The sequence below is a fragment of the Marmota flaviventris genome, chromosome X (assembly GCF_047511675.1).
Source record: "Marmota flaviventris isolate mMarFla1 chromosome X, mMarFla1.hap1, whole genome shotgun sequence".
Lineage (NCBI taxonomy): Eukaryota > Metazoa > Chordata > Mammalia > Rodentia > Sciuridae > Marmota > Marmota flaviventris.
In genome coordinates, this window is record NC_092518.1 from 3,714,174 (window position 1) to 3,786,262 (window position 72,089).

Below are 72,089 nucleotides of genomic sequence, written 5' to 3' on the forward strand. Positions count from 1 at the left end.
CTGCCGGAAAACATCCAAGCAATGAACCCAGGCAGATTTCTTTGGAGGAAAGCTTTTGCATGAAAACTCACATTACTTTGTGATAGCCCTTATTATTGGGTTGGATCTGACACGATCAGGGAGTGGTCACTATTGCATTGCGTAAAGAAAACCTGTAGCGAAGTCCACCAGGGTTTGGGAGGTACAGCACACGCTCAGTAGTCGAGCTATAGCCCAGCTGGGCTTCCTCCTCTGTCCTGGGGATTTTGACTGAACTCAAATAACACGTTTGCCGGAGATGGTTTTCTTGTTTCTGGTAGGACTGACTTGGGGGACCAGGTAACGATTTCTATTGGGGGATTTTCCTTTCCGTGGTAGGACAAAAAAGTCAAGTATTCCTAGCGATGTACAATTCTGCTGCATTCACATACACGGGCGTATGTACGTATGATTTAAACAAAAATTTACTTCCTAGTTTAAACAGGAGCTATAGAAAGTAGCATGCTTAAAAATGTTTCAAGTTCCACTATTTGAATGCGTTTTACTCTTTTTTAAAATTAATTTATTTGTTCTAATCAGGTATAAATGAAAGAAGAATGATCTTCGATTCATCGTACACAAATGGAGCACAATTTTTGACCTCTTCAAAGTAGGGTCACACCACTCATGCAATCATACATGTACCTGAGGTAATAATGTCTGTCTCATTCTACCATCTTTCCTACCCCTGTGCCTCCTCCCTCCCTCTCCTTTGCCCCATGTGAAGTTCCTCCACTCATCCCATGCCCCCCCCCCCAATTATGGATCCGCATCCACTTATCAGAGAAAACATTCGGCCTTTGTTTTTTTGTGGATTGCCTTAATTCACTTAGCTTGATATTCTCCAACTCCATCCATTTACCTGCAAATACCATGATTTTATTATTTTTGAATGCTGAGTAATATTCCACAGTTTCTTTATCATTCATCTGTTGAAGGGTATTTAGGTCGCTTCCACAGGTTGGCTATTGTGAATTGAGCTGCTATAAACATCGATGTGGCTGCGTCACCGTAGTATGGTGGCTTTAAGTCCTTTGGGTGAATGCGTTTAGCTCTTCGTTAGGATTATACATTGTTGGTTTGGCTCATTGCATTTCCAGAAGGAACTCACTTTCCCCATCCCAGCAGACCACACCTGACTCAGGTCTCTGCTCCCACTCTCTCTCCCCGGGCAGTGTCTTAACCTGGAGAACACAGAGGGGGCGCTGTTGTAATTTGGATCACAATGATGTATCTCCGGATCCTTGATGTGTGTGGGGGTAGAGCTGAGCCGTGGAACACTTGCCTAGCATGTGACGAGACCCTGGGTTCTATCCCACTTCTGCAAAAACAAACAATCAAACAAACAAAAAGCTTATCTACCCTTGAATTGCAGCTTGTACAACAAAACTTTTTTTTTTTTTTTTTTTGCGAAACACATTAAGAGGAGGCAAACAGTAAGTGTCACCTTTACCCCTCAAAACACGAACCTGGTTTTGCTACTGAATGTTATTCTAATGTACTTACCACTGACCACGGATCCTCGGGGCACACGGATGCTCCTGCTTCAGAGGCCGCATTCATCATGAATCTAGGGAGATATTTAACTGTCATCCCTATCACAGTATTTGTAGATGTTAAACAGCCAAATCCAATCAAGTAAAGAACATTGTTGTTCTGCATGAACTTATACTATTTTTTTTTTAAATTAATTCTGTGGTCTGCATTTCCTAAAGAACTCAAGGACAAAATTAGGGAGACGAGATGTGCGTCTGCCGTCCAGCAAGCCCACCCTGACCGTAGCGGGCCTGTCTCGAACGGGACATGCATTTTGACATCCAATCACCATGAAGCGTTGGTTTAGAAAACCTGGTGCGGGCCTAAGTGCCCCCCCGGGTGGCAGGCCCAGCGGCTTGGGGCTTACTTCAGTGCGTGGTCAGGGAGACGGTCTGGTGACCCCCTGCTTCTTGGTGGAATCTGCCCAAGACCCTGGTACTGGCTGGAAGTGAATGCCTGCAGCCCAGGCCTGCTCGGCGAACCCCAAGCAGAGCGGCGCTTCCCCCGGCTGCTAGAACAGGTAGCCTGGCTTATTCTGTTCCTGGCGACCTGTAAAGGTGAATGCGTGTAGCAGGAGTCAGTCAAAACCTTGTTCTGGTGCATCGCATCACAAAGCAGTGACGTTAGGAAGTAGGGAGCGTCCTTGTCCCTCAACTGCTAGAGGCCAGAGAAGACAGGCAAGTTGCCCAAGTCTGTTGGGGGTGGGGCAGCTGAAAGTTCTAGAATCTAGATGCACACCCTTGACCGGTGCATAGGCTGTTATATCTATTTGGTAAAAAAGAAATGTGTTCGAGATTCAGATACTTTTTGTAGCAAGATAAAAGAAACAGCCAAGCAATAAAAGTCATTTTCAAATGGATTCCGCCTTGGCTGAACGTTTAGGGCCACTCCATGCTGTGTTCTAGGACATTCAGTTGCAGAGGGATTTTGTTGTTGTTGTTTTTTGTTTTCTCAAAACGTGAGCCAAGAGACTGCTTTAGAATCACCTATATTGGCTAATTGAAATGCACACAAACATTTTTAAAAAATTGAAGTCTAGTGCAGTGGTCTGAATGTCTGTGCCCCTTTCTTCCCTAAATCCATAGATTGAAACCTGATCGCCAGATGATGGTATTTCAGGAGGTGGGACTCTGGGAACTGCTTGGGTTATAAAGGGCAGCCCCGTGAATGGGACAAGGGGCCTTATAAGAGATCCAGAGAGCCCCCTGCCCTTCCACCATGGAGGACCCAGAAGAAGACACCATCTCTGAGCCAGGAAGCAGCCCTCTGCAGACCCTGCGTCTGCCACACCTGGACCTCGGGCTTCAGTCTGAACAAGCTACGAAGGTGGAGGTGACTCCGAGACTTTGGGAAACCCCTTCGACTCTGTGCTCCTGCCTGTCAAGACTGCCCGTGCCAGGGGAGGGACCTGGGGCAGGAAAGACGAGACGGACACCATCACCCTAGGTACACGTGTGACTGCACGTGGGGTGTGACGCTATGTCACGCCCAGCCAGAGAAATGAAACGTGTCCCACGTGTGCTCAGTGACTTGAAACGCATTCTGCCGTCACGAAGGACTGATTAGACAAACAGAAATAAAATAAGTAAGAATCGGAAAGGAAACAAAAATACTGACATTGCCAAATAGAGATGTTTTGCACTCTCTTTTTACAGCACAGTTTGAATGACCAGTAGAGGTTGGACCACCAATCTGCTGCAAAGACTGGACACTGTGCCCGACTTGAGCAATTTCTATTAACCTAAGAACCTTGTCCCTGGGGTTCATATCCTCCCAATTTTAAGTAGATATTTCCAAACATTATTAAGTATTTCAATGCACGTTAGCAGACAGAGGACTTACATTTATTGATGGAGGAACAAAATCTAGAAGAAATGTTATAACCAGTCAAGAAGAAAAAAAAAAAATCTTGTTCTGAAAGAGGTAAATTATGAATAATTGTAATTTTACCTAAAACAAACCATCCCTCCCCACAAAGAAACTCACTTCAATATTGGTTTTGTCTCCTGCCTTGAAAAGATTTTGAAAATAACTCAAGATAGACCAAACGACGTTTTCCTAAAATAAGAAGCAATTATTCCGAGGAATAATTGAGAATAACAAGAGGCTTTTCTCCGACAAGCAAAGGAAATGGGAAGACTTTTGTGCTCACGTAGACATCGGAGGTAATAAAACCCGAGCCTGGTGCTCCCAGGCCCTAGATGGATCTAACAACCCATTCTTTGTCAAGTCATGGGCTTTCCAACTTAGTAGCTGATTTCCAGGTTCAAGAGATGAGTCCTCTCTACAGAGAACACGGTGCAGTCGTCATTAAAGCAATACGCTCTTCTCTCTTAGGAACAAAACAGAAGCCCCCCGAAGGATGCTCAGGAGAGAGGCACGTTTACCAAGCCTGCTCTCAAGGGGTTCTTCCCTAGCTGTAGCTTTAAAATCTAAGAACATGGGGAAGGTTCAATGAGGGAGCCAGACTCTTGTGCATTGATTTTCCAGATGTAAGCAGTTGAAGATCTGTAAGCCATTTAAAAGATGTGTTAAGAGCCGGTCGCGGTGGCCCGTACCTGTCATCCCAGTGGCTCGGGAGGCTGAGGCAGGAGGATCATGAGTTCAAAGCCAGCCTCAGCCAAAGTGAGGCCGTAAGCAACTCAGTGAGACCCTGTCTCTAAATAAAATACAAAAAAGGACTGAGGATGGGGCTCAGGGGTCGAGAGTCCCTGAGTTCAATCCCTGGTATAAAATAAAAGTGTGTTGAAGATTGGGAGAGGTTGGGGGTCCTTGTCTCTTGGACCTGCAGACACAGCTGAGATCTTTGCATGCATCAGCTCCTGTGATCTGCACTTGCTTCTTGCCCGTGCATTCAATGGCACCTGGACCTGGAGAATAGAATGAATTGATGTTGCTTCCAGCAAAGATGTGTTAATGTGTGGGTGTGTTTTAGGTGTGGGGAGAGAGGGATCCTGTAGGCGTCTGGTGGGTAGACCTCAGGGAAGCTGCTAACCTCTGCAGTGCACGTCGCTACCCCACGGCGGGGAATCATCCAGCCCCAGAGTCAGTAGGGCAGAGGCTGAGAAGCCCTGGGCTGGGTTTCCACCTTGGGAATCTTGGCATGTCCCTTGGCAGAGGCTCACTGCAGCTGCGACGTGAGACCCGGGTTTCCAGGAAAGAGTCCTGAGCGAGCCCCACCTCCCTGTTGGCCAGCGTCTCCTGGCCACGCGTCTGGCCGGCCAGCGGGCTTCACGGTAACTTGGGTGTGATGTCAGGCCAACTCTGCCCCATCTGTCTGCGACAGGGACCCACCTTAGCGGAGCCCGGCTCTGCACACGCTGCCTGGCCAGACGGTGTGTGGTACAGCTATGTTGGCCCTCGGTTTGGATTGCAAACACTGGCCAAGGATGGGAGGCACTCGGGTGGGTGGGAAACGAAGTGGGATCCGAAGACACACCCTAAACATTTTGCAATGCCCAGGACTGACCCCCGAGAATCACCCATTCCAAAAGATCTGTAGCGAATCCTTAAAATGCTTTAAGGAATTCTCAAAACTCAGATTTTATGTGGTACCAGCATCCCTTTCTGCATAGGAGCTGGACTTTCTCCACCCAGAAGTGGGGCACGGTGACCCTTGATCAAGTAGCCGCCTCTCCACGTGCTCCCAGTTCCTCAGTGTGGTTGGTCCAGATGGCCGCCATATGCAATCTCCTCCTGGTGGCTTCCTCCTTATTATTTTTCTGTGGATGGCTGTTAGATTAGTCCAAGCCTCCAGTTTGGCTAGAAAAAAAAAAAAAAACCACCCCCAAATTGGGTCTCAGACTGAGATGGCCTTGGCTATTTATTTAGTGTGTGATGAAGTCTGGTTATATCCGAGGTCTTTTCCTCTGCCGGAGGGTCTCAACAGATGTGCGTCCCGTAGACTATGGGAGGCATTTTTTTTTCCAGTGGCCAGCGCTCTCGGTGCAAAGGGATGAATGTCCCAGGGTCCACTTTAATAAAAGCTCATTCGTAATAATTCAGTGACATTAGGCACTCACAGGTAACTCCCCGGACACTGGAGATGGTGACTGCAGTGTCAACCAGCACCTTCTGCAGACAGAGACGTCAAATTCTGAGGCTGGTGTTCCTGGCTCTCAGGAAGCGCACCCCGATCCGTTCAATGTTGCTTTATCCATTGTGGCTGATTTCAATATTTTTTTTTAAAAATTATCTTTTTTTGGCTTAAAATATGATCCAGAATCTTCCAATCACACATCATTTCTGTGATACTGGCTGCCATCAGAATCGAGGAAACATTTACAGAATTGCACTTTAACACATCAGCACAGAATATTATTGCTTTGCAAAACACATTCCACGGTATTATTTCCTAGCATGCTCAGGAAGAAAAAAAAAAATATTAGCTGGCTAATAGCTAAACCACAAACACGTAGATCATGCAGGCTGGAAAGAGGATATGTCGGGTGTTTTCCCCGGAGTTAGATTTGCTTGTGGCCTCTGGGATCATCAGTGGGAAGTGTCACACCCCTTCAAGCATGAGCCAAAGAGAGCTATAGGGGAGACACAGCTGCCGTCCCAAGTTCATGGAAGAGCTCTTCCCATGGGCCAGCCCGGGGTGTGCCCCGTGAATGTATACCGCACACGTCAGTTAGAAATCAAAACAGGTTTTAAAAAGCAAGATGAGTGGTGAGGCTCCTAGTCTGGCGAAACCACTTTCCCTGAATAGAAAAAGCCTTCCAGATACAGTGTGATAACTCGGGTGACTTTGTTCCAAAACAAGGGGACAAGCGCTCTTTTATCTTAAATCTGCCTCAGGCCATTTCGCAAGGAGACCTTCTGTTTCCTGAGAAGCCAAAACGTTTGATTCCCTGATTGTAAACTGCAATACATATTTGAGCCTGTCTGCAGGTGCGGTGAGAAGGGACCTGGGATCCGGGGGCCTCTCTGATTGATGTTTATAAAGCAAAAAAAAAAAAGATGTTTTCACACTGCGCTGCTTGGGTTTCTCTGTCTGTTCTTGACTCTTTCTAATTGAAAGAGTTTCTTTGTTTTGAAACTTTGATGCCTTCCTTAAGACCAGGCTACTGGTCTTATCAGACTGTGTCGTTTATATCTATAGGACGCTTGACGATGATGTTATTTAACTAGAAAAATAGATGCACGAATAGATGCAGACATAGACACTGACATGGGCGTAGTTACACAAAAAATCATTCACACTTGATTGTCCGGCTTTATGGAAGAAAATGTGTGTGTAGTTCACCTCACTTGTCTCTCCAAATCCCTTCCCTGTTTTAGCCCCCAGGCAACTCTGTGCTAGATTTCAAGGAGGAGAGATAGGAGGCTTCAGAGAACAGCCAAAAGTATGGGACAAGGTTGTATCCACATCTTGTGTGCTGTGGTACTTCAATAAAGTTTCTTAACCTCTCTGTTCATTGATTTTTTTTTTTAAACTTGCAAAATGGGAGTGGAAACTGTTCCCCTTTCATATGAGAATGATGTGAAAGTTAAACACACAGCATGAAATTTAATGGAACGCTTTGTGACTCTACACGCTATAGAACTGTTGCTGTGACTATAATCACAGAGACTAAATCAATCTCCTAAAATATGAATCACTATCCCCAAGCCCACAACAACATATTTGTCATTTAAATGCACATCTGACTCCATGGATAATATTTCCTAAGGAAAGGTCCGTGTTGTCAGAGTCCACCAATAAGGAAAAGGAGACCAAAGAAGAATACGTCCTACTTCATGAAATCCAAGCTCCACAAAGTTGGTTTGACCTTATGGGAAATCACGGTACCCTGAAGTCGTTCAAGTTACCATAATTCTCAACTTAAGCTTTCTGAAAGTCCCCTAGAATTTAAAATAAAAGGAATTTTGACTTTTTAGCCCCAGGGCTTGCATAAAGTGAGGAGCCCGCCCCTCTAACTGGATCCCCCGTTTGCACGGTCGAACCTTTTGAAAGGAGTCAGTGACGGCGAGAGATGAAAAAGTCGCATTTTCCCTTCCATGACTGGGCTGTGGCGATGAATCCCTCCATTGTCCTGCTGGACTTGAAACGGCGGCAGGCTCCCTCTGGACCTTTGAAGTCGGCCTAGTCTTTGGCACCATGGGCAGAGGAGCCACTGGGAAAGTGAACCAGGTCCTGCGGACACAAGTGCAGGAGGCGAGATCCTGGGGCTCTCTGTCTGTCCTCCTTTGACGGGGCCTCTTGCAGGTGCCCTTGGCTAAGCAGCCCGCAGGCAAAGGCCGCCCACCTTTCCGTGTTCTGTGCTCCTCGTGGAACCGCGAGCTTCGTGCATCAGTATAAAGGATGCCTGTGAGGACATTTAACTAATACAGAGGGACGTCCCTGCTCCATAGGGTCCCCTGGCTGATTTCCAAAGCTACCCTGCTGGAAGGGGTGTCCACCAAGCCAATCGTGTGCAAATAAGTTACACACCTCTTTAGCCAAAATATCCTGCGCTGTCAAATTTTGACAATGAAGCTCTGTGCATATTTCCTAATGTCACAGAAACTTTTTTTTTTTATTTTGGTGCCAAGTATTGAACCCGGGGTGCTTAACCACAGAGCCACTACCCTTTATTTTTATTATTATTTTTTTTATTTTAAGGCAGGGTGTCTTTAAGTTGTCACGGCCTCCCTAAGTTGCTGAGCCTGGCCTCCAACTCACAATCCTCCTGCCCCAGCCTCCCCAGCCCCCGGGATTACAGGCAGGTGCTACCCCCTCTGATGCTATACAGTTTGTTGATCGACTTAATGTTAGAGTTCAACTGCTTGCGTTTTTCATTTTCACTTTGGTGCCAATGCTTCTCTTTGACTTATCAAATCTTACACATTTTTTTTTGAAATGAATACTATTGTGTACATTTAGGATCTACAACCTGATATGGGGGAAGACAGACACACAGTTAAAAGCTTACTCTGGTGAAGCAATATAACATATGTAGCATCTCTCCATCATGCAACTGTCGTTGTCGTTTTTGTAGCAAGAGCACCTTTGATCTGGGCAGTTTCCAAGAGTCACAGGGGCAGTGCCAACCTGTGAACCAGTGGCTAAGCAGAGGTCCACCTGTGTTTCTTCTACGCATCTTCGACTTTATAGTAGAACATTCTAGTCTGTTATTAATTCCAGTATCGGGGGGCATTCCTTTTCCTGAAGTGCTTGAGGGAGCTCGTAACGTGTTTCAAAACAAGACATCAGGCATCTCCATTTCATTTGGGGTTCTGCATTCGGCTGGATGGATGTTCAATAAGATAAAGTCTGCTTCTAAAGTAAAGGGGTGCTTTTACATTGGGGGCCGGGGAACTCTTTCTGTAATCTAAGAAATGGTTAGAGGTCCAGAGCCACCTTGTCTCTGTCACAATGGTGCCACCTGCATTTCCGGCAGGGAAGTAGCAGAAGCGATAGAGAGGAAGGAGTGGACAAGCCCGTGTTCCAATAAAACTTTATCAGACAGCAGTTTCCAAGCCTCGGTTGACACCCACGGAGGCTCATGGATGCCCATTTGCGTTTCGCCATCCTGTCCCCTGAGAGTGGAGATTGTGATCACGACCCCTGAGGATGCGAGAGCAGGGTTTCGCCGTGTGTTTGTCTGGTCCTTTATCATGATTCACCTTTCATCCAACCAAAGCCTAGAGGATTGGATACAGCGTTTACATAAGGTCAGAAAAATCAACGCCGATCACGCTTCACTTTTGATTGGGAATTTTTTTTTTGTAAATTTCGACACATCTTACTCTATCGATTTCTCGAAATAAAGGGCTAAAAATATCACCAGTCTCCCTTTATAAATATCTCCCAGAGTCTGACATAGTTGGATCTCTGCCACAGGCTGGATTGTAGATTCCCCCCCAAATCCACAGGTTGGAATCCTGAGCGCTGGTAGCCAAGAGCATGATTTTTATTTGAGACGGAGCTTTTATAGCCATAATCCCAGAGGAGCGGGGTTGCTGTAGGAAGAGGAGATGAGGACCCAAAATGCACGTGCCTTAGCTCACGGCCCCGGGGCTGGTAAACTAGGTCTGTGTGCTGGGTGGCGCTGTCACAGCGGCTCATATTTGCCTATGAGTAAGTTGGAGCACAGGGGCTGCAGTACCTTGCTTTGGTGCACGTGCTCTGCACCCGTGGAATTATGTTGTGATACGCAAATCCTCATGAGGTCCAGGCATCCTCCAAGAAGCCCTCGATGGCTTCAAAGCTCTGACACAAAGCACCTGTCACCATGTCACATTACACCAACATTTGATGTCACCCACCATAAAGTGTCAGATGACGTGAGTTGAGAGGGCTTTCTGAACAGAACCCGTATCCAGTGGCACTGGTCCCCAGGAGTCCCCTTCCCAACATGTAGGTATTGCAGTCCCCCGTGGCAACACCAAGAAAGGGTGCAACGTGGTGGTCTTACCTGGGACTTCAAAGCCTGCTCCCGGCCAAACCCTGCCTCCCCAAGATCTGGCCACCTGCGCTGAGCAGGAACCCACATGTGGGTCGCACCTTCCAATGTTTATTTCTTTTCCATCCTCTTTGTGGCAGAACTAGAAAGGCTGTGGGGGACGGGGAATGCCAAAACACACACGCTGTGTGCCTGCCACACAGAGGAGGTAGTGGCGGGGGATTCGCAGCAGGAATTCCCAGTGCGAAAGAGCCACGGCTGGCAGTTTCCAGTGTCCCTGGTTAGAATGAAGAGAGGGCAGCAATCTCACAGCTGAGAAGCTGGCCAACAGAAGATGCCATTTACGATGTTTCTTCAGCTGGAATAAATATTAGTCATATTCTCTCATTCTAAAATGATGCACCGTTTTATAATGAAAACACAAGTATGAGAATCAGTTTAACATTTTTTTTTAACTCGGGAAGTTTGGGTTAATTTTAAAAGATTTTTTTTTTTAATAAAGGAGAGGAGTCAATATCTTGCTTTTTTAAAAAATTGAGCTGAACTATATTTCTCATAAAATATGTTAGTTTTCTGTTACTATGACAAATAGTACCTTTGTGTTAGCTTTCTGTTGCTATAACAAATACGAGAGACGATCAACTTATAAAGACAAAAGGTTTATTTTGCCTCAAATTTTTGAATTTTTTAAATTTTTTTAAAATTGTAGACTAACACAATACCTTTATTTTATGTATTTATTTTTAGGTGGTGCTGAGGATTAAGCCCAGTGCCTCACACCTGCTAGGCAACGCCCTACCAATGAGCTACAACCCTAGCCCTTGCCTCAAAGTTTTAGAGGTTTCAATCCATGATTATTTGACCCTTTTCCTCTCTTTTTCAAGATTTGCCGACTCTAGATGTTGTGCCCACAAGGAGCGATACCACCCTCTTGGACCCTCTGGGCCTGACTTCTAAAGAAAAGCAAGTCCATATTAAAATAGTTAAGACTCTAGTATTAGAAAACTTGAATATTCCAAACCCATCAATTTTTCAGAGCAGAGCTGAATTCACTTTAGATCCTAATGAGACAGATATTCAGTAAGACTTTAGTCATCAACACCGCTGTTCTCCCCTGGGGTCTCATTATTTTCTAAATCAGTTGAAGATACAAACTCACTCCATGAGCAAAGTTACTTGTTATTAATATCAGGATGAAACTGTTACATGTACTAGTTTCTTAGCTCATGTTGGCAACCTATACGCATGTTCACGGAACATATGAATTAGAGAGGAAATAGTGATACAACGATTGACATTTACTGACGGCTCACTACATGCGTGACGTTCCATACAATCACTTATTTACTCACAGACAGACAGAGCGGTGGATAAACTAGTGAGGAAGTAGTCCAAGGTCTCAAGCGAATGCCAGACACTGTGGATAGTGCCAAACTCAATATAGAATATGTTCTTTCCTATCTACGTATATTACAGCAAACTTTCATCTTTTTTTGCTTAAAGTAAGCATTTTACAGTTTCTCTTTAAAATATCTGAATGGCCAGCATCAATATTCTTGTGCCTTGGTGCCATTATTAAGTAGAATAAGTTTTAGTTGAACACAAATACTGTGGATACTGTAAAGTAGGATCCTAACTGAGATATGTGCATACAGTGGGGGTAGTACATACAGTGTGGACACGCTGCACAGAGGGATGATTCACACCCTGGGCAGGATGCCGCGGGACAACATGAGATTCCATCATGCTACTCCGAAAGGCATATGCTGGATTGTTTATTTCCGGAGTTTCTCATTTAATATTTTTGGACCATAGTTGAACTTGGGCAGCTGAAACTGTGGTCATGCAAAACCTCACAAAACAGGAAAGTTACTGCCTGATTATTTGTCTTAGAACAATTAGACATGCGCATTGAAAAATGACCTAGACCTTCAAAAAAAGTGAATCCTTTCAAAAACCCTCATAAAATGAAGCATAGACCTTTATGTCAAATGCAGGACTGAAAATACTTTGAAGTGGTAGCCTGGGAGAAAACTGAGGTGACATTGAATTTGACCACAGAGAAGGTTAAAAATCATCATCATCATCATCATCATCATCATCGCTTACCAGGACCTGGGGTCAGCAATTGCGGTTGGGTAGCCAAGTCAGGTACCGCAACTTTTTAGCCTGGTGAAACTTCTCTGAAGGACATTGTCATTGTGTACGTAGGACACTTGCATTTGACAAAGTCATAGATCTTCCCAGTACCTTGGTCTCTGCTCTATGTTTTAAAAGTCCTATGAACAGGTGAAGGGTTCAGGATGGAGGCAGAGCATGATAAAAGGAAGTAACTGAATTAGAAACACATTCACGTAGGACCCCCCTCCACATACACACACAGACGCCCACATACACACACAGACGCCCACATCCTCAGGGGCTCAAGTGCCTTATACAAATGGCATAGCACTTGCATATAACTCAGGTGCTTTAAATCATCTCTCGATGACTTAAAATACTGAACTCAACGTAGGTGCTATGTAGATAGTTATCATTTTTTATAGTTTAGGGTGTAGTGACATTAAAAAAAAAAGTATACATGTTCACTGAAGCTGCAAGTTTTTTATTTTTAAGTTTAGATCTGCAGTTGGTGGAATCTGAGGATGCAGAGTTTGCACATAGGGAAGGCCGGTCTCAGAATGGAAAACTACAGAAAATCAGGAAGAAGAGGCTGAACTGACTGTGTCTGTCAGCTTGCCAGCACTGTAAGAAAATACTGAGATAATTGGCTTATAAAGAGAAAAGGATTCTTTTGGCTCACAGTTTTAGAGGTTTCTATCTATGGGTGGTTCACCCTGTTGATTTGGGGACTCTGGTAACGCAACACGACTTGTGCCGGGGCACAGAAAATCATGGTCAAGATACAAAAAAAAAAAAAAAAAAGAAATAAGAAAGAAAGAAGAAGAGACCAGGGTCCCACAGGACCCTCCAAGAGCACACCACCCCAATGACCCAAAGACCTCCCACTAAGACCCACCTCCCTCGCACTCCACACCTCCCTGTGAGCCAATCTGGGGATCAAGCCTTTACCACATTGGAGGGCACTGAGGTCTTAACTATAGCTGACCTTTTGGATACCAGGTTCGAGTTGGAGACATGAGTGTAAACTTGTAAGTGGACATAGGTGTTTGGGTCTGGAAATACTTGTGGCTCCCTGATATGAGTCAGTAACTTTGAAAGCATCGATATGAAATTTAAAATTAATCTAAATTGATCTGACATGATACAAGTCAGAACAGAGGTTCTCTTTGGTGCATTAAGAATAAGAGGGGAAGGAGAATTTTGTAAGTATCTTTTTTTATACTTCATCCAAAAAAACTTAGGCATCATTCACAAGCCAAGGCCAGAAGGACACGGGCTAGATGTTGGGGAGCTGAGGGTTCTGGTTTTAAAAACTCACATGGACATCTGGAAGAGATGACCAATAAATGATGACCATCCATCGAGGCCAAATGTGCGTGCTCCTAGAACCAAGCATGCAAAAAGCCGGTAGTGCATTGGGTGGTGGGCCCCTGGGCATAGGAATGTTACGGCAGGATGTGCACTCGCTCAGAGGGACTCTTTTTTTTTTAAAATACCTATTTTGTGTAACTAGTTGAGGTTCTTGTCTCTGCAAAGTCGAGGGTTTAATGTTTTGCTCCTGTTGAGCACAACATCCTGGTCTCTGGGGAGAAAGTTCTGAAGGAGGTGTTTTTGAATGAGGGAAGTCTCTGATCACTTGTGTTCCTTCAGAGAAGAGCGTGGAAGGAGACCCTAAGTGTATGGAGTTTCCAAAATGACAGATGCTTCTTGCCCCTGTTCTGGGATAAATGTAAAATTAATAGGAACTGGTGTCTGCAGACTCATCCCGCTGTACAGCTGTCGGATCCCTGTCCGGTGCTCATCAGCCTAAGACAGGATGACCGCTCTCAGTTCGTCGAATGGCCAACCAGCCCAGAGCAGCTTCTCAGACACAGAGAATTTTCCAGATGTTGGATAGGGGAAGCTAAGGGATATCACATCGGAGGTATTTTGAAATCCGTCCACTGTAACTCAGAGTATTCTTCCAGCCCGTCTCCTTTGGTCCAACTGGAACAGCCACCCCAACAGCCAACTACTGGAATCTGGCTCCTAAAACTTTCCTGGTCCCACTGCACTCGAGCCCTGTTCAGTGCCTCTGAGCATCTTTCTGAGCTGTGAGTCAGATTAGATGACCCCCCACACACACACACTGCTTCCATCCCCAAAGTAGAGATGTGTCAAAATTTTTATGCCAAGGAGAAGAAACCAGATATTAAAAAAGAATCGCCAGGCACGGTGGCTCACACCTGTAATCCCAGCGGCTCAGGAGGCTGGGGCAGGAGGATCACGAGTTCAAAGCCAGCCTCAGCCAAAGTGACGCGCTAAGCAACTCAGTGAGACCCTGTCTCTGAATAAAATATAAAATAGGGCTGGGGATGGAGCTCAGTGGTTGAGGGCTCCTGAGTTCAATCCCTGGTACCAAAGAAAAATTGCTACTATATGATTCCATTTATCTTAAGTTCGAATAATAAGACTCGTGCAATGCCACAGTCGCTCACTGGTTTCTGCTTGTGTGCTTTACCAAGAATGGTGTTCCCTGGGCCTCGTGTAGTGACTTCAGTTTTCCGTTCAGTACAGTTTCTGAGACGTGTGGATGGAATTCACTTTCGCTCATGCATTTTGCTTCTGGCTTAACACGTCCCTGAGTAAAGTGGTTGAGATGTGGTCAGCAGAAGAGGTAGCCCCTGTTCATGGCTCCCCACCTCCTGTGCTCACGGCTGAGACCAGCCGTGGGACAACATTGGCTCCTAAACAGCCCTTGGGGGGTCAACCGTGGTCTGTCACCTGTTTAATAAATAAGGTTTTATTGGAAAATAGCCACACTCCGTTCTTGCCTATTGTCTGAGGCTGTCGGGGGCCACAGTGGCCGGGTGGGGTGGCCACAAAAGAGACCCCGTGGCATGCAAACCCTAAACCACTTATTATCTAGAACGCCACAGGATGTTAGCCGGGAAAAACACATGCGTGACAAAATCCCCAAACTGAAGGTATTAGAAACATGCACTCAGATGCCTAGAGTTGGGAACTCTCCACCTTTGTAAAGGTGGAAAAGGGATTTAGCTCAGCCAATAGACTTCTCTTCTTTCCTTGAACCTTTTAAAGCCATGTAACCAAAGTCATCCTTAAAATACCCCTCTCCCCCTTTTCTTCCTTGCAAAACCACCTCCCACCCACCGTCGCTCAGGCCCTAAGAGAGGCATTCTCTGAGAAAGTAGGCAGTTGGCATTTTGCCACAATAAAATCCCAAGAGAATCGGAAACACCCACTGTGCATTTCTATACAGATCAGAAATCCACAGCCCAGTGTCTCTCGAGAGATATTTAAGAGCCACATGTTTGCATTCAGAACTCTCCTCCTGAGACATCACCCGAGGGGGGTCCCCTGGGGAGCCAATATTATTCTGGGAAACAAACAAACACAAGCAGACCTGCAAACAGCCCAGGCTCTTGTCGGAAAGTGCACTGGGTCTGTCTTGCTCAGCCAGGTCCAGGATGCAAAAATGTGTATCTTGATTTAACTGAATCTCCACCCGGAGATTGGAGTCAGCCAACGTGATCTGCAAGTTCTGAGAAGTGTGTAGCGCGTGAGTCAGGCAGCCGCGTGAGTCAGGCAGCCGGCGGTGTGGGCTGGGCTGAAAGGAAATCCAGATGAAGAGGCCAAGATCATCCGGGTTGTGTGCCAAGAGGACACGGAAGAATGTGTCCGAGTTTCTCAGATCTCCCGATAACCCCAGGCGGGGGCCGGCAGAGCGGAGCCCGGGACCGAGAACGTTATCAAAGACACACAGAGGCGAAAACAGGTTCTCGGTGGCCGGCTGCCACCTTGGATCCCAAACACAAGGATGGTAGGGACCGCGGACATTCTCCAATTACAGCCTCCGTTGTGTTTTTATTAAGCAGCTTCTGCCAGAGGATCCAGGCCCTTCCTTTGGCACACCCGTGTGCAATGAGGAAGGCTTGTGCAGGGCTACGTTGGCTGTGAGTTCTGGGCACAGCCCCTCCCTGGCAGGGACTGGGTTCAAACAAGGAAGATTTATTTACGTGGACCTAGGAAGCCACAGGACCTACCTTCAATTAAGGCATAACCTAAGCAGAGTCCAGTATGAGATGGACCCCAGCCTCAAAGCCATGATCCATTCTGTTCTGCTAATGGAATTTTCCCCCTAGCACTTTGGATGACTGGATCAGCACAGTTCTGGTGATGTCTCAAAGCCTAATTCTGCCTCTCGTGGTTTCTGTTCTTGCATTGATAATTATTTCATGCCTGTGCGGATTTTCCTACTGGGTATTTGCTCTTTCTCTTCCTCGCCTCTTTGGCGACAGATGGACCCCACCTCTCCCTCCGCAGCAGCAGGCCAACACAGACGCAGAAGGATGCATGGCTGTGTTTACCTTTAGCTCCGCAAACCTGGGAGTGCAGGAAGTAGGAGGAGGAGCAGACTGCTCTTGAGTGCAGTTCACACCGTTCACCCCCACCAGGCCGTGAACAGGACCCGTTTTGAGGATGAGACAGGCAGAAGGGGTGTCGTTAATGCTGGGCGTTACTTGCGCTTCTCTGGTAGGATGTGGTTTTGTGTTGGGGCTCCAAAGTCTGCAGTGGGGATTTTGCCCGTCACCTCTCCTTGGGAAAGAACACCACCACAAAGGCGCTCTCTGTGAGTAGGAGCCCGTGAATCTGTCAGCTGTGGGTGAGGCCACCGTCCACTTCCTGCATCTTGAGACTACACCAACACAGGAGATGTCTCTGGCCTACTTTATCCCTCTAACACTCTCAGGAAGTTTCCTGGTGGGTAGGAAAATGCAATCCAGCGTATGTGGTCCTTTGGGTTAGCAGAACCCATCCCAGCCCCTTCCTGTCTCCGTCTCCGTTTCCTGGCTCATGATATTAAGGATCTTGTTCTGCCGCATGCATCCACCAAGATGTAGTGCCTCATCAGAAGCCCAAAGCTGTGGGTCCGCTCGATCATGGATTGGAACCTTCAGAACTGTGAACCCTATAACATTTGGTCTCTACAAGTTAACTTATCTCAGGCATTTTGTTATAGTGACAGGAAGCTGACTAATACATAGGGCTTGCCCCTTCCAATTTGGAACTTTGAAATAAAATAAAATCATAGACTTGAGGAATCTCTTCCACTATATTCTGAATAACATTTGCCCACAGTTATCAACAAATTTATTTACATTTACTTTTCTTTTTTCTTTTTTTTCTTTTTGGTAATTTCAAAGTCCAAAATTGGACCATGATGTAATTTTACAGCAGGGAGACGAGGATCCCAATCAGAAGTGCTTAGGATATGGAGGTGTGGGGATTCATCACGGACAGCTCACACCCCACCTTCCAATGAACCTTCTCAGTATTCTCCACAAGAAACGATGACTGGTTAATTGGCAAGAATTTCAGAGTCTAAAAATAATTCTCCCATCTTAAAAGAATTCCATGCTGAGTGCCAGTGATAATTATGCTCCCTGAGAGTTTGAGCAAACTTGGCCCACATGGAAATCTTAGAGACTTCAGTCAAAACGGTGCGTTTTAGAAACTAAAATTTATTAACAAGTGTGAATATTTCAGAGACGTGCATTAAAGTGAACTCACGAATCTTATGGAGGAAGGACTGAGCGTGCAATAGGATCGCATTGAAGTAGTACACGCACATTCTCAGAAAACACACGCACGAGGGGCCATGCGAAACTGGGGAAATACAAATAAGGTTGGTGGACATCGGTTTCCTCGTTGTGACCTTTTCTGCCCCAAAGTCACTCTTGCAGGAAACTGGGTGAAGTTTATGTGGGATCTCTCTGCATTATTTCTTGCATTAGCATATGGAATTGCAGTCACCTGAAAAAATAGATAAATATAATGTATACATTTATCAATAAATCAGCATTTATCATATGCAAATATGTATTTTTTTTTCTCTTAAGGAACTATGTGGAGAAAAGGAGAAACATGGCAGAGAACGTCACAATCCAGAAAGCATTGGTAATATTCCACAGTGGCCGGCAGAGAAGGTAGGTAATCAACTTAGAAGCAAAAGAATATATTGTATATATATTGTATAAGGTTGAAAGAAGGTTGACGAATTCTATGTATCACTACGGAGAGAGCGAGAAGGAGATCAATTAACAAGCAAGTGGTTATGACAATGAAGGTCATGTCTGCAGGATTTTTCCTCCTTGATATAAACATTGGAAAAACCACAAATATGGTGCCCGTGGCCAGTGGGTGGAATGGAAGCCCATAACATCTGTCCTGGCTGCTAGGGCCACCATTAAAGTGGAATCCAAAGTCTCCCATGTAGCTTTCTTTTGATCTGTGAATAGTGACATATGGTTTCTCAACTTATCAAACTAGATTTAAAGATAGTTGTGTCACCTCTTTGGAAAAACCACCTCTTGGGTCCCAATGCTAATCAGGCCTTATTTTAAATCATGAAGAACAGGGAGAAATGAAAAAGGAACAGTCACCCTCGCCAGGCTGACTACTTTTTCTTCCATGAAATTTCGGAGGCTGGGGTCCCTGTCTTGTCTTTTTCAACGGGGTGCTTTGGAGATGCAGCTGTGTTATTGCTCATGTGCATTGGGCCGGCTGGTTGTGGCCAGTATTCATGTGCTCCATTCTATGAGCATGCCACGCGTTTCCCTATTGTCCTCTGAATGGATATCGACATTGCGGTTCAACTCCTAAGTCTACGCCAAGGAAAAATGAGTGAATGTGAACAGGTAAAGACTAGTGCAATAATGCACTAGTCTTTTATTTTATTTAATAAAATAAATCTGAGGACCTTGGGGGGTAGGGTGGACAGTAAGAAGCAATCTCAAGAAAGAGCAAGAGAGAGAGAGGTTGCTGCAGGGTGAGGTAGAAATTGGGAGCAGAGGTCCAAGAGGCAGGGTCCACGTTGGAAAGTATTTTGTGTCCTGCAGCCTCAATTCAAATGCTAGGTGTTTTTATTGTCCCCTGTTTTATTTGTGCTGCTAAGATGACGTATCACATATCCCTGGTCTCGGGAGGATTGGGTTTTGCCGATGCATGTGGGCTGAGGAAGATGGGAACAGGCTGGGTCTAGGTTTCTCTTAGCTAAATTATAGCCCCGTCTAAATGCCTGAGCCTCAGAATTCGTCTTCCTGACCTCGATTTCCACAGCCCTGGCACACGGACAGCCAAGAGTCGATAAAGTGCTAGAAGAAGTGCCTCTGGTAGAATTGTTGGAATAGACCTCACAGCACCTGCATTCTTCACTGTGCGCTGTTATTAGTGACGGAGTCAGCCCAAATATATCCTCAGGCCTTAGTGGCGTAGCACTTGTGACCATGAAATCGTGGCATGTGCTTACAGGGCTCTCAGATTCTCTCAGCTCCCAAACCTACCAATCGTTTGAAGTCTTCTTGATTCATCCACGAGTGGCTTGATATCTCCTTTAATTTCTTTATTTAGTCTGCTGTCTCTTGAAAACCATCCTCGGGACAAACGTAGCTGTAGACACGGCTCTGGCCTTTGATTTACCAAGGCTCTACTTACGATTTTTAAAGTGCATGATGGTTCAGAAGTAGTCCTCCTCCTTGGGGCTGGGGATGTGGCTCAAGCGGTAGCGCGCTTGCCTGGCATGCGTGCGGCCCGGGTTCGATCCTCAGCACCACGTACAAACAAAGATGTTGTGTCCGCCGAGAACTAAAAATAAATATTAAAAATTCTCTCTCTCTCTTTTAAAAAGAAAATGATTAGATGTTGAGTGTAACCTGATGAATGGATTAATCCACTTGAACGGATCAACTGAGTGGTAACTGTAGGCAGGTAGGGTGTGGCCGAGGGAGGTGGGCACTGAGGATATGCCTTTGGATTTTATTTTCTGTCCCCGATGAACAGAACTTAGTGTCTCTCTGCTTCCTTGTTCTCATGTCCTGAGTGGGGTTTTTTCCCACTGTGTCCTGTCTATGAACCACCTTTCTGTCTGGGTCTGTATATCTTTCCATGTATCTAGTAGAGACGGGTAGAGATGCTACCCTGAAATCCACAAGGCAAGCCCCCGGAAGGGCAGGAGGAGCTCACCACTCAGCCTGAAGCTGGTTTCCTGAGGCATAGATTTCTCCTCCTTGATGTTTCCAAGTTATCACTTCTGCGTTTCAATGCCTTTCAACCCTCCGGCCATCTGGGACAACCAACTGATGGTGGCCTCCACTTTCACGTCTTCCTGACAGCACCCACGCTGCTGTCTGAATAGCTGAATGCCGTAGCCCAGCCAAGCTGGCTCATTAGAAATGCCAGCGCTCTCCTGTGTGCCTAGAGGGATGGTCGGTCTGCTGGCCAGGCTTGTGCACCCCATTCCTGTGGACACATCCGTAAATGCCCAGTGCCCGCGGGAAGGGGGCATGCGCTGAGAGTGCGCCCCAGTGGGGGGTACCCAGGGTGTTGTCTGGGGATTTCATGGAGCTGTGTGTGTAAGGCACCTTTCACCTCTGCCAATCACCAGTTCCCTAGGAGAACAGGTCCTCCTCTTAAAAATCCCTGCAGCAGATCTCCTGGGGACACTGTTGGACCTGCAGGTCCGGATGTCCTTTCCTTCCCAGTTCTGCGTTAGTAGGTCTGTCTTAGGAGGAACCCCAATCGCTTACATCTTTACCTACCATTAAAATAACACCGAGAAATCATAGTAAAAGAGGACTTCAAAGCAATTGAAAATACATTTACAAGTCAACATTATAATCATAGCAAAATATGGGACAATTTTAGGATTACAATGAAAAACATCTCTGTTCTAAAAAAATATAATGACTTGCTTCTGTTGCCTTTTAAAATGAATAAGGGGCAACTAGGCAGTTTCTAACTGTTCTAAAATGCACTTAGAAAACTCAGTAAAGCAGACATTAGAGTGTGGAGCCCCCTTGGGGTATTCAACACTCCCCCTGATAAAGCACTGTGCCTCCTCAAGAAATAAGTGACTCTTCCAGAAAAACAAAATGTCCCTAATAAGTGTCACTAATAAATGTCACTCATTAGCGAGGCGCAGTGGCACACGCCTGTAATCCCAGCGACTCAGGAGGCTGAGGCAGGAGGATCACAAGCTCAAAGCCAGCCTCAGCAGCTTAGGGAGTCCCTGAGCATCTCAGCAAGACCCTGTTTCTAAATAAAAAAATTTAAAAAGGGTCGTGGATGTGACTCAGTGGTTAAACACCCCTGGATTCAATCCTTGGTGCTAAAATAGAATGTCATCGATAAATGACAAAATGTCATCGATAAGTATCACCAAAGAGGCCCAGGCAGGAAACGGCAAAGAGTTCTCTTCTAGAAGGAGTTCTTGTGTAGAAGGTTGACTTGTGAATTCCTCTATTTGAACTCACAAACCCCTGATGCGTTTCTCTCTAGAGAGACACCATAGGGCCACTTCCCCTTTAGAAGAATGTGTTCGTTTCTTACTGACGCTTTATAGCTTATCACAGACTGAGTTGCTTAAACCAATGCAAATTTGCATTTATTGCATTTATTTATTTTTTTAGTTATACATGAAAGTAGAGTGTATTTTGATACATAATGTATTCATGGAGTATAACTTCCTATTCTTGTAGTTGTACATGATGTGGAGTTACACTCTTTATGAATTCGTATATGAGCACAGGAAAGTTCTGTCCGATTCATTTTACTGTCTTTCCTATTCCCATCCACCCTAACCCTTCCCTTTATTCTCCTTTGTCTAATCCAATGAACTTCTATTCTTCTCTCCCCACTACCCATTATTGTGAGTCAGAGGAACATTCGGCCTTTGTTTTGGGGGGCATTGGCTTATTTCACTTAGCATGCTATTCTCTAGTTCCATACATTTACCAACAATGCCATAATTTCATTTTTCTTCATGGCTGAGTAATATTCCATTGTGTATATATATATACCACAATTTTTTCATCCATTCATCTGTTGAAGGGCACCTAGGTTGGTTCCATAGCTTGGCTGTTGTGAACTGAGCTGCTATAAATATTGATGTGGCCACATCCCTGTAGTATGTTGTTTTTAAGTCCTTTGGGAATGAGCCAAGGAGTGGGAGAGCTGGGTCCAAGGGTGGTTCCATTCCAAGTTTCCTGAGGAATCTCCATCCTGCTTCCCAGCATGTTTGCACCCATTTTCAGTCCCACCAGCCAGCACATGTGTTCTTTTGCATTTCTGTAGAAGTGAGAGATCCGCCTCCTTAAGATAACACTGATATGTGGGTGAGGCTGGGTTCCCTCTGGGGACGCGGGCTCATTTTCTCGCCTTCTCCAGGTTCTAGACGCTTGCTTGGTGTGTGGCCCGTCCCTCTGTGTTTCTAGCCTCCACTTGGGTAATCCTGTCTCTTTCTCGGACTCTGAATCCCCTGCGTCTGTTTGTGATTCTGCGGATTGTATGACCTTCCCATCACCCACAAACCCCCTTTTCACAATCAGGCGACGTGTGCAAGGCTTTGGAGACCAGGACACGTTCCAGAGCGCCATGGTTTGGGTCAGCATCCCTCAGAGGTCCGGGTGTTCGAGGCTTCACCTCCTGACCCTGGTGCTATTTGCAGGTCGTGGAGATTTTAGGAGGTGGGACTTGTGGAAGTCTGCAGATCACTGGGCGGGTGGCTTCTTCGAGTTTCCTTCACTCCCTGGGCACCAGGCAAGCAGTTTTCCTCTGCTGGGGGCTGTCTCTACTTAACCCCCAGACAACCAGGCAAACTGCCCATGGACTAGAACCTCCAAAGCCAAGAGCCAAAACAAACCTTTCCTCCCTACAGATGGATGATCTCAGTTATTCCCTTACAGTAACGGAAAGCAGACTGTCACAACTGATAACGCTGATATATGTTTTATGCATATGAATGTATGGTTTTTTTGCAGATGAGAAAGAAAATTGGTTAACAGCTGTTGACATTGTGCTGTTATGTTTGTATTGATCTGATGAGGCTTTTGTAGCAAAATATCACACAGTGACTGTCAACAGAAATCCCTTTCCTCACAGTTCTAGGGAGAGGGTTCTGTTTCCTAGGAGGACTCTGCCTGGCCTGCAGATGGCTACCCACTCACAGTATCCTCAGATGGTGGGAGATAGCCAGTGCCTCTTCCTCTTCTTATAGGATAGCCAGGACCATCCGAACAGGTGAGCCCTGACCCTTGACTTCATTTAACCTTGTGACTTCCTCAAAGGTCCTGTCTCCAAATGCAGTCACATTGGGAGGAGAGCTTCAAATCACCAATTTTCCGGGAAAATAATTCAGTCCGTCACAGCATTTCTGTATCTGCCCAGGTTGTTGGGTGCAGGAGTAATTCAACCAAAGCTTGAAGAGAATAGATTCGGAAACTGCCAAGCTTTATAAACGTACAAATCTAACATCAGAATAGGTAGTTTGTAAGTCAGGCACGGGGGCACATGCCTGTAATGCCAGCCGTTTGGGAGGCTGAAGCAGGAGGATTGCAAATTCGAGGTCAGCCTCGGCAACTTAGTGAGGCCCTAAGCAATTTAGTGAGACCCTGTCTCTAAATAAAATATAAAAAGGTCTGGGGATGTGGCACATTGGTTAAGCACCACTAGGCTCAATTCCCAGTACCAAATAAACAAAAAAGTAGTTTTGGACCAAAGTAGAGGTCCAAAGACCAATGTGCCCCTCCTGTGGCTCGGAGAACTCTGCCTGACTCTTTCATTGTCCTGATTGATGCTTGGTTTTGGATCAGTACCTGCCTTCCCTTCTCTTAAGGGTCGCTTCAAAAGTAAAGTAGGAATGATTGTAGGCGCCCCTCAAGAACTTTGAAGAGCCTCGTGAGTGCCATTTGTTTGCCCAAATGCACTGAGGAAGATCTCGGAGCTGAGAGACGCTCATCCGTCCTGCAAGCAAGCTGTTCGGGGACCCTAGGCAACAGGTCTGCAAAGACAATTGGCCTTTAAGGAAAAGACAAAGAAAGAATCAAAAAGAGAATCACTTCATACCAATAAATATCCTCCCTTATAAAGAGCCCCCACAAACTCTGGGCAGGACCCGCCTAGGCTGTAAGTGAAAGATTAGCCACTGAAGAAGAGAAAGCAGACTGAAGCTAAGAAGTGATTTACAAAAATGTAGGCTAGTGGGGTCAAATAGTTCCCCTGCACTTAGGCGCGTCCATGTGTATCTTCTCACTGTCCTTCGGTCTACCCAGTCTGGAGTTTATGTAGATTTTATACTGTCATTTTATCAAAAAGTGACTTTGGACGGTACTGGTGCTAACGTCCAGGAGGCGCATGGATTGAAACAGCACTTTGAGCAGGACCACTGTAGGGGTACCCTGTTCCCTGCAGGAGCTTTTACACCCCAAACCTATGCAGCATCTGCTTGATTAAAGTCGGACCTGTGGCCATCTTCTCCAACACGGCACCAAGAGCAGGTGCGTGCACGTACTGCCTTACACACATCCAGGCTCCGATCAACACCACCCACCTCGGGAGAAGTCCTGGCAGAGTCTCGTGGGACGCAGAGCAAGCCCAAGACCTTTTACACTCCCAATGCAATTCCAACACTTAGCCGTTTGCAGTGTGCATCCAAACATCCGGCTTTTAATCAGCTTCATCAGAGGAACCTTGTATTGGTTCAGCCGTCTGCCACGCCAGTTTGCACCGTGAGAATCATTTTGCCAGAGTGATCAAGCCCAGAATCTCCAAAATTCTCTCAGATACAGTGAGGGCTGCTAATGGGCCATACTGGACTATACCAGCAGAACTGTAAGAAAAGGCTGATGTTTATTTTTTTTTTTAAAAATTAATATGTTTTTCCTCCAAAAAAAATCTGTAGAAAACTCTTGCAAGACAATCAGATTACACTAAACTCTTTTTTTTTTTTTTTTTTGAGATGGGGGTGATGTCTGTGTTGAACCTTGATTTATTGTCTTTTCTCCAAGATCTCTCTTATTCTCATTGCTTGAAACAATTTAGCCTAATCCCTGCTATGCCCAAGAGTTTGATAAAAGCGTGCTTGACTGACTTTAGTGCCGTGTTGGGTACCAAGCTACCATTAGAAAAAGGAAATTGTGAAAGTCCGTAAACCATTCAGGAAACTCGGCGGAACGCACCATTGATTCCACAGCACTCCATAAAGCAGCAGGTAGGAGGTCAGGGTCCTATATTTTCAGGGGAAAAATAAATCCAAGTCTCTGATAATGCCATTTTATCACTCAAATCTCTTCCACACAACAGAGACGGAGCAGTTCATGGCTTGGTGATTGGGGTGTTGTTGGCACATTGGGAGTGAATTTTATAAATTTTATAAACAAGGCTGTGACAATATCGAGCTTTTCCATCTTGCATGCCACAATGAAGGAATTTGTGCACTCAGAACGCACATTGGAAAATAGAGGGGCGTCAGGGTCCTGGAATGTCCAGTTGTCTGGTCAAAACAAGGAAATCTGTAACGATGATGCATAGAAAATATGGCATCTCCGTTAAAGGCTCATTCCCCCCGCCCCCCATACACACACAAATTCTAAAATGTCAGAGAGATCCTCCACCCCTCCTCTTCTTCACATTTGGAGGAGGCCACAGAGCACCCCTGGTTTGGTGTGGTTGGAAATCACAAGGGCGTATCACCATTGGGAAGAGATGTTGTTTACACCCCATGTTGCAGACTGTCTCGAATTTGGGAATTTGGGGACAACGGCATTCAGAGCACGCTGTACAACACGGACAGAGACTGACTGAAGCCAGAGAATGTCATTCCTATTCAAAGCCTGCTGGTGGCTTCCTGTCTCTCTCAAAGAAAAGTCAAGTCTTTGCAAAGCCAACATGGCCCCAGGAGCTTGGTCCGCGCCCATCACCCCCTCACCATTGTGAACCCGCACTCTCCCCTTTCCTGCCTTGCAGATAAGCCACGTGCCTCCAGTTCTCCCTGTCTGTACCCACAGGGCTCACCCGGAGTTAATGCACAGCTGGCCAGAGGCCAGGGCACCATGGGAGTCTCAATAAACCCAGGAGCCAAAGAGGGATTCAGGTGAAAGAATGAATCCATGGTGGATGCCGTGGAATTGATGGAGGTTTTCCAACCCAGGACCCCCAGAAATCCGTAGGAGTTATGCACAGTTCCCTAACTTGGCATACGGAACACTCAATAGAAAAGTTTTACGCAGAGATCTTAACCTCTATTTCAGATATCCCCAGGGGCTCGAGAAATTAATGGATATAACATTTAAGGACATTCTGTGAACAAAAGCACTGCTGGAATGAATACAGGATTTAAGGCAAGGCAGCCTGAAATAGCTTGTATTGATCATTTTAAGAAATAGAAACACACACACACACACACACACACATCTAGTTCTACTGGGTTTTTGGATTTGGCTTCCATTTGCTGGGTCTATTCTTATGAATAGATCACAGTGTTGTTTTGGTTCTAAGAGAGTTTTTTTTCCCCCCTCAAAATTACCAGTAATTGAAATAAGGCTTTGTTTTGTTGAGCCCAATTATTTCCCCAGATATTGTTTATGAAGAACCCATCCCAGACACCAGGGTAAATTGAACAAAGCCCCTCTCCCGATGGAAACCAAATTTCTAGGAGGAAAAGAATCCAACTGGACTTGGTGTACACTCCCATAATACCAGTGACCTGGGAGGCTGAGGCAGGAGGATTGTGACTTTGAGGCCAGCCTAGGTCACAAAGTGAGACTCTATCTTAAAAGTAAATGCATGGATGAATTCATGGGTGGATGGACGGATGGAAAGAAAGAAAGATAGATAGAAGAATGGATGGATGGAAAGAAAGAAGGATGGATGGATGGATGGATGGAAAGAAAGATAGATAGAAGAATGGATGGATGGAAAGAAAGAAGGATGGATGGATGGATGGATGGATGGATGGATGGATGGATGGATGGATGGAAAGAAAGATGGATGGATGGACGGATGGAAAAGCAATGTCCCCTTCAGTGGTGAAGCATGCTACAGTTAAGCAGAGTGAGAAGGTAGGTGGTAACAGGTGGGGAGGGGCTGTTTTGGACTCAGGGGTCTGCAGCGGCATCTTTGAGCAGGTAAGAACCGAGTGGAATCATCCTGGATGACCAGGAGAATAGTTGGAAGCAAATAAAGCCAGCATCACATCTGTGGCCACAAGTGAGCTTAGAGCAGAGCCTCTCCACTCTGTTGGGTTGATGAAAATAGATCCTTCTAAGCCTGGGGGTGCATTTCTCTGAGGTGTGATTCTTTCTCAGGAACCTAGGCCCCCGCTGCCCACGGGACATTTGTCAATGTGGGGAGACATTTTCTGTTGACCCAGTGGGGAAGAGGGGGGCTACTGGCCACCACAGGTAAGCTGCCACACATCTAAAAAAAGTTCATCTTGGAGAACTGTGAGAAATAAATCTCTGTGACATACGAATGACCTAGTTTGTTACAGCAGCAAGAGTAGACAGATACTCTCACAGGTGAGATCATTGTGCCACAGACTTGTCATTCCCAAGGTAACCCAGGGAGGTTAGCGTTATCATTGGCCTTTGTATATGAGGAACCAGGTCTGGGTGTGTGCAAGGTGTGTGCAAGCTAGTGAGGGGCACACTTGGAGCAGAAACCCCTTCTCCTGCAATTTTGCAGCCCATGGACCTTGACAGCCAGACCATGCTGACTCCTGACGTTATTTGAGGGGCACAGGTAAAGGTCATGGATTTTGTTCTCAGAAAGACACATGATCAAATCTTGGTTCTGCTTCTCATGCGAATTTTGACCCAGATCCACCTGGTCTGAATTGCCTACCCAAGGAAGGACCATTACTGTGCATTCCTTTAAGTATCAAGTTAAGTTTGTTGAGATATTACAAGATGGTATTTCCATATGTCAAGACCCTTGTGGAATATGCTTATTCAAAATTATTTTGTACCCCAAACTACTGACCCCAGAAAACGGACAATGATGTGATTTCTCCTCAGATCATGCTTATGTGCTTAAATGAGCTGAACTTGAATCACTTTAGAATGTGAACGTTTAGATGGTCCAGCAAAGCTTTTCATAGATGCCTTTAGACCCTGCGATGGAGAAAGGTGCAGATATTAAAGTGAGTATCCGCCTATCTACTCAGAAGTTATTACTGTTATTATGAATTTATTCCCATCAAAATTACCCGTCTTTGCAAATTCAGTGAATGATTCTGTGCATGGTACTGAAGGGCCATTTTCATTCCAGGGATAACTATAAGATATATTTAAAAAGAAATGAGAGCTATAAATGGTCAGGTACAGTGCAATTCTATTGGGCACCATCTCTTTTGAAATAGCAATATGTAATATGATCAAGGCAATCGTTTTTCTAAATGAAGATGGTTTCATTTTTATGCTTCCAATCCTTGCTATGCATCTTAATGGCCTCCGGGTTTTTTTTTTTTTTTTTTTCCTTCCTTACTTAAGTGAAGAAAATGTATTTTTCCTCCACTGTGTTGCTGAAATGCATCGTAAAATGTACATGTGAACAAGATTCTGCAAAAGAAAAAAAAAATACATGAACCAGAATTAGTTAATTTTTCTCCTTTCTTTTTGTTTTTGTTGAAATGGAACATTTAGCTTTCTAGGTAAGGGGTAAAGTCAAGGTTTGTTTTTTTTTTTTGTTTTAATTATCCTGTTTTAGGCATAGCGTACCTAACTCATGCAAATCTTTAAGTATGAAGTTTAATGAAATATTTCAAATGTATCTGCAGTTACCCTTTGATATCCATGTGGGATTTGTTCTAGGACCCCCTGTGGAAGCCAAAATCCAGGGGACTGACAAATCCTTTACATAAAATGTACATGACCCAGGCACATCTTCTAGGGTACTTTAAATCATCTCTGCACGACTTCTTATAGCTCACTACTAAATAGTTGTTATCCTGGATTCTTTAGGGAATAATGACAGGAACAAATGTCTGTATATGTTTAGTGAGAATAACAACAACAACAAAAGCAGTTTTTTCAAGTATTTTTGATCCTCAGGTGTTTGAACCCACAAAGGCAGAGCCCATAGATACAGCAGGCCACCTGTGTATTCGACTAAAGACCCAGGGGCAGTGCTCATTCGCTCTCCCAGCGGCCTTCTATGAGAATTTCCATGGCGCCACAGACATGCAAATTCTTGGGACTGTCAATCTTTTGGCAGATTCATTCAAGCCCCTGGCGGGGTGGTGGTCAGCCATTCTGGTTTTAATTGGTGTTTTCCTGAGGAGTAATGGCGGGCAGTAACTTTTCATATGCTGATTGGCCATTCAGAAATCCTCCCTGGGAAAAAGTGTCCATTCAAGTCTTTTGGAAATGTCTAAGCGAGTTGTATTTTTTTTTTTGTATTGATTTGGAGAATTTCTTTATGTCCTCTGTATTCCAGGCTTTTTGAGACTATTATAACTCTTTCTTTTTTGTTCTTACTGCGCTGAGGATTGAACCCAGGGCCTCATGCATGCTAGGCAAAAGCTCCACCTCTGAGTGACACCCCTGTCCCCTTTGATTCTCATTATGCTATCTGCTGCTGAACAAAATTTTTTAATTTTAATGAAAACCAATTTATTCATTGTTTTTCTTTCATGGCTAGTGATTTTGATCTTGTATTTTTTAAAAATATCGTATACCCCAAATTTATACGTATTCTCTTATTTTTTTTTTTTCTACACGTTTCACCACCTACATTTGACAGATGAGCTATGACCCTTTTCCTATTAGTTGATTTCAGGTAGAAGTGAAGATTTATTTTTAAAACACTGACACCATTTGAGCTACTATCGCCTATTTCATTGACTGTTGGACACCTTTTCACAAATAGCGTCAGAGCTGTGTACGCCTGAGTCTCACATCTAGAGAATCAATCAATGTGAATCAAAATATTCGGAAAAAAAAAATTAGTGTCTCCACGGAACATGGGCCGAGTTTTTCTTATTATTCCCTAAATCACGCACTCTGACAGTAATTTGCATAGCATCTCCATTGGCATTGACCTTGTATTAGGAATTCATTTTGTATTAGGTACTTAGATCATCTGATGACTTAAAGTATGCCGGAGGATGTGTGTAAGTCGTGTGCAAGTACTACACCCTTTTACAGACAGGACCTGAACATCTGAGGATTTGGATACCTGTGGGGGTCCTGGAACCAATCCACTGTGGATTTTGAGAGAGAGAGAGAGAGCTGTAGGTCGCCCGTACATAGGACATTTCCTAGCTTCTAGCTTCTGTTTTTCCACATTTTTCTTCTCTACGAGTGTTTCAATGATGGTAGCTTCACTAAAAATCTTGACATGTGATCAACCAAGTCCGGGACCATTGGTTTTCTTCAAAACTGCCTCGATGATCTATGCCCTTTGACCCTCCATCTACATTTTACATGTCAACTTTTGCATTCCCACAGAGGTCCCCATGAAATATTGATAGGGCTAGCACTGAACCCATTAATCACACAGGGGAGAAGGGGAACTTAAAAATGCTGAGCCCGCCACACTGTAAACATGATGTATTTCTCATTTTAGCGCTTTGATTTCTGTCAACATCTTGTGTTATTTCCTGGGTAAAAGTTTTCCAGTAATTACATTTATTTATGGGTATGTGTATGTCTTCATTTATTTATTTGGTGTCTTCCACTGAAGCTACTAATTCATTATCATCACTCATAACCTTTCTGGGTTTTCATGAATTATGAAAGAACTATCTGGAGACACCCCACCACACCATTGCTGAGGCTGTCAGCACATTTTCTTATCACGACTTCATAGCTTTAATGAAGTACTAATGCTGCTAATTCTCCCACCTTGTCCCTAAATCACACCAGGCACCTCACATACCTAAAGCATTACCTTTGCTCTCCCTGTTGGACTCTCAGGGACTTCCCTTCCTCCTTGAGGCTGACCTCTTTTAATCTCCCTCTTTCAAGAAGCATAGAGACAGATCAAAATTTGGTTTTAGGGGAAGGGGGTGCATCTCACTGCTAGACCATGTACTGGTGTTCTGGTTGGCATCCGAGTTGTCCCCCAAAAGCTCATGTGTGAGACAAGAAAGTTCAGAGGCGAAATGATTAGGTTTTGAGAGTTGTAACCTAACAGTGGATTAATCCACTTGAATGGATTAACTCAGTGGCTGGAGGACGTAGGTTACTGGGGTTGCTGCCTTTGTGGTTTATACTTTGTTCCTGGTGAGTGGAACACTCTCTCTCTCTCTCTGTGTCTCTCTGCTTCCTGGTGCCATGTCCTGAACTGCTCTCCTCTGCCACACCCTACCGCCATGATGTTCTGCCTCACCTTGAGCTCAGAGTCATGGACTTGGCCAACCGTGAACTGAGACCTTTGAAACCCTGAGCAAACATAACCTTTTTCTCCTCTAAGTTGTTCTTATCTGGTATTTGGGTCATCAAAATGCAGAAGCTAACGAAAACACCTGGGTTCCATCCACAGGACCAAAACCAAATTGGATTTAAGTAAGATATTTCATCAGCCAAGTGCGTCTTTGAAATCATGTACTTTGGGGCACATTGTTTTCCAGGGTCCCCTAATCTGTGGAGAGCTTCCCTCTCTCCCTTCCCCTGACAGTATTTAGTCCACCTTTGTATACCACAGAATATTCAACAGAGTCTTTGCTTCACGGTTAACACTTAAAAAATTCGTGTCTACTTAAATCTAATTTCAATCAATGCAAATGGAAAACCGTAATGCACAGTGCTATCTGTTCTATTTAGGCTTTGTCAACCATGGGATCCTAAGAAAAACCTTTGAAGTGCTAAAATGAAAAATAGTCAAAACTCCGCTCTGCTCTGCCTAGACAGAGTCTCACTGAAATATTCTGCCGGGTTTTTTTTTAAAGCATATAATTTACGTACATTACAAAGCACCCCTTTGTTTCCGCAAGTCAACATTCTTAATGCAATCTGTCAAAGTGCCTTCTCAGTAAATTGCTTTGATGAACATGCCAGCCAGTCAGTTTCTTTTAAGGTGAAGAAAAGAGAAAGAAAGGAAGAGAAGAAAAAAAATAATAATAAAACTTTTGCAAGAGCAAAAACTAAAGTAAACAGAACAAGTCTAGACTTTTCTGCATATTTTTAGACCCAAGCTTGCAAGTACTTTGAACACTCCTCCTGTGAACCAGAACTCTGCACCAACATTTGCAATTCAAAACCCCTGTTTTTGTTTTATAACAGATATGGAACGCCAATTTCAGATTCTACCTACATAGTCACCCATGAGCAGGTCCTCAGCATGCACAGGCTTGATATAACTTTTAATGCTCAGCTAGGAAAGCAATCCTTACCTTAATATCCCTGAGCTCCAACACTTCATAAAGACCAATAATCTCTGTTTCCTAGAGACCATCTCCTGCAAGATCCCACCTTCAAGGATGGGGTCTTGGTTAGTTTTGAAATGCCTTTCTTTTATGTAGGAGTTGGTGCAACTAGTAGAATTTAGTAAAATGCCCTGGGTATATTTTTCTTGAGAATCAAAATGAAATGAAATTTATCCATCTTCCCTCCTTCCCCTTCCAGGGGTGTTGTTTTATAAAAATGTTGGAAAACAAAGTGGTAGAGAGGTCCATTTGCAAGAGCTTTTGATGGCTTGAGACTTAAACTAACATTGTTGATTCAAACACTCAAGGGCACTCCACTACTGAGCCCTCCCCAGCCCTATTTTGTATTTTATTTAGAGACAGGGTCTCACTGAGTTGCTTAGCACTTTTGCTGAGGCTGGCTTTGAACTCGCGATCCTCCTGCCTCAGCCTCCAGAGCTGCTGGGATGACAGGCATGCACCTCGAGATGCCCGGCTTTCATCAAATTTATATGAGAATTTTTTTCTTTGGATATCTCCATACTTCTATCGAGTCGTAACTCTTATTTCCTTAGGCAGAATGATGGGAGTAGTTTATTAAAACAAACTACAAAATTCTTCCACCGCTCAATATCGAATAAGCCATCAAGGAAAATAACCCACAAATACTGTGCTTGTTGAGGAGTGGATGCAATTGGTCACTGTGATTTTTTTTCCCCCACTGTATGGCGCAATATCAATGTCAATCAGATAATCTTTCATTTCCCCTCCATATTCCTAGCATGAAAAAAAAGAAAAGACAAAACACGCTTCTAGTAAATTGTCAGAGTGTCCTTGATACAAAAGACGCTGCTCAGGATTTCTTTCAAAAGCCTAGGAAATGGCGGCAGATGGATGTCACTTGTTTTGCAGGGCAGCGAAAGAATGATGGGTTGAGACAACAGCGGGTGGAGAGACTCAGAGGCCAGTCCATAAAGTGGCCAACAGGGAGCCCCACAGGGGACGCACCCTTAAGGGGGCACCCCCCCGCCCCAAGCAGGGCGAGGCTTTATTACTTCTTGGATTTGTGATTTTTATTTTAGTTTTGCTTTTTTATTATTTTTAATGAATATTGCTTTTCTTTGACAAATCATCACTGTGTGCCTTTACGGGGACCATATCATGTTTGGATACGTGTACTCGCTCTCGGATGATCACATCAGGTACGTGAACGTATCCATCGCCTGCTGACTCACCCTTTGGGGTACCGAGTCTCTTGAAGTACATTCTCTTGTCTTGAAACACACGGTGCATGGCTATTCGCTGTGGCCACCCTGCTCTGCATCACTTCTCAAGATTTATCCTCTCGTCTATGAGAGTTTTGTACCTTGGACCAGTGACTTCCCCTGTCTCCTCCCCCCCACCCCCATCACTTTATATGTACATTTCGATCATTTCTGCATTTTCTTGAATGACCCCCCCAAAAGGAATCGGAATACTTCAGACTGGAACCCAAGGCCTCTGGGGATGAGGAGGGAGAGAGACCTCTCAGCACATAGTTTACACAGGCTGGCCGGATGTATCCAGTGCCATCTTTCATGTCTGTCCCCCGCGAATGTTTCTCCCGACAACCCAGCTGACCCTCTGGACCCCACGCTCACACATGGAAGGGCTCGCTCTTTGAGTCCCAGGTCCACCCACTGGAACTCCCTTCATCTGAGGCCACAGGAGCGTTTCCTGACAGTGTCCTCAGTGGTTAACCCTTCCCTTTATGGAAAGCAGTTCCAAGACTGGACTGAGGAGAAGTCTGAGAAGTTAGGACCCAGTCCTGACCCGTCCATTACCGGAACTGGTGGAGTCGCAGCTAGGACTTTCTCAGATGCAGATATCTTAGGAGGATGTTGCACTCCTTCGTGGGAATATAAAATACATAGTAATGGAGATGTTTAACTGTTTCAATTCCACTATGTCCCCGTGTGAGCAGGTTATTTCCAAAGGTAAAGAGCTGAAAAGCAAGAGTTAGACCACAGTTTTAGCCCAGAACAAATGCAGAAATTTGAGACTGACCCATCCATGTTTTTCCACCTTGGAATGCCAACAGTGGTCTTGAGAGGTTTATTACTGTCAGCAAGTCTCTCCAGATGAAGGACACAAGGGGATTTTATCAGGAAACTCATGCATATTCACGCTGAGAAGACTCAGCAATCCCAGGCAGAGGCAGGCACACTCCTGAGCATGCTCACTTTGATACCTTGCTTCTCCTACGCTGTGTGGTTGACAATGGCAGGTGGGGATGCTACATCTCCGTGGGGTGGAAATTTAGCCTTATAAAGACATTACAATGTGCAAACTTATAGAAGAAGGCTTGTTAGCAGCTTCTGTGCCCACCCACAGCAAGGTGTTTGCCTCTCGGTGGGATTGGGACTTCCCATTCCCAGATGACCTTGAGAGATGCAGCTTTGTGGTCACAAACTGGGAATCCGAGGAGGACCCTGTGGTCCTGGGAGCAGAGGCTTTGGAATTGAGACGGTGGGGTGAAGACTGTTTGGAAGACATGCCTACTGTCCACTGTCTGACACGGTGCTGACAGCAGGTGGTGACCTTGAAAAGGAGAATCAGCTCTAGAGTCCCTTTAAGGATTGGAACTAAATATAGAGAAAAGCGAGGGTTTCATACTCTGCGTTGCTTGCACAGGGCTCAAACTCCATCCAGGTTAGAACCAGGTCCACCTCTTCTGTGCATCATTTCTTGGAATGTTACTTAAAGACTATTTAGTCAATAAGGGACCCATTCTGCCTACGGAGACCTCCCAAAAGTCAAGGTGTCTTCTTTACGATGTCTAGTACAGGTTGACTTTGTTCTCAAATATTTTCATCCATCCTCATTCTGTTCTCTTTGTTTAGGATTTGTAGTTTGCTCCTGATGGGTCCCTTACTCAGGGACATTAAGAAAGCTCGACTATCTACCTCTGTATTAATTGACAGAAATATGTCAGTTTGTGAATTATGTGGTTCCCGGCTACTTAATTCTGAAGAAGCACATGGTACTGGGGCAGAATGTCCCCTCGACTTGACCTATAACCTTAACAGCTATTTGACATCTCAATTCTAAGTAATATTTTACAGTCATCTAGCACCGTAGACGGTGCTCAGATAAGACTTTGTCATTACTCTTTTCTCGAGGGAAAACCAGAAATCACATGGTTCTAGCCCATGAAGACGTCCGAGAGGGACCCTCCAGTGACCAAGGGCCCTGGGAGGACCAGCAGGGGTTTGCAGGTGCACACCTCACTGAACATCAGGATCAAGGCAGCCAATGTTGACCTTCCTCGAGCTTCACCCTGGCTTCACACACCCACCTATAATTAGCATTTGGGACATGCTTCACGTTCCTGAGATTCCTGTACAAACCAGAAGTGTGGAAAAGAATGGCTTGGATACAGTGAGGGCAGGTCGGAGGGCTGGGCAAGTCTGCAGCCCATGACCCCTTCAAAAGCAGAGCTAAGAATAGCACATACCTAACAGGGATCCCCAGGCTCCCAAGCCCACGTTCTGTATCTCTTTACTGGGGATTAGGTTTAAGCAACACAACTCAAAACAATAAATAAATAGAGAGAGAGAGAGAAATAAAATAAAGCAAAAAGAGGAAGAAATTCCAAGAAGTCACAGGTCCTTGAAATTAGAGGAATGGAAAGAGATTAACTTTAATATTTCTCTAAATTTATGGGCTCATGATTTATTTGTGAACCCTGAAAAACCCTGAGTCTTATCTGTGATAAAATAGAAAATGTTTGTTGCTATCATATGATACAATTATTTCAGGAAATAAAATCAATTTTCCTCCTTTCTCAGAATATTTGAAAACTACATGTAACCTTAGCAAATGCGCAACAGCCAACTTTAGACTCTTCAGCAAACCTCAAACCTAAAAGATGTATAGCTTTAATTTTTCCTAAAGGATTATTTTTCTCAGGCATTGAGATATAAACAGCTCTGTTACGTAAGTGCGTGCATTCAGGAACATTTGTTTTACCTTGGAATTGTTTCAACATCACAAGATGCCTCCCATAAGATGAACTATGTCCTTAGGCAGATATTCCTATTAAACAAAATATACTGCTTCGTAGATTGATATTGAGTGCCCTGAATCATTTTAGTTATGAATAAAACAAACACTGGACGCTTGCATACTTACACCATGAGAAAACAAATCTCCCCTTTCGAGTCTGGCAAGCAAATTACCGGGATGTTTCACATCTCTCAGGGAACTGTATACACCATGACTTCATTTAAATGTGGTTTTGTTTGTTTCTCCAAATTATCGCAGTCAAGATCCAAGGATATGGAAAAAAAAGGGGTTTTTTTTTTGGACACTGTGTTTCTTGCAAGAATCGTGTTAGACGTCACAAGATAGATATGTATTACAGTCATACACACACACAATTTTTATTCCTGGTTTGTAACAAAACAGGAGGAAGGCCAATAATTATTATGCATGAACTATATGACAGATCTTAAGTTCAGTGTGGTTCCTGACGTGGAATATCTGAAAAGCTTGAATTTTTTACTATTTTGGACTTCCTGCAATAGAATTGACTTGTAAAACTTCAGGTCACATTCTGTGTACTTAATACAATGAAAAAAATGTTTTATCATGTCTGTGGTTTGGTCTCCTATCAATGTTTTCATTTTATCGTATGCCCCATAATTTTCTACCTTGCAGGACTGTTTTTATATGATGTACTTTGCATCTATATCCAGGGCCCAGTCTGGGTGTGAATGAAAATCATATATGATGCTTAGAAATGGTCTCCTATCACCATCTGACAGGCATCAGCCTGCAAAACAGGTAACAGAGAACTCAGATATAAACGCAAACAGCAAACGTCATCAATGCGGAGAATGAGAGAGGGGCAACCACTCCACCAGCTACAGTCCAAAAATGACTCAAGGCTAGGACAAAACCAAGCGTCCGAGACAGAAGAGGCTCTGCCACCTGTGCCTGGCATTTCAAATTAAAAATAACACACTGGTGAAGGAATCTGTGGATACACCCCACCTAAGAAGCTAAATCTGAAGGCTTATTTGTTCCTTAGAAAACAAAACAAAAAAAAAATATTTTTCTGCCTCATTTAATATACAATCTCTTGATAAAGACAAATATAAAAGACTCAAAAAAATAGATGCTACTTTTTTATTGTCTGAAATGAAAAGTCAGTCGTGTGATCAACTTAGGAGTCAACAAGTCTGTTTTTACAGGAGTGTCGCTTGAATGACCTCTGAAAGTCAGTAAAGGTTCCGATGTCAAGACCAAGTAATACAGGTCAATTTCTTAACCACAAATGATGAAGAAACCGAAGGTCCAGGTGGCTGAGCCATTTTTTTTTTTAAAAAACAAAGACAGATTTATCCAGAGATTTATTAGCACAATGTGTGTGTGTGTGTGTGTGTGTGTGTGTGTGTGTGTGAAAACTGTCAAGAGTTTAAACTTTGAGGTTTACAAAGAAAGAAGGAAGGAGATAAAGAAATAAAGGAAAAAATCTTGCTGGTTAACCTATCGTTAACAAAATAGTACATTAAAAAATAGTATTCAAACTAAAGACGGAGGTATTTATTTAAATATTGGAGGATTGAGGCTTCTCCAATTAAAGTATGTTTAGATCAACTTTTAAAATGGAAACAAATTTGAATTGTTAAAACTGAAGTTCTTAAAATCAAAAGTTACAATTTTGCTTTTGAGTCTTATGACTGTATACCTAGTAAGCTTATTTAATTTAGAAAAGTTAAAAAATATTAATGTAATATAAATATAATATTCCACCACTGGAACTTCAGATTGAAAAGAAAGCAAGATCTCAAATTTTCTGTGTCAGGGTGGACATTTTAGTGTATGTGATGATTTTTTAGGAATTTGTTAGAATTGTACTGCAAATTGTTGAGAAATAGACTTGCATCTAGAGCTGGTAAAATTAAGTAAGAAAACATCTTATCAGTATCTGTACTTGACAAGAAAGTGATTTGGGGGTTGGCGTTGTGGCTCAGTGGTAGGGTGCTAGTATGTGTGAGGTGCTGGGTTCAATCCTTAGCACCACATAAAAATAAAATAAATAAAATAAAGGTATTGTGACCATCTACAATTAAAAATATCGTTTTTTTAAAAAAGAATGTAATTTTGTGCCAATGTACTCTAATGATTCCTAAAATATAATAGCCTTAGGTTAGTGGGTATCAGACTCCTTCTAGATCACACAGGGTCTGAGTTAATTTTGAGATGAATTTTCCAGAATATTCTGGGAAGCCAATACATGTCTACCAAAAGGGAAATTCAGAAATTCAGTGTCTCCCCAGGCATGGGGTCATCCAACTCTGCCTTCCTTCTTCCATCAATGCGTGGTCTCCCTTCCTTCTTAACCAGTCCTCTGGACCCATATCACTAGCACCCACTGACCTCTAGAATTTCCCAGGGAAGTCCAGGGGCTAAGCTCCCTTGCACCGGTGACTCACCCCACGGACCAGGCTGAGCCCATGTTCTTCCCATCTCCTTGTGCACTTCGATGGGAATTTCTTCCACCCACGGGGAGACACATTATTTCGTTTTGTTGAATTGTTTAATTCAAGCCATCTCCTTCCACGCTCTTGTTGAAACCACTTGGGTTATGACCACAGGACACTCAAGAGGCGGGAATCACTGCCGTTGGCCCGTAACCCAAGAATCACGACACCGTGGGTAAAGTTGGAAGAAATAAAACCAAACCGTGGTCTGAAGGCATGAACTAATAGTGGGGTCCTTCGTCTGTGAACCAACTAACTGTAGCCCTACACACACAACCATGCCTATTGGATGTGTTAAAGATGGAGACACTCAACCACTGAGCCACATCCCCAGCCCCATTTTGTATTTTATTTAGAGACAGGGTCTCGCTGAGTGGCTGAGCACCTTGTTAAGTTGCTGAGGCTGGCTTTGAACTCGCGATCCTCCTGCCTCAGCCTCCCGAGCCATTAAAGTTTACTGAGCACTTATTAAATGAGTCATTTAGCCTAATCTCCTTAAGAAATACTCTGAAGCTGATCCGAGCATTGTCATTTATTTCTCAGATTTAAAATATCTGTATTTAAAATATGTGTCTGTATTGATTAAAACGTTGGCAGAGGACACATGTAATAGCTACCGGAGTTTTGTTTTTAAGAGTTCAGATCCAAGGTCCTTCCGTGTTAGGCAGCCTTTAAGATGCCCCTAAAGATTCCTGACTTCCTGGTATTTACACTCTTGTATAATTTCCTCCTTTTAATTGAGGACTAGACTCAGAAACTTCCTTATAACAGACAGAATATGGCACAGGTGATAGCAAGCCATTCCCAAGATTAGGTTATAAAATACTCCTACTTCTGTGTTTGATCTGTTCCTCTGTCTCCTCTCTCTCTCTCTCTCTCTCTCTCTCTCACACACACACACACACACACACACACACACACACACACACACACACAGTATTGACTCAGAGGGAACCCAACCACCAAGGAAGTAGAGAATGTCATTTCCAAGACGAGGTTATAAAAAGACTGTGGCTTCTGTCTTTGTTTGGGGTCATCTAAGTTTCCCTTCCTTCTTCCATCAATGTGTGGTCTTCCGTCCATCTGTCTCTCTCTCTCCCTCCTTACGCGCTCTGAAGGAAACCAATCATCAGGGGAGTGGAGAGGCATGACCCAGAACCATCCAACCAAGCGGATCCCACACCCCCAACTCCCAGGACTCCTATGAGATGAGAGATGCTTGTTCTTTGCTGTTTTGTTCTAGGGCGATTTGTCACATAGGAAAATCTATCCTGTAGCAATAACAACAAAACTTGGTTTATCGGATGAGTTTACAGAGAGGGCAGTCACCACTCCCCACTCCACTTTTTGCTCACTCCAACTTGTAACTTGTTCTAGCACCCGAGCAACATGAAGTTGATCGCAATTAGTCAACTTCAACGCGACACAAGCCAAATATACCCATTCTTTGGTGCCAGAGGCAGCATCAACAGAGAAACACTATTTTTTTTTCTATCTGAATGGTGGTCCAAGGTCATGATCCTTAAGTCAGTTCTCCTGTTGGAAAAATGGAGATGTGTCTGTACTGATTAAAATGTTGGCAGAGGACACATGTGATAGCTAACGTACATTTCCATCCAGAGTATGGAAGGCCAAGAGGGTGGGACACTTTGGATAATGTCAGATAGAAGGCAGGAAGCACTTCTGGTACCTTGACATTTTAATCAGTGTGAGACAATACCTGACGCTTATGCCGAATGCTTCTTTTGGAGAGTTCACAGAAAAGAGGATGAAAGAATTGGGTGGCCGTGTCCCCTGGGTCACCCTGTTTATGTCACCCAGCATCTTGGGTTCGTGGAGGAGGATGTGAGTCCTCAGGCAGTTTCTGAGACCTCTGGATCCATGGGAATGCCTTGGGACACAAGAGTTAATAGACCCAGCAAGCCAGAGCTGGCAGACATGTGTGAGCTCTGGGCTACATCACCCCGATGCTCTGCCAAAGCCCAAAACCAAGTATGATGAAAACTTCATTTAGTTGGTGTTGACACAGATTAAGGTCTAATTTTGCTTCATTTTTTACATGATCCGACCTCGGGGAGGATTAAGCACAGTCGTCCTAGAACTCCACAGTGGGATGAGTTATGGGGCAAAAATGTGTTGAAAGTGCTCCAAAAGACCTCCCACGTGGATGCTGGTGTGAGTGGCAGCGTTGGGTGTGGATCCCTTTAAATCATGCATCTGAACAGATGTGGGGGCTTCACCCCTCCATACTGTGGTTTCACATATAGCAGAGATTAATCACCTCCAGGGGGCTATTCTACAACATGATTCCCAGCGGGAAAGGGGACATTTGAAACACTAACTGGACGATTTACAGTCTGTGATGAAGTAGTCACTTCAGTGCCAGCTGTTACACATCAGGCGTGTTCACGCAGTGCAGAGCTCACGGGGGCACGGAACTTGGGGTGATGTGAGATACTTCCTGTTGGTTGGTTCTGTGAGAGGACCTGGGGAATGGGATGGAGGTGGTTTTAAGTAAGAACCGTGCACACAGCTCGAATTCTAGAATCTGAAAGCCATGAACTCCCACATTCCACGGTGTAGTTAGAAGATCATCTTGTGCAATCAGGGAAGAACATCAAATAAGGGAAATCCACTTTTATACCAGGCTTATATGATTTATTTGGATTTCAAACTTCAACAGAAAGAATGCTACCAAAAAAATAAAAATAAAAATAAGGTGGTCTGTAGGTAACTCTCATGTTAAGCATTGTGGTTCCATAGGTTATAAGGCAGAAAGTATGTATGGTCTGTCCTCATTATTCATTGACACTGTCTATGCAAGTTTGCCTTCTGTTATGTTTTAGATATATGGTGGCCCCCAGAACTCACAGGTGAGACCATACAATAATGTTTAAAGGTGAAATTATTACATTAGGAGAGGTGTGGCTTAATTACTGGATTAATCCACCAGTATGGATTAATTAGTTGGTAACTATAGATACGTAGGTTGTGGCTGGAGGAGGGGGGTCCCTGGGCTGTGCCTTTGGGGTCTCTGTCCTGTCCCTGGTGAGCAGAGCTCTCTCTGCTACCTGGTACCCTGTCCTGAGCTGCTCTCCTCCTCCAGGCCCTGCCGCCATTTTGTTCTGCCTCCCCTTGGGCCAGAGCCAGGGAGTCAGCCCAGCATGGGCTGAACCTCTGAAATCATGAGGCCCAAATAAACTTTTCCCCCTCTAAGATGTTCTTGTCAGGTCTTTTGGTCACAACAATGAGAAAAGTAACTAAAACAAAAATACCTTCTTGCTGAAATTTATTTAAGGCCCTATAAATGTTCATCATACTTTCATGGTCATCCAGAGACTTGTGCAGAGTTGTAAAGCTCTTGAGTAGACCAAGATCCATGCTGCTTGCATAACCGCACTTTTCACTGGTGATTTTGCGATTTCAAAATGGCACCCCAACATAATGCTTATGTGCTGTCTGATCTTCCTAAGCATACAAAGGCTGCAATGGACCTTACAGGGAAAACGGGTGTGTCATCTGAGCTTTGTTGAGGTATGAGTGATGGTGGTGTTGGCCATGCAGTCAATGTGAGTGATTCTATGATATGTGATAAGAAGGTATCTTTAAACAAAAATACATGAAACAGAGTCATGGATTGATTGGTTGATGAACATGTGGCCAGATGCTTGTAGACACCAATGCTCTGATTTCTCTAGGGTCAGTAGTTTAGATTTTAATAATTCAGGGTTCATGGTGACTTTGTAGGACATTACCACCACAGTAATGGAAATCGAATGTGTTTGGACGTATTTGTGTTTGTGTGTGTGTGTGTGTGTGTACAAATATGTGTATGTGTATAACACTGTTGCAGGGGACATGCTCAAGTGTCAAGGGATTACAGAAAATCACCACACCCAGGAAAGAAGGTCAACATGAAACATGGACGTAACTCTACTGCGTGGTCATAAGCACACAGAGGTAAAATCCCGTCTTCTTCCTTTGCTGACCTTGGTGGACCTCAGGTTGGCCCTTCTGCCCTCTCAGCAGTTGCCTGGCCGCTAACTGTTCACTGATTAGTTTCAGTCCACTGAGAACTAATTGGAAAGTGATGGAAGAGTTCTCTTGGATATTCTAATGCCAAAGATTCTAGGTAGAGGTAGGCTTGTTGGTGTGGTTTAAATATTGAGGGTCCTTCAAAATCTTATGTGTGAGACAATGCAAGAAGGCCTAGAGGTGCAATTATTGGGTTATAGGAGCCTTAACCCAATCAGTGGATTAATCCACTTGAGTGGATTAATTGAATGGCAGTTGTAGGCAGGCAGGGTGTGGCTGGAGGAGGTGGTTTCCTGGGGACATGCCACACCAAGCGCGAGCCCTCAAGCAAACTGTGAATTCTGGGTGACGAAGTATCAACGTGGGTTCATGGATTATATGCAATAAAGACAGAAACATTTTTATGTACAATCAGAATAAGTAGAAATGTTTGGCTATCATCCAAAATGTTTGAACACTCTCGTGAAATTGCTAGTCACTCAAAAATCCTTCTAGAAGATTTTTAAGGAATTCAAAAAGTACAAGGACTCAAAAAGAGGTCCATATAAAAATGGTTTTTATACCCAAGTAATACTCAGAAAAATATGCAAATAAATTGCATTTGCAATAGCAAACAAAATAATTATATTCCCTGGAGTAAACTTTACAAGTATATGAATGGAAAATGTGAAGAAAACCATAAAGCTAAAGAAAACTAAAGTGCTTCAGAAAAATGAAGGCGTAAATTGTTACTGAGATGACACAATATTGTGGAAATGTTGATCCTGCCACAGCTAATTTACAGAAATTCAAAACATCCTCAGCCAAATTTTTCCTTTGTTGACTTGTAAAATTCATCTGGAGGGAAAGAACAGCCAAAAAAATAATAATAATAATAATGAAATGAGAAATTACAGGGGTGGGGGGGATTGCATAGGAACATGGAATGCTATAAACTTTAAGCTAAAGAGAAGAGACAGAACCAAGAACAGACAGAGACCTCTAAGGCCAGGATGGTACCCGGTGGGTGGATGCAGAATCCTTGCGCCTACCAAGACAGGCATGGAAACTGGATCCCTACCTCACTCCACACAATGAACCGCATTCCAGATACATAAAAATGTACATGTCGAAAACAAAACTATAAAAAGTGACTTTTTTGCAATATCCTGTCATTTGGGGGTATGACAATAAAAAATGAAGACCTGAAGACCAATCCTGACATTTGCTTTATTCTCTTTGGAAATGTGCTGTATGCAAGTCAGCGAGGCTTTTAGCTGGAAACAGACGTTCCCACGTCAGTAAGCATGTTTATTTCTGCTGTAGACTATCTCTGGAGTGTCCCCCGAAGGCCCATGTGTTAAGGGCTTGATCCATAGGTGGCGCTATTGGGAGGGGGTGGGGCCTTGAAAAGGCGGGGCCTGGCGGGAGGTCTTTAGGTCATTGGCGCCTGTTCTTGAAGAGGATTGGGGAACCACCACATTCTCTTCTCTCTTTTCTGTTTCCTGGTCAGGCGATGAACAGTTTTGCTCTACCATGGACTCCACCGCAGACCCAACACAATAGCAGCAACTGATCAGGAACTAGAACCTTCAAAACTATGAGCCAAAATTAACCTTTTCTCTTTATAAGTTTGCAAGACCATCTCAGGCATTTTGTTACAACAATAGAACACTGACTAACCCAGTTATCTACCCCCCAAAATAGCCTTTGCAATCAAAAAACTATAATGGATAAAGACATGAATACACAACTTCCAGCAGAGAGTAAGTCAACCAGTAAACATATAAAAATATTCCAACCACACACACACACACACACACACACACAAATACTCAGAGACTTTACTTTTTTTCCTAGTATTTTGGCTTACACTTGACAGTGTGGTGATTTATATTGGTTTAAAGGGGCCACAGATGATCTTAGTGGTATTATTCATTTTGGAATAATAATAGAATAATTTTCTAATAATAATCTGCCCTTATAGGCAATCTTAGTAATATTATTTACTTTCAAATTTATAAAAACTTTCACAATAAACATACTCTATAAGCTCAATTTAATACTGTATATACATTTTGCTAATGTAATTTACTTTAAATAATCTAGCCTAAGGAAATATTTGCAAAATTAGTTATTTAGAAAATATGGGTGAATATCAATATGTAGAGTCAATAATCCAGGTGTCTATCTTCAATAGAGTGGTAGGAAAAGCATACAGGTTTATGAGAAAATGATTAAATAACGTATCTTAAAATCACCTATTGGATGTGCACCCTGCTCTTTGAAATGTGATTTTGGCAAGATGGGAGTGAAATATTGGAAGGTGAATGTGTGAAAGGAGCCAGTCTTTCCAGACGTCCGTCTCCAATGTGTCTGTGGCCCCACCACAAAGAAGAATGTTGGAGCCGGTGTTCAGCTTAGAATGTTTAAAACTTATCTCTTTGTACAGCTCTATTACTTTGAGAGGGAGAAAAGTCATGCACAGTTCAAGCCAAACTCAGTAATGAGAAAGTCATTTATTCTTTTTTTTTTCCCTGAACATTTTTTAAAAATTCTAATTTGTTATGTGTGACAGCAGAATGCATTACGATTCATAGCACAGATACAGAGCACAATTTTTCATGTCTCTGGTTGTACACAAAGTAGAGTCACACCAGTCATGTCTTCATACATGTACTTAGGGTGATGATGTCCATCTCATTCCACCATCTTTCCTACACCCGTGCCCCTTCTCTTCCCCTTCCCTCCCCTTTGCTCTATCTAGAGTTCATCTCATCCACCCATGCTACAACCTCCCCCCATTATGAATCAGCATCTTATATCAGGGAAAACATTCAGCACTTGGTTTTTTGGGATTGGCTAACTTCACTTACCATGATATTCTCCAATTCCATCCATTTACCTGCAAATGCCATGATTTTATTCTTTTTTAATGCTGAATAGCATTCCATTATGTGTATATATACCACATTTTTGGTACCCATTCATCAACTGAAGGGCATCTAGGTTGGTTCCACAGTTTAGCTATTGTGAATTGTGCTGCTATAAACACTGATGTGGCTGTGTCCCTGTAGTGTGCTGTTTTTAAGTCCTTTGGGAATAGACCGAGGAGTAGGATAGCTGGGTCAAATGGTGGTTCCATTCCCAGTTTTCTAAGTAATCTCCATAGTGCGAGAAAGTCTTTTATTCTAGAAATATGACTTTGGAAGGCAAGATACATCTGAGCAATGAATAGCTAATATTTAGAAAAAACTACTCCAAGCTCAAATCTCAACTATTCCTCATGAGTTCTCTAGTTAAACAGAAAAGCCTCCTTGGTGGAGGGAGAATGGAGCTCAATTTGCTAGACTTTTGCAACTTATTTCAGCAAAGGTGTTACGATGAGGATGACTGTACTAACTACATCCAGAACTTTTCTCTGTTTGGACTACGAGGAGGGGTGGTTCACGTTCACCAAGGCTCAATTAGTTCCCTTATGGAACAAGGAGATCAACATATCTTTTTTTTTTTTAAGAGAGAGAGAGTTTTTTAATATTTATTTTTCAGTTTTCGGTGGACACAACATCTCTATTTTATTTTATGTGGTGCTGAGGATCGAACCCAGCACCCCACGCATGCCAGGCGAGTGCGTTACTGCTTGAGCCACATCCCCAGCCCTCAACATCTCTTTTCCGGACACATGCTATTTGATATTCTCATCCGTGTCGTCTGAACACTAAGATATCGTCTGGGCAGAGTCTTTAAGAACAGTCATGAATTTGGCATCATGTCGAACACCAAGTCTCCAAGACTCTGCATCTAATTTGTAGGTCAGACCATGGAGAGACCGAAGAGGGTCTGCATGGGGGGCTTTGTGTCCATACATTAAATTAGCGGAAGCTGCCAGTCTGGAAGGAAAATAGGAGTGAATGATTGGGACAGAGGAAGGAGGAGTGTACCTTCTGTGAGGCACCTATGTCTCCTAAGCACCTTTTCCTAGATACCCTTGAAATTTCATTATAACTGTGTGTGAGCTGGACTGACGTGGTCTCCGTCACGGGCAACCCAAGTGACCTTCGCCATTCATTTTCGTGTGTTTACAGCAAGGCAGACATAGCACCGTCCTCGGGCACACGGATAATGAGCGTCATAAACGGTCTAGGCAAAAATCAAACCATTTGCGAGGCCCTGGGTGGACTTTATTACACACCCCGTGTTCTAGGCATCCCGGGAGCAACTGTAGCCAGAAAATTGCAGACTGATGGCGTATGAGTGTGTTATTTTTATTATTTATAGAAAAATCACACGTTGAATCCAGCTTGTGATTTTTTAAAGACGGAGAGTATTTTTCAGGGAATGGCTGATCCCACCCAGAAAAAGTTTATTCAGAGAAATTCTGAAACACATTCAAAGCAAACCAAGCCATCCGACGTCATCCACCTTACCTCCAGGTCAGGGTGCGCTGTTATTTGAGGCATGAGAGCTGTTAGCAGAGCATGGAGTCCTGGGATGTATTCATTCAACCTTCCAAATTTGCTTGGAGACTGAGTGTTCTGTTGCTGGGGGACTGGAACTGCTTTTTCTTGTGTTTTCTTTTTTTCCTATTTAACTCATTTCAATTTTGATCCGCCAGACCTGGCCTTGAATCTGTGTTGGATGTGCCTGTGGCTCGCTAGCTTCTGCCCGTGGCTGGATGCCTCCTAAATTCTGTTCAAGCAGATGTGTGGAAATGCGAGGCTAACGTTATGCTAACAACCTGTGACTTCTGTATTTTTTTCTATTCCATGAAAAAGGTACTTACAGGTTGTTTACCCGAGACAGTCAAAGGAGGTACCACAGAAATGACAGATGGCATAAGAACATTTTGTGTTATAAAAACGGTTTCACTTGATCAAGATTAGAGGATGACAGGAAGTCACAGCTGTTCAGATGTCAGGCAAGCTGGGGGTATTAAAGCATTTTTCAAATGATGCTACATAGACCTTGTGTATCAGTGTCACATGGAGCGTACATGGGGGTGTTCTTCATCTTGCAAATTCGGAGACTGAAATCTTCGGGGCTCAAGAGTCAGAGCAAAGTAACGGGATCTATTAGAGTAACAGAAAGAAAGCCGAGCTCCCAAAGAGGGAGGGTTCCCAAGAGACGGATGCCAGGGGGTGTCTGTTGTCTCGGGGTTTGTTAAAAGGCATACCTGGTGGTTGGCACAGGTGATTGACAGGTGAGGGATCTAGCACGGACCAATTAAGAGCTTTAAGCTCTGAGTTTAATAAGCCAATCAGAAGTGCATGATTTTAATCCCATTTGTGTATAATTAAGAGAATAGTTTCCAAGCCTAATAAGCCAATCAGAAGTGCATAATTTCGATCCCTTATGTGCATAATTAAGAGGACGCGTCCACCCTTGCACTTTGAGAAGGTAGGGGAGACGACACACTTCAGGTCGGGGTCTGCTTTGTGGTCAGCTGTTGCTAAGGGTAAGGAGACGGGTAGCTACAGAAGAGCTGTGGTGGTTGAACTTGTCGGGGTCAATGACAGGATGTCCCCCAGTGCTGATGTGTCCTCGGAGAATGACAAGGTCTCTTCCCTCTCCTGTCTGCCTGTGGGAGGCCTACCTCTCTGCCCCTTCCTCAGCAGTAACGCGAGCGAGCATGCTTTTGACACCTCAGTATTAATTTTGTTAGTAATCGACGTGATTTCGTTTGGAGTCTGAAATTTTCTCCACTCGTAAAATAAATTCAAATTACGGTTTTTCAGGTATGGTACAAATGTGTAAGATCCAACACTTCGCCCCTTGCCATGGGTAGATGATAACCATAAAGATAAAATTTAGAACGTTCCTCTGACCTACACAGTTATGCACAAGTTTCCAACTCTTTCTTCTGCCAAGACCAGCAGAAGAAAGAAACAAAGGAAATGACACACAACCTCAGAATTATAAACTGCACAGAGAATGCTCATAGAAGAAATGCTCACACTGGCATAAATCGAGGAAAATCCAAACTCTAGCAGCCGAACAAAGGACACCATTGTAACCTATCAATCAAACTGAAAAAAAACTTAGCAAAGAAATATATAATGTTAGAGATAGCGTGAAGAAACACATTTCTGCACACTATTGGTATATGCACAGTGTGATTCAAGAGAAGATTCATTTAAAATTTGAATTGCCAGGACCGAACAAATTCTATGACTATTTTTCAGATATTTGTATCACGAGCACACAGGATAAATGCACGAGATAATTCTTTGCCGCATGGTTTGTACAGCCGTACTCGGTAAATTCCTGGGCCCCTGAGAGAATAGAAGTGCTTAAAGCAATTACACATCCGCATAGAGACATGTTAAGAAGATTGTTAAAAATAGGAGAGCATCTCCATCGCCCTAGAAAACTGTTCATTATGTTTTTAAATGAAAACAGTGACTAGTACAGAAAGTATGTCTATTTCGTGCAATTATTTTAACAAGTATGCCCCAAATAATGTGTACTAGGTCAAACACATTAGTTGTCTTTGAGACAGTAAATGGATGAGGGAGTATTAATCAAAGAGCTATTTTTCTTTTAATTTCTAGAATTCTTATTCATTAAATTTGTTGTGCAATCATAAAAAATAAGTGATATTTTGTCTTTGATGAAGGACATAAAATTGTAAAAAATCCTTTACTTCACTCTTTCTCTTTTTCTCTTGGGCACTGGGGATGGAGATCAGGGGCACTTGACCCTTAAGTCACATCCCCAGCCCTATTTTGTGTTTTATTTAGAGACAGGGTCTCAACTGAATTGCTTAGGGCCTCGCTTTTGCTGAGGCTGGTTTTGAACTTGTGATCCTCCTGCCTCAGCCTCTCGAGCTGTTGGGATTACAGGCATGAGCCACCAGGCCCGGCTTCTTTAATTAACTCTTTAACTCTCTTCTCCCTTCTCTGAAAATACTGTAAATAAAATGCAATGTCAGCATGCAATTGGGAAATTTAGATGGTGTAATTGGGTAAATTTTTAAAACATGTAATGCAAATATTACCGTTTGATTTAATTGCTAATCTCTGTTCCTACTCATTTATCCTACAGACCAACTTCCAAAATGGTAATGACATTCAGTTTGAGATCTGTCTGTTGCTCTTGTGAACACACAAGCCCTAGGATCACAATTCTGTTACCAGGACCAAAGAGAGTATTCACTGGTTTCCACAGCCGGACCCTTCTGCAGACATACATGACTGACAGATGCACTGGATGGAAGGAGCTAAGTCTCTCTCACTTGTGGGTGGTCTCAATGGCATGAGGCGGATCAAATGATGTTGTGTGGGCATGTGAATACGGCATGATGATTCCCACTCCCATGTGTAATCACGATGCACCAATAAAAAAATGATCTGCACAAAGCTTGTCCGAGTGCTAAGTCTTAACTGCATTTTTGGGAGGTTCTCCTACTGATTAGGAAGCACAAGTCCTCGTCTATCTTCTTTCAAAAGCAAATGAGGGGGATAAATTCAGCCAAGGGCAAGAGCCCAGCTCACTGCTGATGGACAGGTTGGCTTGTATCACGCAGGCGCGGTGACGGCAGGCTCAGAACAAAGCCGTGGGCCCGCTGACTCCTAGAGTGAATGCAGACAAGACAAGCAGGGTTTGGAAATGTCCACTTTTGAATGACGGGAATTTCATTTTATTATGTGGTGAAATGATTAAGAAGTACCTGCAACCAAATTCAGAAAGACATGCCGGAGTCAGCCAGTTCCTGACTGTCCCTCTGGCACATTCCGCCCACATTATTATTCCATATTTTCTAATCGTGTCCCTTCGTACTTGCTCTGTGTTTATTAAGCTCTGTCAATCCATTTTTCCTCTTGTGTTATCAACTGTAATGTAATATGCTGCGTATTTCTTTACTTGCACATTTCCCCATGGCTGGACGTTTTGCTAATTGGGGCTATTTCTTAGTTTGAATAAGACTTTGACAAATATCTTTTGATATTAATAAGTCCATGATACTTTGAGATCTTTTAATATTTAATATCGGCAAGATAGATTTCCAGATGTGGAACTGCCAAGTGAAGAGGATACAGAGTTTGGCCACTCGATGCACATGGCCCCAAAGCTTATCAAATTACAACTTATATCCACTGCACGCCTCTAAGAAACCAAAGAGTCCTAATTCTCAAAATTTTGAATGGACCCAACAAATTGAAAGCCAGATGTTAGTCTTTTTTTTTTCCAATTGAGGTTGAATTCTTTTCCATTTTTTTATTATTATTTCTTTTAGTTATGTATGGATACATGTTAGGGTCTGTAAACAAGTCAGGATGGCGCCTGGCATTTTGCCAGGGGGAGTGGTTTGTGAGGTGGCGCCAGCGAGCCATTAAGTGTGGAGATTCCTTATTGGTTGACTGCTGTATCTAGTTTATGCTAATTAAGATAAGCTGTGTGGAATGTACATATACCCCTCCTGTCCTACAATAAAGGGCTTCCAGTCCTGCTGTATCAATCTACGCAAGTTCCTCGTCACCCCCTGGTTAGTTTGCTGCAGCCAGACTGCGGCAAATACATACCTTTAGTTTTTTTTATTTTTTTATGTGGGGCTGAGGTTCGAACCCACTTCCTCATACGTGCTAGGGAAGCGCTCTGCCACTGAGCTATAACCCCAGCCCCTCTCCATATGTTTTTGAAACCATATCTAGTTCCTAGTTTGTGTGACAGGTTTATTTTAACAAACAGAACCATTTATTTCCTTTATAGTTGTCTTCTGGAAGATTTTTAAAAAAGGTCTTTGCTACTCTATGGTAGAGATGGTGCTAAATACCGACACTTAAGAACAAGAAAATGTGCTCTATATGTGTAATATGAATTGCGACACCACCAACTTGACCTTAGACATGCCCTAACTCACCCGTCCGTGAATTTCAGGACTATTCTTTTGTATCTTGGAGTTTCACATGGTAAGACAAGGGCCCAGCTCATCGACATCTGTCAACACCATTATTAAAAATCAGTTCTACAGTTTTGCAATTGGGTCACAAACTACCAGGATGAGTTGCATCCTAGTTAACGAAGTCAGAAACTGGGTAGCTGGGTGTCGGGCCCCTTGGGGGATGTAGTTAAACTTGCAATATGCGGCAGGATTTGCCGTGCCGGGACCGATTTCTAAGTCCCAACTAAGTCTCCATGTGTAAGCCCGTACCATATCGTGAACGCCACTTCTATTCAACATCGCATGACTTCCAGTTGAGAAGTCACCTTCCACTGAATGAATGAAGGGAGATTTCTGGATACATTCATAGCTGGACGTGGACCATTTGGAATCCTTTTGCACGGGCCTTATGTATTAACTATAGCCCCAACTCTAGTTCACCTTTCTTGTTCTCAGAGGGTCTCATGGCCCACTGCTTGGGACACCACTGCCTCCTGGCAGTGTTGATACAGTCAGCTGATTTGGGGGTACACGTGTGAAACACCCCAGACCTCCGTACGCTTCCTGCGCGGTTCCCTTTCAGACCCTTTCAGACCCAGAGAGCTCAACTGTGTGTTCTTGGAAACAGCTTTTATGTGTTTTCACTAAGAGAAACCAGATGCAGGTGCGATCAACTTCTGCAGCCCATAAATTTCATGAAGAATGCATTCCTTTCCCTCTTCCCCACCAACAGCTGCTGAGGTTTGCCAGGCTTGAGAGACCTTGCTAAGGAGGCATGACCCCTGAGCCCCAGGCAACCCACTGCAAGACAACCCAAGCCCACCCCTGAAGGGTGCACCTGTTTAAACCATCTGCAGACCCCACCCTGAATTAATTCCCCTGCGCTTCCTCTACACTCATGGAGGCCACGGGCTGAAGTCGAATCACGATGCTGTTGGGTCCACTCCAATCCATCCATGGAGACATAAACAGTGAATATTTATTTGTGTGCGAGAATGCTTTATAGATCTATCGATTAGCTCATTCCAGAAATGAGAAGGATAAAAGCATCTGTTCAGATATGCCTTCAGTTTAATTGCTGTCCAATGCAATTTTCACTTACTAAATATGTCTGTTTGGAGGAGGATGTATTAGATATGACTTAAGGATGTACATGATTTGTTTCAAAATTTTTTTTCAGAACTAAAAAATTTAAAAATTAGATATGCAATCGAAAATACTATGGTGATGGTATTGTCATTGTGTAACTGTGGCCAAAAATAAAGCCACACATCCTGAATATTCATGTATTAAATCATAGATTTAAATTTTTGTTTGAAGAAATCAGCAAACTAGGCTGACTCCACCCTTCACATCCAATATAGAGGCTATTTTGCGCGATCATCTTGATTCTGAAGGAAAGAGCAAAACTTTTCATCACTTCCTAAATCTTCGGCAGGCTCCTTATGATTCACCATATTTTCACTGATAAGAGAAGGGCTTCTTCTACAAATAACCTTAGCCACAATTTGATCACTTCAAAATCCACTTGCCTACACTGAAAAAAAATAGATGCCTAAATTATGAGTCATGCAGATAAGAAGAGATCCTCTCCGAAGTTCTTACTAGTGATTTCAGAGTCCTGGACACAGCACAGGAGCACAGGAGGGGCCTATTTAAGATGTGGGGACAATAGGATGGGATGGGTAACTCTTCATTGTTACCCTAGTGAGGAGGCTGAAGTTCAAAGGGATAACAGAGTCAGACACACACAGGGAACGCAAGTGCAGAGGGGAGATGCATGGTGACAGAGAGAAGTCTACCCTGAAAAGAGCAGTCCTGATTGTGGCTGATAACCAGTGAGGTCATGGGACTATCTCAACATTCATTCATTCATCCATCCATTCATTCATCTATTGACCCATTCATCCACACATCCATTCATCAATTCATCCTTCCACTCATTCATAGGACTGTTTCAACATTCATTCATTCATTCATCCATCCATTCATTTATTCATTTATTGGTAGTGGTTTGGTGGGAACACTGATCTAAATAAATCATTCACCACCCACTTACCCATAATCCATTCATTCATCTATGCATTCATTCATCTATCCACCCATTCATACACATACATTCATACACATACATTCATTCATCCATTCATTCATTCATAGTGCTATGGTATGGGTCTAAGCATTCATTCATCCATTCATTAATTCATCTAGCCTTCCATTCATCCATCCTTACATATCTATGCATGCATTTATTCATGTTTTCATGCACTCATCCATTCATTTATTCATTCATGCTGCTATGGTGTGGATGCTCTTTGTCCCCACAAAGGCTCAAGTGTTGGGAGGGAGCTTAGTCCCCAGAGTGACATTATTGGGAGGTGGTGTGAATCTTTAGGAAGAGGGGCCGAGTGAGTTACTGGGGCTACTGCCTTTGAAAGGGATTCAAGTGTTTCTCTTGGGATTTTGGTTAGTCCTCAGGAAAGCATTATTATAAACGTGTGAACCTGTTTTAAGATGCAATCTTTGGAGCTGGTGAGTTGAGCTCAGTATCAGAATCATGTTTAGCATGTACAAGACCTCTATCATTAAATAAAATATGTTATCTTTCATGTGTTCTCCCCATTGCCAACTGTCATGAGGTGATGCAGCCAAGAGAAGAGCCCTGGCTAGAGCTCATGCCAATCCCTTTGTATCTGCAGCCTCCAGAACAATGAGTTGTATAAGCCTCTTTTTGTTTTAAAGTTAGCTGACTTTGGGTATTTTGTTATAGTATCAAAACCTGACTAATACACACACTATATACCCAAAGAATGACAGGATGCTTTCCATCCACAAGTAACCAAAATATGAGCTACAACTCAGTTGCTTACATAAAACGGTATACTCATCTTCCCATCAAAGCAGACATCAACTCTTCCTGTGTTAGTATCTTTCCTCCTCATGTCTTAGACAATGATACCCATGTGCTCCTTTCATCTAGCCCTATATGCATCCTCGAACAGTTTTGTTTTGGAGAAAGAGGAAGACGTTAGTTAAAAATAATGAGAGTTGCCTTATTTCAACTGCACTTCACTTTTGTTTTTTATCCCTCCCACACTCTTACTGGTCCACATGTCCCACACCAGCAAACCCATTGTCACTCCATCCATGGGGATCGGTGGAGGGACCCACTCACCAAATCCCACACATTTCACTTTTACGACTCACCTTGTGTTCTGGCTGGGATCTGGAATGTCCCACAAAGGCTCAATGTGTTCGAGGCGTGGTCCCCAATACAGTAACATTCCAAGTGGGGTTTTGGGGAGGTGAATGGATCACGAGGGCTCTGACCTCTCCAGTGGACCAATCTGTCCAGGGATTTATAAGTTGATGGCATTACTGGAGGCTGGTGGACATGGTAGGAGGTGGGGCCTCGTTGGAAGAAGTGGGGCTTCTTCTGGGAGACGGTTCCCTAGAAGGTTTATCTTGTCCCTTTATTAATTGTTCTATGCATTTTTCTGTTCTTGCTCTCTCTCTGTGTTTAAAAATCAGCTCCTGAAGTATAAGCATGTGTTCTGGAAGAGAACGCTCCCGGACTTTCGAAACTGAGATGCTATTCAATACCGAGGTGGGCCTCAGTGAGTCAATCTGGCCTGTTAACTTCAAAACGAGTGGATTCATTGTGCCCGTGCTGCCCTGGGTTTCGATTCTGAGTCCATTAATTCGCCATTGACTTGGGAAGCACAGAAGGCCTGCCATCTGATCTAGTCTTGGAAATAATGATATCAGCACTTACAGCTTATTTACCGACAGGACAGGCCACTTTGGGGAGTTTCTGACCCCGGTCATACCGGCCAGCTGAGATGGGGAGGGCAATAGGTCAAGCCCCATTTTAATTACCCTGAAGCCATTCGAACACCACCCCCGATTTTCAGAAATTGCTGTCTTCCCAAACTGACCCACAGGCTGTGCCACTTCTGAAAGTCCCCATATCACCAGGTCATCCTTATTCCTCAATGCCAATTCCTTATTTTAACCTGAAACGTCATTCTTTTTAGATCTGCATGTTTCCATGCGCCCACACCACCACGCACACTCACAAACTGATTAGCTGTAAAGCATTGCCCCTTCAAGGAAGCAGAACGATTTAAGTTGTTCATGGTGGTTTAAAAAGGCAGAGTCCGTGGAACTGCCTCTCCAACTAACAGAGCTATGCAAACGAGTTAGTAGAACAGAGTCTCTCAAGGGATGTATTTTGAGATCTTTGCAGGTTTTGTGCAACTCTGCACAGATCCTATCAAGTGTGCCCTGCCTAGGTCCAACTGAAGAACTGTATAAAGAATAGACTAGATTCATAGACACAGCAAGACTTTGAGGAAATTTAAAGAACACACTCCTGATTTCGACCCGACTATTCCAGCTCTCCCAATATGGAAATGAGGGCCTAAATGCAAAATCTTCCACTTGAAAAATGGGATGAATTTTTCCATCAATCAATTCTCTTTCAACATGACCGAGAAACGTGGCTAATCCCCCAATTCCAAGCACGTGTCCAAGATGGGAAGATCCACGGGCTCATGTCCTGATGTCCCTCTTGGCTTTAGCATTCATTGGATTTGGACATAGATAATGGAAACCTTGAGTGGTTTTTCAATCCCATACTTGTGAGGGAGCAGCGGCCTAGTTTTGTGTAATGTGTAAAAACCACCATCTCTCAAACGCACCCTCAAGAAATGTGTTCGTGGGCCTCCGTTTCTTATTGCAAATATGTGAAGCACAGATCTAAATTGAGGGGGGAAAATGTTTTTTTTTTTGACCAGCTATGGAAACGAACTACTCATTTCCTGATATATTGTGACTCTGTGTATTTTTTCAAAGATTAGATTCTACCCGACTTAAATATGGAACGTTATTTGAAAGATCGTGTGTCGGTGGTTTGGAAAACTGGTAATACACTTACGTTAATAAGATATGTGGTATTTCTGAAATGAATCCTCTTCTGAAAATTCCGTCCTTGGTCCCAATCACTTAAATCACCTCAAGAATTTCATGCACTTGTGTATTTCAAATAAATAATCAATTGCTGCCCTCTGATTCCTATCAGGATTTACATATGTGGTGCTTTTACTATCTGCACATCACGTCTCGGTTTCATTGTATTTAAAAGACTTAAGCCATTTCAAATATGGGGAAATTGTGGCACTTTAATAATCAAAATCACCCCTCCGTCTCTGCCCATTTAAGAGGCGAAAAATCACTTTTAAAAACTCTAACATTTCCATTTTAAAAACTAAAAAAAAAAAAAGCTATGATAACATTAGGATTCTTTGAAATTCTATGCATGATTGTTGCAGTTCTCCACTTGATTCTTCATAGACAACAGAGTGTGAGGAAATGACAGATTTCACCAGCGATTCATATCAGGGTCCTCTGTGGCAAGGTGTGTCCTCCTGTGACAGGGCTTCCACACAGGCTCAGGTCAGAATGCAGAGGAGCTCAGTAGGTGGACAGGTGCACCCGGGGGAACTTGGGTGGTGACTGTGCAGGGTCGTTGGCCCTTGACGTGAGTGACAGCATTGTCCAGCAGCCAACCATGCAAACTGAGATGAGGGCTGCTCCCTTACTTTAGATCCACTCATAATGTACAGAGCAACACTTGCAAATGGAGGGTTTATCATGGATGAATCCAGGATCAGCATTAGGGGAAAAAGTAAGGCATCACTCAAAGGAGATTCAGCATCCATGGGAGGGATCTTTTAAGTGACAAAGTCACTTACTCCGTCAGGGTGCATGAATGGTCACTTTGGGAATAAAAACGCACTTGGCTTCTCCCTCCAGAGAGCCCAGTGTCTAGTTCTGGCATGAAAGATGCAAACGTAGACGATGCCCTAAATGCTGTGTGTAGGTTTTCTCTGTTCGATTATGAAAAACAGAATTGAAAATGTTTCTTTCTGGTGGTTTTGATCATGAATGAAGCTATTGCAGGAAAGCCCCCCGCCCTGGGAGCCCTGGAGGGAGAGAAGGGTTCACAGGATGTGGATTCCTGTTAGTGAACGTTGCTATTTCCCTTGGAAAGTCCCGGGGCTGCGGGAAGGTTACCAGTGGAATTGGTGTTTTCCAGGGAGCATCCCCAGAACACAGAGCCCCTGGGGAAAGCAATGCATTAGATAGCAGTTATGGGTCTGAAGGGAGAGACACAGAGTTAAGGTTGTATCCCAAACTGAGTTTTAAAGAAATTGTGTTTTATAGGCAGGATAACATGCCTTGGGGAGAGAAATGTTCCACTAAGAGCTCTTAAGGGTTTTATTTTTCTAAGTAACTTAAGCAAAGAATCAGTGGGTGCTTTTCAGGAGTCTTGTGCTACAGAAGGATCAGGTGGAGGTATTTCTTGCTTAAACCCAAGATTGGTGCCTTGTGCTGGCGCAAGCTGAACGAAGACTTGTGACCGTGAGAATCCACAGAAAGTACATCCAGTGCATCTTTCCTGGCCTCCTCCCTGCCCAGGGTCAGGAACCACAAGGCCCTCCAGAGTCCTTGGGAGGAAAGCTATTTATAGGTAGCAAGCAAAACAGTCACCATGCACATGCTAAATATGCTACGCAACACTGTAACAGTCAGCAGGAACACAGACTGATTGCTACAAAACTGCGGGGAAGAAGATGAGATTGGCTTCCTTCTGCTAGAGTTTGGATGTGGTTTGTGCCCCAAGCGTTGGGTGTTGGAAGTTTGGTCTCCCGAGAGGCGATGTGAGAGGTGCTCAGACCTTTAGGAGGAGGAGCCTGGTGGGAAGTCATTAAGTCCCTCAGGACACATTCCAGTCTTTCTTAGGATGCTAGTGTCATCTGGCTTTGTATCATACCAAGTGATATATCTTTCTGGCCCACACTCCCACCACTGTGAGGCCATCGGCCATGAGGTCCTTACCAGTGTCAAGACAACCTTGAGCAGCTCACGTCCTTGAGCAGCCCGAACAGCGGAACTAAACAAACCTTTTTTCTTTATAAGTCGCCCAGCCTCAGGCATTTCATTATGATTATGGAAGACACAGTACTAGTGTTCCCAACTGAATAGTGTAGAAAGTCTTTCTGGAAGATTATTAGCTGTGCCTGGCTCTGCAAATTTGGATTTCTGGGTTTCTGCCATGTCATCTCTAGTATTTGCTAAATTCAGCTGTTCATGTGAACTAGTCTTCACTGATCTCATGAAGGCATTTGTTTTCCTGGAATGGATTTTTAGAAAGGAGCCTATACCTCTGTTATATCTTGTACCAAGTGTGCAAAGCTGTGTGTGCATCTGGGAGCCCTCACATGAGTCCAGCTTTGCACCCAGAAGCACTTCAGCATTGCCTTCACTAAGCCCTTGGTAGCCTGGCTCCAGTGCATGGGATACACTGTGAGTTAGGATATAAACCAAAGCTGTCAATAAATGGCTCATTCATTCCCATAGCCAGTCCCATTTGAGTGTGTCTGAAAGATGCAGCATTGTACTAGGCATAAATTTGATTATAGAAAATAAAAAAAATCCAGGGGCAGAAAATTGCTATGTAAAAAATGCAAAACAAAATGATAATAATTTGAGATATGCTTGGGTTAGAGGGGAGCAAAGATTTTTAAAATATTCCAGGTGTAAGTGCAATTTAGTTTCCGGGTGTTCAAAAAAATCATGGAGAACTCTACCCCAGGGAAATTCAAACAATGCCCCAGTGATGGAGTAGATTTTCAGCCATTCAGATAGAATTTGAATTGAAGAAAAGGTCCGTGTGTTGTAGATATAGTGGTAAAAAGAAAGAGGAGGAGAAAAAAATTGGGAGCATTTCTAAATTACTAAGACAGTAAATTTTAAATGTTCTTACCACAAAAGTGTTAAGTATTTGACATGACGTATGTTAACTAGCTTCATGTCATTATTCATTGTAGGACCCATAGATTGTGACATCACTTTATACTCTATACATATACGCAACTCTAAGGTGTCGAATAACAATTAAAAGCCATTTTTAAAGGAACTAGAAGCCAGCTTGCAAAATTGGTGAGAATATCTCCCCTCCTGCACCCCTGAATGTGGACTGGCATCCAAGAAAACAGCATCTGGAAGGACAGAAATGGTCAGTCTGGCAGAGAAGTGTGGCAAGTAGCACCCTAAACAGTGATTTCCTAAATCTTTGATTTGGTGTTGTGAGACGGGCACCTACCTCTAAGGTATTTTCCTACAAAACCTGAAATCCCAGCCTAATCCTGATAATAAAGTGCTTTCAACACCGTGGGTGTCTCTGGACTACACTGGCAACTCCTTCGAGAACCCGAAACTGTTCCGGAAGAAAGTTGCTCTTTTCCAACTAAAGTGGATGGTTCTGGGGGAGAGGGGTAATAACAGGAGGAAGTTGGGGATACATTGGTCGCAGCTGGTAAATGATCTGCCTCGAGAATGTTAAAGACCAAGACGGAATGAGCAATCAAGATGGCGGCCAACGGTGAGGCCTCAAAGAAGAGGTAGCTGTGGAAGGAGTTTTGGGAACATAACTGGTACATTTTGTCCTTGGGTCTGGGTGATGAGTTTGATAGGGAATAATAGAGAGTAGACTCAGTGAGGGATGGCATTTTGGGGCCTGAATGCCTGGGAAAAATTGCCTGTCATTTCTAGAAATGGAGTCCTACCGGAGAAGATTGGGGCAGGAGAAAGAATCCATTTGGGGGGGGGCTATTGACTTAGAGAAGAGCATCCCAGCCGAGGTGGATCTGATGGCCTCGTGGGTCGTCTTAAAGGGCTGTCTGGTGCGATCACACGAAATAATTAAGCCCATGAAAAGGAATGTGTGAAGAGGTAGCAGTTGAACTCTGGAGTCAGGCGTGGGGGAAAAAGTGGAGCCAAAGCATATTGGGGGACAGAAGCAAGTGCCATCTCAGCAGGCACAGGGTGGCCTTGGGGTGGATGCTTCTGGGTGGTGGGGGCTGTCTTGAGCACTGCAGGTGTTGGAAGCCACATCTCTGTTCTCCACCTACTGTAGGCTAATAGTCCCTCCTCCCCCCGTGGTGACAGCCCCAGATGTCTCCAGACACTGCTGAGTGTCTCCTGTGGAGTGCAGTCAATCTGAGAACCATTTACATAGACTTAATATCGTAAGGGGTAGAAGAGAAGATTGAGGAAAAGAGAGAGAAGGAAGAAGGAGGGATATGTTGACATCAATTTCTGCTCGGTGCAGACCTCAAAAACCAGCCACTAACATCAGCACCCTTACTTCATGATGAATTTTGTAGACAGGAAATAATGTGCCTTGCGTGTCCGTCCTTTCAATGAAGCTGAAGTTTACCAAGGACCCTTCCCATCCTCTCTCAGAGTGGAGAGAATTACTCGTTTTTTGCAGGCTCCGAAACCAATCTGAGCTGCCTTCTGGGCCACACACAGAGCTACCAAGAAAATTCATTCTCGTTATGTGCATGAGGTGGTGTCTGCAGACGGGCACAGCTGCTTAGAAGAGATGCCAATAAAACCAAAATCGCAGCAGTATCAGCAGAGCAAGGGAGCGTTTGCAAAGAGGAAGTGCCCACCTGCTTCTTTGTGTTTGCTTTGGGGCCAGTAGCTCAATTCTGAGGTGTTCCTGCTCAGCCCAAGTACGTCTCTGGAAGCATATGGTAAACTGTGATGCGGATGCAGGCAAGAATGTCATCAGCAACGGGACATTCAAAGCAAAGGAGTTCTGAAAAAGTGCTGGTCACCTCTAGATGCTTTGTAGACACTCTCTGAACAAGACAGGGACTGTTAAAGTACTGCTTCTTAAGAACATTGGAAGGTACGCTCCCCTGGACCCCAGAATGTACAATACTATCTCTCCAACTTTTCTGTTTGCCTAAAGTTATTCAAAAAACAAAACGTTTATGCAAAGGAAACTGAATCTGTCAAAGAGATTAGAAAACGTAAAGGTTTCACATTCAAAAGGAATTAACTTGGAAACTGGGGTCCATCTCAGTCCTGAGCCTCATTTGTGAGTTCAGAGCAAGGCCAAGCGCATGAAGTCGTTCTTGGAAATCGTAGGAAACGGTTAGACGTGGAGGGAAGAAAATGCTCCCCCCAGGTGAGCCCTGGAAGCCAGCCAGAGAATCAAAATCACCCCCCTCTGTCCTCAGGCCAGCCGTCTTCAGTGTTACAGATGGAACCCAAGCTCAGGGTCATTAAGTCACTTGTCCAATGACACTCAGCTGCGGGTTGCAGATGAAATTCAGTGTCGTCTCTACCCAGGCAAAAATCTCTCGTTTCCATTCGTGGGATTCTCCCAGACAATGCAGACTTGGTTCAAATAATAGTAGTAGTAATAATAAATCATAAGACCCAGGAGGGGGAACTGAGGTATGCCGGTAGGTGTAGGGAGGACCGAGAGGACTCCAACATCCTCCCTAATGAGGAGTAGCTAGGAAAAGGGGAGAGGCAAGAATCAGACTAGAAAGGAGCAGCTGGGAGATGGTGGAGTAGCTCGAGATGTGACGTAAAAGGAGCAGCCAAGGAAATGGAAGAAGTGGAGTGGAGGGAAAGCTTGCCCTGAGGAGTACAAGGAGGAGCTAGAAAGAGGGGAGATTCATGCTTCATGGAGTGTGTGAGGAGCAGCTGGACAGAGTGGAGAAGCACGCACGGTGCAGTATAAGAAATGGCGGAAGGAAAATCAACCTCCCTGACTCTACATTTCTCCCACGTGCAGAAGGGCCATTTCGTGCCACTGGAGTAAGCGATAAAATAATCTACGTGACTGTCACGCAATATGCATTTAAATGTTTCTTTTCTTTTCGTGAATCTCTTCCTCTCCGATTGTGATGTGCACAGAAAGAATGTGGATCTACGGGCTGTGACCCCCGTTCTTGCAAAAGAAGCAAGGGACTCAGGCGTGGAGCAATGTGACTCTTACCATTCCACTGTGGTTTCTGTTGAGGGGCGTCAACTCCAGGTTGGCAGGGCTGATCCACTCTGCCCCGCGGAGCCCAGCGTCCACTCTACTCTAACATGGTGTTTCAGTCTGAGAAAACCGATGCTTTTCAGTGTTCAAAAGTGCCACCTGCTTTGAAATCCATTTTCAGTTCCACAGCCCCTTCTTTACCCCCCGTGGATTCCTCAGTTACGTAAGAAGGAGTCTGACTGTCACAGAGCAGCATTTCCAATCTAGAAAAGAGAGCAAAATTATTTAAATAGTGTGTTGAGCTCAAGGAAAGGAAAATTCGTCCCACTTTAAGGTGACGGGTGATGTTTTTCAAACCTCTTGGTAAGCTGAGAATCTGCACTGTGAGAGCCACGTCGGAAATACCCAAAGACCAAGGCAGTTGAGTATACTAAAAGGTATCCTCCGTTCACACTTCATCATGCTAGGTGTGAAGGTCTGGAAGCAATGACGGCTCAGATTCCGGCACCAAGCTGAAACATTCTGGTTTTGCAGTGAAATCAGATCCTCTCGTATACAGCTTTCTCTCAAGATGATCATACCATATGGACCCCAGAATGCAGGTAAAATGTGCGCATGTGTGTGCGTGCAATAGTTCCTTCTTCGTTTCATTAGCCTTATTGTATTGACAACAAATCAGAAAAGCTGGAATTGTAAGAATTAAAACAAAGACATTGTTGAAAAATATTATGATCCCTATACATAGTTGTGTTAGTCAGCTGTGCATTGCTCTAACAAAATACCTGAGGTAATTTAGTTATAGAGAAAGGGTTGATTTGGGGAGTGTGTAATGGAGTAGAGTAAAAGGAATGAAGTAAATGGAATAAAGTAAAGGAAAAAGGAACAGGGAAGTGTCTGTGGTCCTGTTATCCCCCCTCCAAGGGCTCACTCCCAACCACCTAACCTCCTCCCACTAAGCCACACTCCTAAATCCACCACCTCCTGATTGTGCCACAAGATGACAACCAGTTCTTCAACACATATGACTTTAAGGGACAGTCAAGCTCCAAACTACAGCAATAGTAGTGTGCTGGGAGACAGAAGACAATAATAAGGGCTTTACCATTAAGTACTTTGCTTCATGAGCCTTGGAGACATTTTTTCAAATCGCAGCAGAATTACTGACCCTAAACTTGGCTGCATATCCTCATTTGCTCTTCCTTTTCCAAATATAACTGCCAAAGCTCACTTGGTTTTTGTTATCCTCCTAAGAACATCTCTCCTTTTATTATACATACACATCTGTAAATAATATTTAGAATCCTCAGTATGAAAAAGTTATGTAGACAATACCATATTGTCTCTCTTCTTGGTCTTGCTTTTTTTTTTCCCACACAAAATTGTGTGTCTGAGTTAGTCATGATGATGGATGAGGGTCTAATTCATTGATTTTAGTACAGGAAATATTCCACTTATGTGTATTCTACAATATATTTATGTCTTCTCTGTCAGGGAACATCTAAGTAGTTTCCAGTTTGGGGCTATTAGACACAAGGTTGTAATTTGTTTACACAATACTTGGGGCTCACATCCAGAGGCTTTTGATTGCCAAAACTGGGAAAGGAAGGAATTGTATGAATTAAAATAGACAAAGACATTGTTGAAAATATTATACTCCCTGTATATAATTGTGTTAGCCAGCTGTTCATCACTGTAACAACACAGTTGAGGTAATTTACTTATAAAGACAAAGGGTGCCAAAATATTCAAGAGTTTCCCGAGAGCAACACAGGTTTCTTATTTAGACCCGTGCCAGCCCAACTTAATCAGATTTTGGGGGGTGATGTTCAGGTGTTGCTGTGTTACAGGAACACCTGAGTAGATTCTCACAGGTACCTGAGTTAACAAGGTCAATCCCTTCTCTGGAGAAACTCTTGCATTTGATGGGCAAGGAATGATACCCATGAATCCCATACTGTACCAGTCTGTAATTTGTTGACTCCGTTGCTTTGGCGCCTTTTTTCAGGCAATATATCACGGCAGGAGAGTGTGGTGCAGGGAGCCCATTCACTTCTTTTTACTGGCGCAACAGAGAGGAAGATGCCAGCATCTCACAGTTTCCTTTAAGGACACGCCCCCAATGACCTAACTTCCTCCCACTAGGCCCCGCCTCTTAAAGGTTCCATCACCTCCCAATAGCACTGAGCTGGGGATAGAACCCTCAATACATGGGCCTTTGGGGGAAATGCCAGGTATAAATAATAGTGTGCATTTCTATGTGTGTGTGTGTGTGTGAAGAGGTGTACGTATATATGTACATTCATCTGAATATATATTCAGCCTTCCATGTCTGTGAATTCCATATGCATGTATTCAACCAACCACATATAAAAAAATTTCCAATTGGGGTATAGTTTCTCATTTTTCTGATTGTACAGATTGCAGAATCACATAAATTATACCCCAATTGATTCAAATGTATGAATTGCCAAGATCACTGTAATGTCATGTGTAGCTAATAAAATAAATAAATAAATAAATAAATTTTCCAAAAATTTGCATTTACAGTGAACATTGATGGATTCCTTTCAAGTTACCATTTCCTAAACAACACAGTGTAACAACTATCTGTGTAGCATTTGCACAGGATTGGTATTATGAGGAATCTAGAGATGATTGGAAGTACACAAAAGAATGTCCATAGGTTTATGCAGATACCCTGGCATTTTATACAAGGGACTTGAGCATCCATGGACTTTGGTGTCTTCTGTGTCTTGATTTTTACCTTATTTATGGTCTTTCACTGAGCAAAAGTAAAGGCGATGTCAAACTGTCCAAGCTTCTGTGAGGTTTTAAGATGATTTGCATGGTGTTACACTTTGAGGACTTCTGTGAAGGCGTACAACTGTCTAAACACACTGGAATGATAACACAGAACATTGCATCCCCTTGGAAACCTCTGTCCTGCACCTGCCTAACGGGTCCCTCTCCTCCTCTCCCCACAAGAGACAACTGCTGGGATCAGGTCTGACAGCATAGCTGAGTTTGGCCGTTCCTGAGTATCATGCAAACATGATTTTGCAATAGACTCTCTCCTGTGCTTGGTGACTTCTCCTCAAGCATAATGTTCCTGAGACTCATCCGTGCTATGGTGTGTATCAGTATTTCCTTCCTTCCTATTGCTGAGCAACAATTGCTGCATAAATAGACCTCCATTTGTTTACTCCTCCTCCTGCAAATGAATGCACTTTGGATTGTTTCCAGAGGTTGGCAGTTATGAGGTTGACATGTGTGAACAAGTCTTTCTGTGGACACGTATTTTCATTTCTCCTGGGTCAATACTCACGCAAGGAAGAGCTGGGTGTCGCGTGAGCAGACGGTAAACTTGGGAGGAAATGGCAAGGATATGTTGCACAGCAGCCATTGCCAACAGCGTGTGGGAGCTCTGACTCTTCTACGGCTCTGCCAACAGTTGATCATCTCAGTCTTTTTAATTTTGGTCCTTGCAATGGGTGTCGAGCGGCTTCTCTCTGGGACTTAGATTCACTCTTCTCTAATGAGCATGCTCTGACTCATGCCTTTCTCCTTTGGGTATGGCAATATTTACATGCTATTTGGAGGACATAGACCTGGGTCAGAGGCATGGAGTGTGCTGTGTCCCCCCTATTTTTACTCCTCCTTTTTTATTTCCTTTAATGATATTTTTCCATGAGTATTTTTTTTTGAAAAACCTGATTTATCGACGTTTTTCCTCTATAATTAACACATGGTACTTCCTGTCTGAAAACTCTTTTTGGCAACCTTGGGATCACACAATAATGGGTTTGCTTAATTCTAGGTGTTTTAGGGCTTTGGATTTTCCACTCTTGCCTCCGGTGCATTCAGATTTCCTATTTTTCTATGCTGACATCCAGTGGTTCCGTCCTCATTTGTTTTAAATTTTTTAAATCGACGTGGAATCGGCCAGGTGTAGACACTGCATTCTTCCCTGTGTTCTCTGGGTGGTGGATCAGCTCGTAAGCCACATGATGCATGCGGTGGTCAGGGAGTGGGTAGCCCCATTCTTCAGGGCTCGGGCCACAGGGGGCTCTTTGCCTGGTTTCTCTAGCCAGAGGGACAGCTGGGCCTTGCCCTGGGGGGTTTAGCTGGTGACCAACGCGTCGTCTGCCCTGCTCACACGGGACAGGAGACAGGAAACCAAAGCTAAGGGGCAGAAGCACGGATTCCCTCCGGGCTCTCCGTGGGAAGGAAACATGTGAAACTCAGTCTTGGGACAGGCATTTAGTCAAATTTGGACTTCGGTACCCAGTGTGACCACTATTTTCCTGCTCCACCTTGGCCCCATAAAATTACGTGGGCACCGTTGCATGTCTGTGGGTGTGTGTGTGTGTGTGTGTGTGTGTGTATGTTTTCAGTTTTCTTCTGCTGAAACTCAAAGAAGGATACACCCAAGGGTGGAGCTCCTCTAGAGCACACGGAGAGCCTTTCTCTAAATGTTCCCTAGCTGCCTTGGGTCTAGATCCTCCACCCAAACTGCTGTGGTCATGAGTCCCCTCTCCAGGAATTGCATCATCTGGGGGAGGTTGACTCCTATCACAGAAGAGGAGACCCGGGTGGCGTCCACACCAGGTGGACTTGGACACACGCTGTCACCTGACCTTCAGGGCCGTTTGTTCTTTACCCCAAGACGTTCAGTCTCCCCGGGTTTCTACCCCCTTCCCTCTGAACGATCAAGAGGGTAAATAAGCTTCTCGATAATACAGGCATTCAGGGATGATTTTTTTTTCTTTTCTGAAATCCATGTGCGTATCTGGTTTCCTGTCAATCTGTCTACTCTCCGTAAACTGCAGAGAATCAAGGGTCAGACCTTCCAAAAGCAGGATGTATGTTTTTTTTTTCTCTCCCTGCAGGTCCGTGGGGCTGTTCACCTCTCTTCCTCTGACCCCACGCAGCCCCGATTTATTTATGATGATTATAGCTTTCGAAACCCAAAGACAAGCAACGCGAGCCCTGGTCCGTGTTTACCGGGGCTGTTTCCGGGGTTGTAGGACCTTTGCAAATCCACATGCATTTGGGGAATGGTGGCTGAGCAAGGGTTGCTGATGCATCACTAGAATGGACCTGTCTCTGTAGGTAATCCACGGAGAACAGAGGTTTAACAACGGCGAGTCTTCTAATCTGTGAGCGCGGCGTGTCTTTTCATAATTTCTTTCAGCAATGTTTTAGAGTTTCAGAGTAGAGGTTTTTGGTCAACCTTTGTTAAATTTATCCAGAATGATCTGTGTTGCAATGTTATTATAGAGGGCATTTTGGTATTAACACTCCATTTGCTTATTACTAGCATTTTGAGAAAGAATTAATGTCCTTATCTGGCCTTGTATTGTACTCAAGCAAAATTCAGTAATTAGGACTAAGACCGACTTATATGGCTAAGCATTTTCTATGTAGAAAATCATGCTGTCTGCAAATATAGTCCTATTTCTACCTTTTTAACATTCTTACCTTACTTTATATAAAACAATATATCCTGTTACTATGCTAACTGTGACGTTTAGTGAAATTGTGGATAAAAAGGAGAGAGGGGGTGGACTGCGGGTTCCTGCCCAGCGTCAGGACAAAGGGAATGGGCCCTGAAACGGATAGCTTCGGGTTTCCACGGGTGTTTTACCCTTTTGAGAATGGAGTTCTTACAAATGCAATCGGCATCATTTACTTTTTTTCTTTTCTTTGTTCGCGGTTCTAGGGATGAAACCCAAGGGCTCCTCTATTGCAATCAGGCGCGTCCCTGCTGAGCCACGTTCCCACACCCAAAATACATCGGGAAGGGAAGGGAAGATAGTCCGATATGATTGGTGTCCTCAGGAGAAGAATGAACTTTGGACACTGAATCAGGAAGAATACCATGTGACGACAGAAGCAGAGAGGCATCTTCTGGGTGAGGAACGCCTGCCTGGGTCCCCAGACATTGGAACAGCATGCACATTCTCCTGAGACTGCAGAGGAACACAGTCCTCTGGTATCTTGACTTCAGCCTTACAGCCCCCAAATGTCTGCTGTTTTATGCCAGTTCACTTTTAGTTAATTTTAAGGCAGCCCTTAGAACCCAATTCAGTATCAAAGAAATTATTAGCAAAGCAACTCAATTGCTATAGCAAACTTAATTTCTTTTCTTCAAAAATTAAGTTTATAATTAATAACTTCAGCCATTAACTCAGACTTTCTCATCTTCTTGATGTTATTGGCCGGGAACATATTCCAACAGGAAGTGTCTTTTATTTTTTCCCCCCGAAGTTGGTCATAAATGTTTGATTTCTAAGGTCTGGGGCAAAGGCAAGCCTTTACAAAAGAAAGCTGGGTGGAGGTGAGACTGTATATGCAACACCTTTCTAAGCTTTGTTCTCCTGAGTCTGATGTACTAGCAATATAGCCGTGGTTGAAGGTATTCATTCTTCTGTTGCCTGAGATATTAATTTTTTCCAGTTTTGCTTATTTGTTTACTAATAATACCCATATTTAGGCAAAATAGTGGGCATTGCATGACACATGATATTTTTAACAACATAATTAAGAAATTCTGCTGTGGTGGTAGACTGATGAGAGTAAAGAAACTCTAGAATTGGGGAAATGAGCTCTAGAATTGTTGCCAAAAACTATTCATATAAAGTGAGAACTGTGTTCTGTAGGAAATTACAGGCTACTTGATTTCTAGAGGACACAACAACGTTGATTTATGAAAGATGTTTAATGTGAGTGGGAGGGAATATTAATGGAGAGACAGAAAGAGAAAGAGGCTAAACATTTATTAATAAGACTATTCCATTATTTTTTAAAAAAAAAAAAGTTTTTTTTTTCTTAAATGAAATGAATTCATTTTTCAACCTTGAATAACTTTTAGGAAAAGAAAATGCTTTAAAGTGTAATTATTTTTTTAATGAGAAAAACTGCTGGAGAAAATAGCACAAAGGTTTTTGATGGTGGCTGCTCAGGGTCATTGCCTTAAGTCTGGTTCACTCTCCACTGAGTTTACTCAGAAATGTCTTAGCTCTGTAGCCTGCTCAATCAGGAAACTGAAATACAGAGAGAAAAAAAACAGAACCAAAGTTATTTCTTATAACTTAAGAATCAAGAAAAAAAATTTTTCAGAAAAATATGTACCTGTAACTATAGCAGTAAGTGCACATAAAAGTTAAAAGAATTTCAGAAGTGATGAACTATATTAATTGACAAATTATGAAGCTAATTTATATTACTTTATACTGAAAGTAGAGCACACTTGACAGCTATTAATCCACACAGTATTTAATGTTAGTTTTGCAAGCTGGAGATACTATAAAAACCTTATACTGCAAATATAAAATGTTTCAATGGATCATAATTAACACACAACTTCAGCTTCTGATTAATCATTTTTGTTAGATTGTAGATTATGCTTAATTAATAAAAAGGAATGCAAAATTTTGGTACTACATGTTGGAAATCCAAAAAAGAATCACAGTTTGACTTTGGCATATTCTTCATATATTCATTAAAGTTTGAATAACTTTCCTATGGAAAAAAAAAAGGAGAGAGGGTTCTCTTTCTTCCCCTTAATTTTCCTAAAAGTATTTAAACTTTTCCTCATCAGACTCCAAGGATATTATCTCGTCTTGAGTTTTGTCAAACATCCACTCAAACTCTACTAAAATTTCTCTTTTTGTATTTTTTTTATCACTTACCCAGTGTCTTACATTTTTGAAAATTCAGGTTAATTAACCACTTCTACATGCCCCAGAGTTCCCAGCCAAAGGTACATGGAGAATTGACTCTCAGTAGTCCCTACCCTGGTGAGATTGTGTGATGGTTTAGATATGAGATGTCCCTTAAATCTCATGTGTGAGACAATCCAAGAAAGTTTAGAGGTGAAATGATTGGGTCATGAGAGCCTTAACCTAATCAGTGCATTAATCTGCTGATATGGATTAACTCACTGGAAACTGTAGGCAGGTAGAGTATAGCTAGAGGAGGAAGTCACTGGGGAGGTGACTTTAGGGTCTCTATCCTGTCCCTGGTGAGCAGAGCTCTCTCTGCTCCCTGGTGCCCTGTCCTGAGCTGCTCTCCTCCTCCAGGCCCTGCCGCCATCTTGTTCTGCCTCCCCTTGGGCCAGAGCCATGGAGTCAGCCCACCAGGGACTGAATCTCTGATACCAGGAGCCCAAATAAACTTTTCCTCCTCTAAAATTGTTCTTTTCAGGTCTTTTGATCATAGCAATAAAAAGCTGACTGAAGCAGATTGGAAATTATAAGTGGCCCACTTAGCACTAAGCCAGGAAATGGTTATCTAATAGTTGTGAGTCTGACCATTGGGTGCCCCGAGCTGACACCCTTAAATATAAGCAAAACTCACCCTGCAACACACAGTGGCCTCTCTCAGTTTTCTTCCCCGAGTCTCGGGTTTCACGTAGTCAGTCTAGCCCCATTTACTCCATGTAGGCACAAAAACACGGGGTCCTGGTTATACCAGGGGAGCAAGGAACTGATCAACCTTGAGTCCAGTAGTCCAGACACTGGGTGATGTCACACCTGTATTTAAATATTCACTTTTCATGTTTTTTTTGTTTGTTTGTTTTTGCATTGCTACATGCACACTGATCTCGCCTGATTTTTGTTGATGTTATTTTATTTTTAGTTTTAATCCAAGGACTTCAATGGATCCTCACCCACGTCACAAAGGAGCGTCAGCCTTTAGACACGTATCTTTGCTCTTGAGCTCAGAGTCCTCAGCAGACTCGGGTGGTGCACACTCTCTAGAGGAAAAGCTGTCTTGTTTACGGTTGTCGTTCATTCCTAAGCCTTGTCCGGTCCGCCTCCCCCAAGGACAAACCACGTAGCTGCGTCCACAGGAGCAGGAAGTGCAGGTGAATTTTCCAGTCCAGTGAAGGGCAGGGAGGAGGAGAGGAGCTGTGGGACCCCCCTCCCGCTGGAAGGGTCTATGATGCCATTGATGAATTGTCCCTGCTCCATCTCATTCTTGCAGCAACCAACTCAGAAGCTCTGAGAGCTGCATTAATCCCCTCCATGAGCACAGCCCCCAGTGATCTCCAACTGGGCTCCATTTCTTCAAAGGTCCAGCACCTGTCAACATGGCCACAGTGGGGACCAAGTTTTTTATGCAAGAGCCCTTGGCGATACACTCAGACCCTATCACCCAACACCACAAATGACCTCAAAACTATTCGTTTATCTGCAATATGGAAGCCAAATCTAAAGTGCTAAGTCATTAAGAGATGCCCATCAAATTTGGGGGTTTCTTCTTGCTATCCCTTGCTACCAAAACCGCTGTTGTCCTTGACACGGCTCAACATGCTGTTTTAATCTCCTATTTGCATCCGTTTTTTTGTAACACTGGCATTGGCTCAAAGGTTCGGCTTACGACCTTGATCTCTTGAGAGGGGGCGTTTCCTTTCAAAATCTGGCGTTATGATTTACATCCAATGCCACAGCGGTGGTCGCAAGCCAGTCCGAGACAATGATCCGGCTGATGTAAATGCACCCTCCTAACAAGGGCCACCAGTGTGTGTCTTCTTGTCTCACAAAGA

General features: G+C 43.6%; 1 long non-coding RNA gene across 1 annotated transcript; it reads left to right on the plus strand.

Moving 5' to 3' along the window:
* The first annotated feature begins 564 nt into the window (after positions 1 to 564).
* Positions 565 to 50,073, plus strand: LOC139703244 (uncharacterized). Its single transcript, XR_011705643.1, has 3 exons — positions 565 to 668; positions 17,972 to 18,058; positions 49,842 to 50,073. It is a non-coding gene; the product is annotated as an uncharacterized lncRNA (long non-coding RNA).
* Positions 50,074 to 72,089: the final 22,016 nt, after the last annotated feature.